Raw genomic sequence first — 70661 nt, forward strand, 5'->3', positions numbered from 1 at the left:
GAATAAGAAGTGTCTGTCTGCATGCTCAGCCCAAATCAACTAAACAGAGTAGGACAGGAATCCAGATGTAATTCACCCACACATGAAAACGTTTAAACGTTTACATTTTGTGGTATGTTTTTAAATATAATGCAATATGACACACTAATTTGAATAATTAAAAAAGATTGCAGCGTCACTGGTTTATGTATGACCCAGTTCAGATAATGTTGTGACAGCAGAAGAGGAAGTGTCCCATTCCCACCCTTCAGTCCTGTTCTCAGTGTGAACAGCGCTGCCACAATGTATCCAACCTGTCAGACATGGAGTCACACAGATGTTTTCCTGTTTTCATTTTCTCTGTCTCCACCTTTTCCTGTTGAGCACATGCTCGACGGCTGTGTGTTTGTCTAAAACGTCTTGATGTGAGATGTTACATTAGCGGGAGTTGGAGGTGTCACCTGGAGATAGAAACCGGTGTGATTGTTATTGATTTTCTTCGCTGGTGCACGTGCATATAAGATTTAGGGAGTGAGTAAAAAAAGTAGAATGGCCAGATGTGTTCATTGCAGCTCATTGGAGCAGAAGCATTTGTCCTGAAGTTCATCAGTTTCTCTGAGGCTGCCGCTCTGACCCCCAACCACAAGCTACCATGCGGAAGCCATCCTCTCCAAATCTCTCCCACTCATAAAGACTTTTATTGTTATTTTAATTTCAGACCAGTTTTTATAAGTAGTGTTCTCAAATGGTTCTTTCTTTTTCAACCCACTTTCTTGATTACAATGGAATTCAGATGACATTTGTTTGCAACTATTCAGACACTGAATATAGGGGGCCAAAATATGTTAGATAACACCCTCCCTAGGATTTAAAACTTGATTGTTAGAAACTTGGACAGCCGCTTCATCAAGATGCTTCACCACTGTTGGCAGCTTGTGTTTGTGTGGGTCTGTGGATTTGTTGCTGTGAGATGCAAAACTTGTGAATGTCCTCCATTCTTGTTGATAATATGCGAACTCCTGGTTAAAATCGTTTTGATGAAATGCTTCCTCTTTAAAGACTACAGGCATCAAGGTCGTTTAGCAACCTCTCTACCAGGATACAGAGAGCTCGTTAGCAGCCACCGTAGTAGCAACAGCAACTTGAAGGTGTGTGTCTGTGTGTGTACAGTATGTATGAATAGATTTAGCATTGCTGGCAGCGCGATGATGAATTACCGTAATTTTCAAAGCCTGCAGAGGAAGAGATTCCACGGACTATTAAAGACAGCAGCCCTGCATTGATTACCATTGCAGGTAATTGCTTGGTGAAGATAAAAATCAGCGCCAATTCGAGGATGTTGTCAGGTTTTGAAACACAAAAAACCTTTGATCTGCCCAGCGGTATGTAAAAGCCTGGCCACGCCAAAACAGATAAGCTGAAGTGGACCAAATCAATTCCTGCATTGGGTTAATTGCTTTTCTATGCATGTCTAGCACATTTTAAGAGTGAGGGGGATTGTTTCACATTGATTCACAGCACAGGGAAGATTTTAATTTCCCCAAACCGTTCTGGCAGTGCCAACAGTCTGAGGTTAGAAAATCCAATTATCCGGGCTCGCCCTAAAACTCAAATAAAACGGCAGGAGCACCATGATATTGAAATGACTGACATGATTCAATGGGCCTTTTGAAATGTTGAATGACTCGAGATAAGGATCGAGAGATCAAGGTCGCACTCACTGAGATAATAAACAGGTTCAGGAAGGCTTGTGTCCTCTGTACACTGTTATCCCAAATTAGTTGACTTTACTGGAAATGTACGTGGAAAACCGTTGCCTTCAACAGTCTACGTTTTTAGACAAGGTGAAACTTAACAAGTTGAGTTGTATTAACACAGAGCGGTAAGTTGATATAATAGAAAACTACAGTTTACGTTAGTAATTACCTAAAATCATTAGTAAATTTATATATCATGAAAACATTTTATTCTGGAGTCATATTGTCTAATATAAGCATGTTGAGTTAAGAATTTAGTGCCTAACTTAAACTTATGTATTAATGAATACCCTTTACATTCAAGCCAGAACAACAGGCTCACTTCACTGGTTCCACTGCAACAGACTGGCTAACAATACGTGTAGAACATTGTAGTTTACCAGTGTCTGGTACTGCAGGCAGAGTAGAATCCATTTTAAGCACAGTCCAAATGTCACCTTGCCACTGCCCAGACCTTATCAGTTATCACCCGAGGCTCGGTCATGGTGCAACAATAAAGGTAGATAAACAATAAATCATCCATAGAAAACTAAATCCCAGATACCATAAATGCACACCCAAAACATCAAGAGAACATTATCAAAACACACCTTTCTAGGACAGAAACTGTTCATATTTTTCTTTCCTACGAGCCGTTGCAATGCTTCAACACAGTTCAAATGACCCCGGCCCTCCCATGCAGAAACTTACCATTCCTAAATAATCTCTGCTTAATATATATCTGTGCACTTAAGCTGCATACTTAAGTGCACATACTTAAGATGATTATTACAAACACCTTATGTGATTTAGTAACACATGTGTTTTTAACAAAACATGAAAAAGAAAGAGTGACCACCAAAAAGTTTAATTATAACTAAATCTGGGTTTACAGTGTAGAAGACTTTGTCCTGGGAAATATAAGGTGACGTGCAGCGACTCACTGCACAGGCTTGGACCAGAGACGTCCTGTGTTGCAGCGGTGTTTATTGCGTGTACAGAACCAGACTGTAATTTAAGCAGAGATTTTAGTTGACACTGGAAAGACAAAAAAAGAAAGAAATGACAAAAAATGTGAACATGCACAAACAAATTTTGGACACTATTTTACGACAATGTCGTATCAAATAGAAACTGTAGAGAGGAGCTGCTCAAAGTGAAATGACATCGGACAGGGGGGTGATGGCTCAGGCAAAAGCTCAATATCTAGTCCTTGATGCATCTGCATTAGAAGTACTGACTGTGCAAGTATTTTTCCTACTCAGCAACAAATAAATCAGGTCTTTTAAAAACACTTCTTTTGAAAACGTGCCAGCAACCCAGTTTGTCTGGGGCATGCCTGTCAACAGTAGTACAGCAAAAAATGACTTTAGATAATGGATGGATTACCGAGCTTCATGGGCCCTCTAAAAACCCCAAAATGGAAAGAACAAAATTTTTGGGGCCCCCTAAAGTCTGGGACCTGGGGCAGTGCCCGCTTTGCACACAATGTCTACAGAAAAACGCACAAAAAAAAGCCTTTATTTCTTTTTTTTCACAAAAAGAACTAGGTTGTTTAATTGTTACCATAACCTGGTATGAACGCTCAAATGTAGATTGTTGTCTTACTCATTATCTTGAGTATACTCAAGATTTTTGTGTTGAAGCGTGTACCCGAATGCGGGGTAAAAGGTTGAAAGCTAAATATCAACATCTTATCCATTTAAATATTTATAACAATGAAAAAGCTCTAAATACAATCCTGGGAAAATGTGAGGAGCAAAAGGCAAGAATTAGCATTTTGCTCTTTCAGGCCTCCATTAATCCATTAAATCTGCCTTCCATTAATTGGTTACATTCTGCTGAATTGTTCCAGTGCAACAGACTGATTAAATCTCAATAACTCCAACGTGTTCTGTTAGGAGTGTATTTTTAATTGAATTTAGTCTGCACATTGTAACAGCCGTGGCTGCAGGCTCTCTCTGCTCACCTTGATGTGCTGGAGACAGCGACACAGCTACAGGCCATAATAGAGACTTTACAAAACACTAAGAGAAGAATACAGCAGTGTGATGATCACTTCAAAGCCGTCACAGGGCCTATACATAATGGATGACACAAGAGCAGTCCGCTCTGAAGTGCCTTGTTCTTCCCTTCCAATTAATTTAGAGGTAATTATTCCTTAGGCACCTTAATAAGATGAGAGGCCACCTTAGAGAGGCTGCTGGAATTAAAAAAGACATTCACAAGCAAAACTGAGGCGCTCTAAAATCCTGTCAATCTTATTTGTTTTGCCCACACTGGTAACTATGCACATTCATAACAACTCTCAGAGGAAAAATTACAATTACTAAAAGAGGTGTTCCAGCGACCTACCATAGCACTAAAAATACTGTCTCAAAAGAGACCTTTAGAAAGAATGGTAGGAATTGAAGTAGCAGAGGTCAAGATATCTTAACTTTTTAGTCCCTATGGTTTGAGCTCCTTAAACACTGAATCCTATATGACACACTGAGCTCTTCTTTCTCTCCATCTATATGCATTCTTATCCCATTATTGCATTTTACTAACTTAGCCTCTTCTCTGGTGTCCTTTCTCGCCTTGCAGATTTCCCTGGATTGTGGTTGCACCTGGATCGTCCCAACACTCACTTTTAATTTTACTGTTAGTAGTCATAGTTCTATTATATTTACTGTTATTAGAATTGCCACTGTCTCACTCATCATTTCATTCCATTATGCTTGTGGAGGCAGATGGCCGCCCACTTAGAGCCAGGTTCTGTTCGAGGTTTCCTCCCCACTGTCACACCAAATGCATGCTCTGGGGGGAATTGTTGGGTCTATTTAAATTATAGAGTGGGATCTAGACCTAATCTATATGTTAAGTGTTCCGAGATAACTTCTGTTATGATTAGAAACTAAAAATAAAATGTAATTGAAAATTGAATAAATTATCCCACACTGCAACACAATAGCATCTTCTATTTGATTGTCCGTACCTGATAAATGCCACAGCAAAAAGTTACATCTACAGTCTATTTACACATTCAGCAGACACATAGACACATTAGCATTGATTTAGAGACATGTTTCTGGACTTCGGATGAAGGTTAGTCCAATATTTAGCTCCTCTTCTCAGTTGCTAATGCTAAACGGTATGTATATATATGTATATATACATATAACAAAACAATAAGTAAAGTCTATTTTGTGAATGGCAGTTTTAGGTTTTCCAGGACAAGTTTTTAGGCATGAGATTGTGGTGTAGTGTAATACTGTATGTGACTGGCAGTTTGCCAATTCTGCTCAGTTGCTGCATACAGCCCATTTGGATGCAGAGAGAAAAGAAGCCAACAACGATCCAGTATTATTTGGGAACAGCGGGTTCTGTTGTTGTTGCGGTGTTTGTTTGTTACTCAGGAGTTTGTGGGATCTCGAGAGAGAGTCTTGCAGACAAGACACACAAACAAACGCATACACACACACACACACACACAGTACGCAGGGACTGATGATGATGTACAGCCCTGGTGCGTTAAGGAGCCTCCTCAGCAGTACACCATGCCAGGAGAGTGCGGTGACTGCTGCGGCTGACACAGTGGGAGAGTAGTGCCGAGGAAACTACTGTCTGCTCCCAGTGCACCACAACTCCTCCTGAGCCAGAAACAATGCCGCTTTGCAGCTTTTGTAGCACAGTATCCAAAGACTCCCTAACCCCATTGGTAATGCTGTTTGTTATTTATTATTGTCTGTCTGCTGCCTGAGTCCCTGAATGTTGAACACTTGCAATTCTGAGTTTTTATTTGATCTCATCCACATGCCCCTCAGAGGCTGAAATCCACGCTGTGCTAAATAAGTAAAAAAGCACATTTGGACTTGCAGAACCTCCTGGTAGAAAATAATATAGAAAGTATAGTTTTAATAATGTCGTTAGACACTGGGGATTTTCAGACAATGTGGTCAGGATTCTCTGAGACTACTGCATTATTGTTTTCTATCTCTCCCTGTTTCAGTCGTTTGTCTCCAAAATATTTGGGCTGAGCTGTCCAAGGCCACATGAAGAATGCATGAATTCTGCTTTTGGGCTCAATGTTCACTTTTAAACAATAACAATGGGTAACAGTGTTTCCATATTTTAATGCTTCTCTCTTTTGTTTTTGTTTTTTTTAGCGAGAAATGTCTCATAGCATGGGAATGAGTACTTAATGATGAAATTAATTAATTATGAATTCATGTGGGATCCTACAGTATACCTCCAAATGATAGCAAAGTGTTTGATGTTTGTTACACATGGCGAAGATCAGAAGGTCATATGAAGCTGCAAATGAAAACCCAAAATGAGAATTTGGTTTTCAACAAACTCATTGAAATGTATTTTTTCAAAGTCTTCCTTCAGTTAGCGGTATGTATTTTTTTTATGTATCGCTTTCGTGCAAGTGAAACTGCATAAGAATAATCTACTAATTGTGCACTTATGAAACCAGATTATTTGCATTGTTGCCGAGGTCCAGATAAGACTGCAGCTAATGAGAGACCTGCAGGGATGGTCTTAATGCCATTGAAGGTGAAATAGGATTAAGGGCTAATTGGTGTTTGAAAGGCAGCTTTCTCTCTGGATGTCAACAGTCTTTTCTACTGTTAGTGCTGTGCTATCTCCTCACCTCTGAGCTATTAAGGGGTTTTAGGCACAATTAACAACTTTAAAGTGTTCAAGCCCAAGGGTCAGATCACAGTCGGAGTGCTCTAACGGTCCCCAAGGGTCAGATCACATTCTAAATGCTCTAACGGTCCCCATTATTATTATTTTTTACACATTGACCCAGTAAGGGAATTCTATGCATCTTATTTTTAAGGACATTTTCTACAAATGCCTTTGCATTTCCATCATTACCATCAGCAGAATTTCTGTTGCTCACAACAACTTCAGTGCTTTGGTCTCCCACTGTCAGATATGCTGTATATTTTTTAACACTCTCAAAAACACCATGGAGAGCTGAAGTAGCAGGATGCTTTTCCTCATTTGTGCTCACTCAATGCTGTGAAATCTCCACATCTCACCACGAATCCACTGAATTACCATCTCTTGGTTCATTAAACACAGAGAGACAGGACCAGTCAGAGGACAGCACAAACCAGACAGCTCTGATGCCTGAAGATTAAATTCACGTCAAGCTGCATTCTCTTTGTTGAGGACTCTGCTCCATATCGACAGCAGATGGCCTGCAGGGTGACGTGTCAGCAGGGCACCCATTGGTACGAATAAAACTGCAACTATCTGCAAAAGGCAGAGATTAATATAAAGTGATGTGGAGCAAGAAAACGTGGAACTGTCGAAATGACGTGGCTGAATTTGAATCAATTCAAATGATCAGCTGTGAGGAGTATTACATTTTAACTGCGTGGCTATACCATTGATATCTAAATATACTATTCTGCAGGAGGCTTAGCCTGTTTGATATTTGTGTCTATATTTGGTGTGTACTAATTCCCACGTAGAGAAAGGGAGGCTGTTCCAATCATGCAGCAGTCGATGCAAAACAGCAACGAGGCAATGTGCATTCAGATAGGCCATGTCATATTTTCCACAGAGAAATGTGGCAGGCCAGGCACTTGGCTCAAAGATTGGACTATCAGGCCATCTGCCGCACCATCTACACTCTTTTATGTGATGCTTGGTAATCAAGTCGTCTAATGTTTCCATCTACTTCACGCTACTGCTCATCTCCACATGCCTGCTTCCCTGCCATTATGCAGGACTACCCATGATGATGCTGTATATCCTCTTAAACAAGGATCACGGAAATGGCAGAAATGAGCATAGAAACCTCTAATATATGAAAAGGATTTCAAAGCAAGTGTGTGTGTGAGTGTGTGTGTGTGTGTGTGTGTGTTTTGTGTGTGTGTGTGTGTGTGTGTGTGTGTGTGTGTGTGTGTGTGTGTGTGGTGAAGGGGCTCTGAAAGCTTTCACTCTGAATCTATGGAAACACAAGATTTTAAGTCAGTGTAAAAGAGACAGACGGACAGACAGAAAAAGATAGTGTTTGAGAGGGAGCGGGAGAGAGAGAGACAGAGAGAGAAAATCGAATAGGTGTGTATGTAGAGAGAATAGGGTGCAGAATTAGGAGATTAAAGTAGCTGCAGGATTAGGCCCCGGGTTTTAATGATGAAAATGGAAAAGCTGTGAACAGAGTTGGACACATTCTCTCTGGCCCTCCTCTCCTCCCCACTCCCTCTCTCTCCAGAGCATGTGTTTCCTGCTGATTGCATGGACAGCCTCCAGGGAGAGCCAGCATGCTCTCCATTAAATAGCATACATTTGTTTAAAGAACGTTCATGCGCAAACCTGTTTCAGCCGCTCTGGTTAACAGCTAATATGTAAAATGAATTGCACATTTTGTATGCACAAGTTACATTGTCACAGCTTTTGCCCATGCACTTGCACATGCACACACCTGAGGCCATACACACACACTCAGACATTTCACATCTGTATTCATAGGCATAACTCAAACACTGTAAAACAGGATTAAGATAATAGTTTGGCTGAAACATTTACATAAATAACAGTATTCAGGCATCCAACATGACCTGAGTTTACAAGATCAATTTAACATCTGGAAGGATGTGTAGTCACTAACTGAGAAACATCTAATTACAGCCACACAATGAAAATGGAATTGTTGATGATTTGCTTTTATTCTTAAGAATTTAAATTGCATCTTAACGTGATTTATGTGGCTTGCTAGCTGTAAAGTCAAAGCTGTTTTGCTCTCAGCCAAACAATTTCTAATGTGGGAATTTAAACCTCCAGTGCACATGTTGTGCAAATGGACTTTCATCAAGGTGGGAAACATAGGACATCCAGTAGTTAAACGTTTGCTATGAACAGTATGTACATATTCAGATATTCTGGATTTTTTAAATTCAGGTAACAAGTAGATACAGTTTTAAGAACTTTGAAAAAGGTACTTGATCTTCTTTTGTGGATAATCCATGTTACATGAAAATTATCATTCCAAGCAGAATGTTTTTTATGTCTTAATTAATTATTAAAGGAACAATATACTTCACGGCATCACCTTTGAGGAGCATCAACAAAATCAAATTTTAAAAAAACTGTGCATACTGACATATGATTCAGGCGTGTCAGCATAGTTTTCTAACCTGTATAAAGTGTAATAGTAATAATAATGGTTGCATTAACTGAAGCATTGCAGTAAAAGAAAGAAAAATTGATATAAATGTAGTTTTTGATCATTTGTGATCTTTGCTCCCAATATGTTCTACCCAAAACAGTTCAGTAGTGAGTCACCACTAAGAATAAGTCCGTTACACCAAACCACTTATAATAAGAAAACTGGAGGCTACAACATTTTTACACTTGCGAGCGTGTTAGACAGCTTGACTGCCCGCTCTGCACACCCATTCCAGGAATAATAATTATGCCTTAGTTCTCTTATCTCTCCTACAGCCACGTTCCATTAGCACATACATACTGCTTGCATTCAAAGTTTATCTTTAAGTGTGAAACTCTTCCTGACTGCTGAAACGCTAAAATATCCCAATCCCCTCATTGCAGAGCTATATTTCACAAGGATCACTTTCAGCTGAGCTTTAATTGTCAGGAGGGCCGTCAGTACTGAAGATAACTCATGCCCTGAAGAAATGAGATGCTAATGTATGGCTGCCCATTCAAAATAAATCGGCAAGGTGCTCTTTCATGCAAATGCAAGGAGACCTGTGTGTCAGCAAAAAGGCAAAAAATTGACACATTTGAGGAAAGAAGATGGAAGGCTGCCCAGGATGTTTGTGGCAGGTTTCCTTTGACATCCTATTCATGCTGAAGGCTACCGTGGTCAATAGAGCATTACCTGGAAACAAAGGACAAGTTGCACTTAGTCGTTGGTGAAAGAAGTACTAAGATCTTTCACTTAAGTAGATATAACCCATTGTTGTGATAATCTGACACAAGTAAAATTCCTGTATTTAACACTTACAACATTATTAGTATCAAAAAGTCTAAATTAGGCTACTTACCATGCAGAATGTCCCATTTCAGAACAATATTGTGATCATATTGTTAATGGATCCATGTGTTAATCATTTTGATGTTACAGCTGATAAAGGAGGAGCTGATTTTAACAACTGTAAAACTGCCGGGTTAGTACATCATTCATTTGTCATATTTTGTATTACTAACCTGAATCCGCAAAGTAACTTGTAACTAATGTTGTCAAACAAATGTAGTGGAATAAAAAGTACAACATTTCCCTCTAAGATGTAGCAGAACAGAAGTATAAAGTCAGCCTGGTCCTACCAGACTCTGGTACATTAGCTTGGTCCTACCAGACTCTGGTACATTAGCTTGGTCCTACCAGACTCTGGTACATTAGCTTGGTCCTACCAGACTCTGGTACATTAGCCTGGTCCTACCAGACTCTGGAACATTAGCCTGGTCCTACCAGACTTTGGTACATTAGCCTCCTTCAGCATCATTCAGCATCCTACCAGACTCTTGTACATTAGTCTGGTCCTACCAGACTCTGGTACATTTCATTTGGACAGAGTTTGGCCACTCTCCATTGACAAGTGTTAACTTCCTTGAAGGCGGGTACTCTGTTGAAGTTTAAAACCATTGGATCTGTCAAGAGCAACTCTGGATCTGCCATAACCAATCGCTAACGTTTGGTCGTGAAGTCGGCTTAGCGTCGCTAGCGTTAGCCTTAGCTAACTCCTTCCTCACTAACGGAGCGAGCTGGAAAATCAAACTTTTCCCAAAACCCGGGGGGAGGAGGACCACAACATCCTGGCCACCAAGAAAATTCTTTAACTTTAACTTCTGGACATACGGCTGCGTTGCCAAAACAAACCGAATGGCTTTGCTCCTATTTTTCCATCACAGAACTACAACTCAAGCTAGCGCACAATCTCAATATCATGGCTCTCAGCCACTTCCTCTGTTTGCTGATTGGATCGGCAAAGATTAGAAAACCCGCCAATATATCGCAAACCCGGACGTAGTGCCGAAGGTAAATGAAAATTAAGTAGAAGTACATAGGAGGGCAGGGCCAGGCTTAAATAAAGTAGCTTCTTACGTACAGTACTTGAGTAAATGTAAATAGTATATGTTACTTTCCACCACTGCTGTCAGTTCTCCCTTTTTTTCTCCACAGAATTATGTATGTAATCTGATGCCACCGAATACAACTCAGTCAAAGTCTTTGCCATGAACCCAGCACTGTCGTTTATAGGGGAAGGGCTTGATTTAGATGTCATAATCTGTGTCCTGGGTGTCGCTCCAGTGAAAATGACAGGAAGTGACTTTAAAGAAAGACCGTGGGGTTACCTCCACCTCGTTCCAGTGATCATCACCACTGCTACAATTCGAAGGATTGATCTCTCTTGCTTTAAAAGAAGGTTTCCTGCCAGTCTTGTTCCCACTAGACTGCTTTACCGCTTCGTTTCAAAGTAGAAGTATTCCCTTTGTTGAACGGCTGAGCCTATCAACTTCAGAGATCAAACCCTCACAGTGCATCCATAATAAGTCAAAGGGCCAGCTTCAGAGTGTCATACTGTACTGAAAAAATATAAAAGGTAAAAGAGAATTGAGAAGTGAATGGATTCCTATGGAGCAGCCCAAATGCCTATCAAGGACTGGTTTTGGACAGGGATATCTATTTTGTCTAACAGGACTCCAACACAGCAGACTGTGCAGCTTCTGCCACAGTCAACAGGAATTTTAACTTGGGAAGACTTGTTGTTTTATCCCCTGCATGCATCCTGACTCAGGCGCACTCTGACGACACTTATCTGGGCCTAGGAACCCGGCCAGCATGCTGTCACTGTCCAAGCCAACAGTGAACGATGACAAATACAAGAAAAGGAGCTGATGAGGCAATACTCTCTAATGAGCTGCAAAGTAGAATCTTTTCTATGGATTTCTCAGCAATCATCAGCCAGTTGGAGACAGCAGTGTTGATGACGGTGTGTAATGTTTCAGCAAATACTGACTGGATAGTATAAATTGTCACCATCGGGTAGTTTGTGAGAGGAATAGCCTGCTGTTTAGAGACTCTAAGGACAGTGACAAACCCTGATCTGTTGTTAATCTTCTTCTCAGAGCAAGAGGGTTTGTCTATTGCTCCTCAGCAGTTACTAGTGTGTCTGATAAATCCTTTCTATTTTAACAAGATAAAACTTCCCTCTCATAACATTTAGGGATTAATGTCTTAACCTCAATATTAACTGGGGGTGACGCAGAGCTGAACTGCATCAGGCTGGAGGCATGGTGCTGATAGAAAGCTCTGAGACACCCACAGGGGTCATCATGACCAAAGGCAGAGCAGTGGGTTGGACTTTGGTTCTGCTCAGGTCAAATGAGACAGAATGAAAAAAGTAAAATGACCACACAGACAACATCATACAACAAAACATCTTCAAGGCTGCATTCAATATTTCAGCACTATTTTTATAAACTGATGGGGTTGAGGGTCTGCTTCATATTCTTAGCCTCGAAACTTAAAGCTCTAGTGTGTAACTTTTTGATATTATCAAACGAGTTCTGAAAACAAGATATTTTCCTATACTCATCTAAGTAGTTTTGGTGCCTAGACCTAACTAAACTGTGACCGTTTCACTTTCACAATATCAACAACGTTTTAAAAACTGCCAACATTACAATCTTGTCATCACATTGTCTTATGGTTTGGAAGACTATGCTATGCTAAGCTAACTTCACGCAGCTTTTTACCTAACCCACAGACATGTGTGCGATGGCGAGTTTTGCTTCTAAGTCTTGCTAAGAAAAAGCTTCTTTATTTTCAATGTTAAACTTGTGCCTTAGGTGCGTTAACATGTTGAGAATTAGTTCACAAGGTGACTGAAAAGATAAAGTAATGCTTCTTTTGTGACTCATCCCATGTATCCCATAATGAGAACCGGAGATACAGACATACAACCACACTTTTTAATTCATTAGTGAAGCTGGATGCACATTTTATGCAGCGCAGATAGAGAAACAAATGGTACTATGCTGGTTAATGTAGTCATTATTGTCATTATTATTCCACATGCTGGCCGTCTGTAATTACCCACTCCGCTTCCCGGTACACCACATTCTCTCTCTCTGAATTCTTTCCGTTGCTGGCCTGAAGATAATGCAATCACAAAATTAACCAAACTGCAGGGCTTTTCAATCTCAGACAGAGAGAAGAAGAAAGGCTTTGAAGTCGTATAGTTTAATATTGATGAGGTGAGATTTTGTAGATGATTGGCACCAGAGATTTCACGTCTTTCTTTTATTTTGCATCAGCAAGGTTAAATGCCTAACCTTCACACATAGCTTACATTTCCAGTGGCTTTTTCAGTGAACACAGTACAGAGAGTATGGCAGAACTCTCTAATTAAGGACGTTACATGTATTATCCTTTGACTGAGAAATGTCCCCAAATTGCTGTGTGGAACAACTATGTGTCACTAACAATCTCTTTAGTGATGTTGTTTTCTGTTGTGGAAAAAGACAAATCTCAATGTTTTAATCATGTATGTGTGATTGCTAGACAAACTCAGCCTAAACACTACACTTTATCAAATAATTTAGTTCCATTGACATGCAAAAGCTACTACATAAGAGGTTTAAGTAAACCAGCTGACTCAAAGCAACGAAATATGAACCAGGAGTCCATTGTTTAGTACATTCTCATGAAATCCTTGTGAAGTTTTTTCACCATGGCGCTGCATCAAAAAGCTCTATGCATTGTACTTCTTAAGCAAATCACTTTGCCAGTGCCTCTTGCGATCTGGGAACTCTCTGGGCAAGCGGATCTTTTTAAAGTCGTCAATGCATTTCTTCAGATCCTCCTCCAGCATCTTCTTTTCCTCCTCTTCCTCGTCCAACCCCAGCGGGGGTCTACCGTTCTCCCTAATGGTGGGCCGTGGCAGCGTCTTCAGGTTGAGATCGGTCGGACGCTGGGGGCTGTTAGCATGAGGCGGTGTTGAGGGGGGAGGAGAAGGACTGGAGGTAGAAAAAGGCTTGGATGATGGCAGAGGTGGCGGCAGGACTGGAGGTGACAGATTTGGGAGGTTGGGGCTTTTTGTAGTAAGGTTAGGTGGAGGAGGAAGTGGAGGTGTAAGAGGAGAAAGACAGTCCAGGGGCAACGGTTTTTGTGTGCCCAGTGTTTTGATGCTGCTAGCTTCTGGGCCAGTGCTGCTGGACTCTGGGTAAGAGGTCACTACTTCACTGAGTGCTGGGGACTCAGAGGTCGTTGCCTTGGAAATCACTGATGAACCACCTGCAGCAAGGAGAAAGAATTACAGATTAAAGTTGTTGTTTTTTATTTGCAGTATATGCAAAGTTACAATTACTTAAAGGAATAGTTTGTAATTTTGAGAAACCTATTCTTTTTCTTGATTGGATTTGAATGAGAAGATCAATATCACTTTGCACAGCAAATATGAAGCTAGAGCCAGAATGTGATTATCTTAGCTTGGTATTAAGACTGAAAGGAGGGAGAAACAACAAGCATTAGCTCTGTCCAAAGTTCAGAGTGTCACAGTAACTTCCTGCAGAGTTGACATCACTGTGAGTTTGCCATGCAACCGGCTGCCTTCATATTTACTGTAAAGACATTAGATGGATATCAATCTTCTCATCTAACCCTTGGCATGATGGCCAGTAAGGATTTCCAAAACTGTTAAATAACATGTTAAAGATAATTGAGACAATGAATAGAATATTCATACTTAGGTATTTTGTGTGTTTGATGTAAGGTCTTAAAGCTATAGTGCATAGTTTCTGCCGCCCCCTCACAAGGGGAGCTTTGCACAGAAATTTGATTACATTTCACTTTTTTTGTTTGCCTTATCAAAGTGTGTCAGTAGTTTGTGGCTGGCACATAAACAAGCACCTCAGCTTTGAGCTTTATAGTTTTTGTCTCCAAGAGTACAAAAGTAAACACATGCTGGCGTGTAGGAGCATTATGGAAATAGAAATTAGCAGCAAAAAGAGCTCAGCGGGACAGGGAAGGAATTGAGAGATAAGGAGAGTGGAAGACAGTTTCATTTAATTTCAGAATTCCCTTTTACCTTTGCTTGTTAGTACATTATTCTAGAAGGAATACTGTAACTGGACGGATGGCGTGACACCTCCTAACTGAGGCGTGACAAGCCATTTTTCACGGTGTGTTGATTTTTCATCTCATCTCTGTGTGAGGACACGGGAGGTTGCTGTGGTGCGACTTCTCAGAATAGTTGAAGAGGTACATGCACATTCTGCACCTCTTAGTATTTGAAAACCCATCATCCATTTTCAGTTGTCTACATGATGGTAGAAAGCCTCAGATTGGCTGAGAAGTCACGGCAAATCTAGCCCTGGTCCACACTAAAGCGAATACTTTTTAAAATGCATCTTTTGTCTATTTTTGGCCGTCAGATTCGCACTAATTCTGGGTTTTTGATCACAGAGCACACCACAATTCGAAATTGCTTCTATTGTGTTGCAGGGTGGATTGGGAAAACAAAGTCAATCCAAAATTGTACTTATGGTACATTTGAGTATTCTCACGCTCTCTTGTCATGTGATTTGTTGTATTGAAGAATTTTCACTTCCTCTGGTCTTCACTCCTGCTCTGTATAGAACACACAGCACTTCAAAAAGCCTCTGGAGGAAACAGTGGAAAGCGTTATGGCTGGAAAGGTCGAACAGATGAGATCTGAGCCGTTTTTTGTTGTTGTGGTATTACAATGTGGCCACTAAACATTCAGAAAACAATTGGAAAATGCTCTGTTGAAGGAAAATACTTCAACACATAAACATTTTTGAATCTATCCACATGAGGTTGGACATGGTCTTACACCAAGTTACTGTAATGACAGTCCCACGTGCATACTGCTCATGCAGTGTCACATGTGCTCACTCTCATTGTGAAGCAGCCACATGCAGCACATGCTGCTATGAAGATAATCAGATAATCTCTCCCACAGCCTCTTACATGTATGCTTATGCAGAGATATACAGGTACAATATATCACACACGACAAATACACACACACACACACACACACACACACACACGTGTACAGACATATGAAGACACACAAGGCCCTGCACCCTTTCCTTACACAGGGCTCATCGTCACAGTAACCCACCTTATATAACAGGAAAAGCTGCTTGTGTCAAACGGAGGAGGCAGAGAAAATTCTCCAACTGCCTTGGCTTTCTGAATACCTGAATACAAGCGTGTGTGTGTGTGTGTGTGTGTGTGTGTGTGTGTGTGTGTGTTCACCTACTTTTTACAGAAAGTGCACAAGCCTGTGTTTAAGAGGACATTAGTGTTGTCTTGTGTGTTTGTGCAAGCATGCGTAAGCATGTGTGTGAGTACTGTGTGTGTAGGTGTGGGTTGTTTTGCATACATGTGTCTATGCGGGCAGATGTGTGTGTGCTGTTACATTCTAGGCATGTGCTGGCATTTGAAAGAAGGACGGATAAAGACGGAGAGAAAGAAAGAAAGAAAGAAAGAGAGAAAGAAAGAAGATGCAAGGGAAGGAGGAGCTGGCAGATACATGTTCACCACTGTTTGTGTTTGTGTGTTGGGTGCATTCAGTGTCTCTCATAATGAATACGTGTGTTTGAAGGCTGCCTGGACGTGGGAGTATGGGGGCTTAGCAGTGTTGAAGGAATAATCCAATGGGGGATGGGCTCCATGCTTTCCTCCACCACTAAGCCTTATGGAGGAGAACAGCAAAAGAGAGCACTCAACCCTTTCCCCTGAGCCACTTCTCCAGGGATATATGCAAAAGCCAAACCACTTTCTCACACATCCTCTCATCTATCTCACTGTCTCTCTCTCTCTCTCTCTCTCTCTCTCTCTCTCTCTCTCTCTCTCTCTCTCTCTCTCTCTCTCTCTCTCTCTCATTCTATCCCATCTGTTCAGTGTGACACATCCCTTCGCTGCCATCATTACCTCTATTAGCAACTCTACTGTGTCACTGTTGCCAAGGTTTGGCACCTCTCTGTCGCACATTATTTATTCTTACAACCTGACTAAATGAAAGCATGAGAAGCTGCTGAATTAAACATTATACAAGACAAAACAAGAATTATATCTCACTCACTGTGCTATCCCCACAACTAGACCCATGAAAGAGAGACAGCTGACGCCGAGCTAAGGTCCAACATAACACTGAGCGTTCAGGAGATGTCAGTGACTTGGCAGATGAAATAATGTGAAAAAAGTATTGTCTAGATTAGAGGATAACAGTACTAATGTTAAGCAATAGCTGTCACTTTCCAAAAGGAAGCTAGTTAGGATGGCGTGTTAACTACAATATAAATTTTAAGGAATAGTTTGACTCGATTAGGAAATATGATTGATACCATGCTCAAGTCTGTACAGGGAATATAAAGCTAGCACCAGCAGCCAGTTAATTAAGCTTAGTATAAAATCTGAAAATAGACAGAAACACCTAGCCTGGCTCTTTTCAAAGGTTACATCTAAAACTCCCAAATCATATATTGTTTTTTAATCTGTTGCCACAAAAAAACAAAGTAAAAAAAGGTCAACCCTCAAGGGAGATGTGTACAAAATTATTTCTTCAAGACCAATAAGTCTCTGCTGGGGGTCTGGCACAAGTGTCCATAAGACCAGAACCAACTTGCTAACTGTTTCCCCATTTCCAGTCGTTGGGCTAATCTAAGTTAGTCAGCTGTTGGCTTCAGCTTCGTATTTACCATACAGAGATGAGTGAGGTATCAATCTACTCATCTAACTCTCAGAAAGAAGGCAAATATGTTTATCTGCCAAAATATTTAAGCATTTCTTTTACAGCACAATAAGTCATCTCAAATGGACCTGAGCAACAGATGTCTTAAATTGCTAAAGGTAATAACCAAAACTGTATGGGATTGCGGTGCTTAAACGCTGTTATGTGTTATTTTAGTTTGCCTCTAATACCTAGCAATGTATTAATGTAGCACAAAGCTGTTTAAAAATAAAGTTATCTTGCTGCTTCTGTTACCTTGAATATGATCAGGCCATTTAGACTGTGAGTACTTTTTTTAAAATTCAATGTGGCCACTAACAGGTGGCAAACAAGAGAACAGCATCATCTCCATGGTAACGCCACAATGAAATGATGGAGCCAGAGCTATACAAATGCATAGTAATGTCTCTCAGACTGAGAGAAGCCATTTATCCAGAGTGTGAAGTTGTACATATGGCTCTCTCCTGCTGTTCTAAAGGGAGCTCACGCTACATAGTTTTGGCAATTACAGCATGTTTTAAATCTAATGACCTAGTCTTCAGCTCAGTTATCCAACATCTGTGTTGTGAAGTGATCATCAGTATGGCGCCGAATGACAGAGTGGGCTTCACCACCTACTGTTTTCTCATTCATTGTCTTTTCTCTCTGATTGCCATCAGAGCAAATACATAAAGAGGCGTAATCAGACATGGTACCAATATATTCTGCATACTAACTTAACTTTTATGTGTTAGCATAAGCTCAGTCGTCCTTTTCAAAATCACTGGAGTGTACTCACAAGTCTCTAAGCAATTACAAATCTGTCAATCCACATGATGTAAAGGAAATGCGTGACATATGCAGCTGGAGATTGGGGAGCTACTGCTAAGTAAGAAAAGCAAACAAATGGAGCGGAGGGCAGAGGACAGAAAGTGGGAAAGAGAAAGAAGAAACCAAGTCATCAATAACTAACTAGCTGATAAGGTTTTTCAATTCTTTTGGGGGTGGAAAAGTCTATTATATGATTTTTATTTTTGCAGACGTGCAAAAAGTGTCCTGCTGGTTTGCCTGCTCCACGTGCCTCCTCTTTATATTTTCCCTACTTTAAACCCTCTGAGCTGCTGTCGGGCTACCACAGCCTATTACCACCCTGCCTAAGCACCCTGAAGCCCACCCTGGCACCCCTCAGCCCCTGCAAGCCCCCCTCCCACCTGCTTCAGTCTCAGCCAGGGTCCATCCCTGTCTAGGACTGCAGCAGCAAGGACAAACCTGCCTGTCAAGATTACTGATAATTAGAGGGGCAGATTAGAGCCCAAATCTCCAGATGGCCGAGGTGAATCCCGTCCTAACAACAACAGCGCTGACAGACACATTTACAACTCACTGCTTAAAGCAAAATCCATTCGATCAGCAGATACATAGTAACTGCTCACACTGTTTTCACCACATTGATGTACTGTGTACTTGTTGAAACATTATTACACGTTCAAATAAATCCATGAAGTGGAATGCTTTGTTGTGTTGTTGACACAAAACAAAATCACAGGAAATATTTAAGACCATAAAAGCAACATGAAACTATGTTCCCTAATATAAACTGTTTAAAAATCCTGACTCATAAGTAATGGTTTTGGTAAAGAAATTGTATGTTAGCTTGCTGTATTATTTATGAATAAAGGAACAGAACATACAAAAAATACATATTCCATCAGACTTTTGCCTCCCAACTCACTTCGCCCCAAGGCATTTCTCGTTTTTTCTTTAGCTCTTTTCCTTTCAATCTGCTCCTCCCCCACTCCTCGTGCTCTTCTTCACAGATTTACAATCTTTGTGTACTGTCTATGACAAACTTTGCCACTTGAGGTCGACTTTTTGTTGCTTTTCTTTTAAATCCTCCAACTTGCTTCTGACACTCTGACTCACTCTCTTTAACTCATGCTCCCTCATTCCCATCCTTCTGTACCTTTGTAATTCCATCCCTCATGCTTTCCTCTGTCATGTCTGTCTGTTATTATGTATGTGTCTTTGAGCTTTAAAGAGAAAAGACAAGTTTGTGAAGTCAAAGAGAATAATAAAGAGGCAACATATAAAGAAAAATGGACTGACATTTATAGAGATGCAGTACTGTACGTCACTAGTGACCTAATCTGCTCCTTTTCAGCTGCTAGATTGAGTCCCTTGTTAACTCCCCTCTCTCTCCCCCCTTTGGCTTTGGCTACCCCCTGACTTTGCACAATGGAGTTTGTGGGCCAATATGTTTTGTGATAGCTTCTCTCTGCAGGAGACGTGTGAAGACAATTAGAAGGAGGGGCAGCAACGGAGCATGTGTACCCATGCTGGAGGATGGAGGAGTGCAGTGACAGTACACATCTGACTCCATGCCTGGTTTACTATAAATAACCCAACACAAAATGAGATAAATAATGCCCCGAGCCAGCGCCACTGTGGGCTTACACGGCAGCGTGGTCAAACCACGTTGTCGTTCAAGACAAACCCAGCAGGTCTCGGGCTCGCAGAGCTTAAATGTCCATGAGCAAATTAATAAAAAGCATGCAAAGCGCTTAGCTAACGTTTATACACACACACGAGTCACATTTTGATGGAGAAAGCTGCGGTAGGCCTCAGGCCGCTGCATGCTCTCTCCAGTTCCCTATCACATGCTCCTATTGGCCGACGACCTGGGACGACAATCCCAGGTAATTAGCAGCAACGAGGCTTTTCTATACCAGCTTGGACTTCTTCTGTTTATTGTTGTCAAGAGAGAACGAGGAAGGCAAATGGCTTGTTTATCTGCTAATGCCTTCTTAACTGATCACAAAGAAGAGGGAAAAGAAGGAAGCCAGTTAGATCTAAAACCGTAGAGCTTCGAGTCATTAGCCTCACACGGGAGGGTTGATGCACATCTCACCTAGCAACTTCCGTCCCTCTGTGCCAGCTTGTCTCTGTGTTTAGAGAGTCCAACTGCCTGCTCAGCTTTTTGTGAGACAGGGAGTGCACCTAGTTCATTGCCTCGGGCATGGCCCCCATACCAACCCAGCGCCAACCCACCCACACAGATTCCCAAACACTCATCCAGCCGGTCCGCCAAACATCCACGTAAGCACAAACAACAGGACAAAAAGAGAACAGAGCCAAAACACACTGGCATACACTGTAGATCTGAAAGTAGACAAGGCATCGAGGTCGAGCCACAGATAGTTGCAGCTGAACACTCTGAATAAACGGAAACAGCAGCATGCAGATAACATCTGAATGGGAGGGTCACAGTCAGATAAAAGACACAGCTCATGATTCACATAAATATAAGGAAGAAAAATTTTTGTTTTTCTGTTTGAAAATATCAGTTTTCACCCTGTCTTTTGATTAAATCACCCTTTGAATCCATATTAATCCCAACCTACTGTAATCCTGTGGATCTATATCTGTCAGTGTAACTGAATCTCTCTGTGAGTGTAGACAGAGCAGACAGGACACAGGGGGACACGTTACAGCACGGCCCACTAAGGGCTTTGTTTGTCAGGATGGTCCAGCACCTCTCCGAGTAACAGGACATTTCATGCCGCTCAGGAAGAGAGATAAGATGGGAACACCAAATCCAAGTTAAATTACTCTCCCAATCTGCTACCAGGTCATCTGTCTCCCTGTCTCTGCTTTATTGCCCCATTTTCCGATCCCTTCCTGTTCCTCTCTGCTCTCTTCCTTTCTTTTTGCAAATAGGGGAAGCGATGACCCAGCTGGCCACAATAAAAAGGGGATCATTCTTAGGAAAGCAGACCGAGCCAAGGCATGTTGCCACGTAGAGCCGCCTACAGCAACAATAGCACCATGGGAACACGACATGGGTCAAATCCCTGCCTCAAGGTAGAGAGAGCAGTCTTTTACTCTCGGGAGCATTGTTTTGTGCCTTGTACATTTATGACAAGAGTTTAATAATGAATTGCACATGCTTACTGGGAAATTGTATTGACTGTGTAAACAAGGATGTAAATAAAACCCAATAAATGATTTCATCAGCAGATTGTGTGCTGTGTGGTTAGCAAATGATGCAACCTGCTATTTGAATTTTTTTTCTCCAAAAGGCAGAGAAGCCGATTTTCGTGGTAAAATATCTTTATTGTAACACTCTGGATAGAACAAGCATACCACCATGGTGACACAAATAAAACCTGCTTCTTGTTTGGCACATTAGACAGGCGTGCTACACTTTTCAGCCACAAGTTATACAACAGAGTTTTAAGAAAAAGAAGGAAAAGAAAAACCTCAAGCAGCATTTCATCACCGCCTGTGGACCTCACGGTTGTTGCTGTTCAATGTCGGAGTGTCAACACATCTACTGTTGAATGTTGAGTCTCAAGGCGACTCATGGAGGTGAAGAGCGAAGAGAGGTTTAGGAACTTTCACACGTAAGGCGGGGCTCTCCATGCTTGTGCTAATGACTGACCTTGGCACCCTCGAGTTGCATGGGAGAGCTGGAATGCGTGTGTGACTGTGTTTGTTTTGGGCTAAAGACACACTGCCGGCCCGATATTCGTTGTGCATTCCAGACCGCAACAACAACAGAAATCATTTGTTCTACAGGATGCCAGTCACATACATTTTTTTAACAGTTTTTGTGAAGCTCATCAGGCATGCTTTTAACTGGGCCAGTATGAGATGGTCTCATACTACGGTAATTAGCATGTGATCATCTCTTGGTAAAAAAAAAAAAAAAAACAGTCATAAAACTGCCTCACCTACATAAACATAACACTGGCTGTTGTTCAAGTGTAAATTTTGACCACTTTTCTATCTGTGGGTTTGCTCAATAAAAATGCTGTTTTTTTTTACAGCAGACAAACACCATTGTTAATCTTGTGCAGGCCTATACAGCTACAGTATTTCACAGTCTGGGATTTTAGGCCTGATCCGCTTCTAAGTTTTTTCTTAGGTATTAATTAGGGCAATTATTGTCACCAAAATAAGGGTTTTGTAAGTTGCTTTAAAAAAGGCTGTTATGCATGTCCTCATTTTTATCCTGGCTTCGTTTTCTGGTCAACTCAAAGACGGGACCGGGAAAAAAAGAGAAAACAAATGTGGAGAAAAAGTGGAAAAGCAGATGGGAGGATGGGGGAGATAGTGCCTGAGGCTAGGAGTTCTGAACGTTTAATTTAAGCAGAGTTTATGTCCAAGGACATTGCCCTTTAATGGGAAATGGTGAGATGAACATTGGAATTGGTATACTTGTGATTGAGTGGTATTGTCACTGAAAATGTAACTGCAGTATGCTAATATAAGATATAATATAATATAAAGTACCACTTTCCTCATGGTTTGTTCTGAATGTCATTCAATACTGAGAAAACTTTTAGTCACGAATGGAAAATACAACCCGAATAGAAAGAAAACATCTTTTATTTGACAAATAAATTTCGCTTTTTGCTGAACACTATAATTTCAGTGTTGTCTACACTTGCAGCAACACACTGCAGCAGGTCTAATATAATGACTCAGATGTCAACAGCACTTCATCACACTGAAACACAACATTGCGGTTTCTAGACATCTCAGAATACATTTATTGTCACTGTCAGACATTCTGCCAAAACTAAAATCTGACACCATCTAGCTCAGGAGGAATCCTACACTACACTGCCTCGATGGCTATTTCTCGACTAAAACTTTATATTCAACGTCTTAATCATGACCTTGTTACAGCTTCTACATTTGGGACATTTTCCTAATGTTGCCTGCATTTTCATAACATCTGCTTAATGTTAAGTGCCTTCAGTTTGTGTTTTAGTCTGAGGTATATGATGTGCAGGTATATGACGTGTCCTGAGGCTGTATCTGGGAATGACTCTCTTTCTTAACTCACATCTTTATAACTGAAGTTATACCCGTTGGCTGTGAACACGCCTTTGCAATGACCTTCCCACAGTAGGGAGAAAACCTTGGGCTGTGGCTGACTTTACATGTAATCCTACCCTTTCTTGTGGGTATTCACTTTCAGTAAGGGAGAACTATCATCAAATATGCAACAGCTTAAACTAATACCTAACTGAGTATTAAGAATAACATAACTGCGTACAGGACACTCAAAACGTGATCCGCTAAGGTGACTGCCGTTCTTCTTTTGGGAAACAACAAGTAATCATGTAAGCTCGTCCCAAGAAGCGCTTCACTTTAATAATGCTCTAAAATATGTAACTGAGCAAAGAAATGTCAAAGAAGCACAAAAATAGAGCAGTGAGTAACACCTCCATCTTCTCTGCCCTCCCAGCGTGGGTGATTAAAACACTTAAAGCTCCATTGCACAGTTAATACACACACCTCATCTGGCAACCATTTTTTTCCTTTCTGTCTATGAGATCTCATGATATTTGGGATTTCATCGTTGTTTATCAAAACCTGCTGCTTGTTCATTTGCCAACCAATAAGCACAATTTTGAAAAGGATACTCTACACACCTACAATCTACTGCTCCCTTTCAAAATAAAAAGCTCAATGCCCCCCCCCCCCTCCACTGTTCATGTCCTGTCCAACTCCCATTCATTCATAACAACTAAACAGATAAACTGCTGTATGGCACGCTCCCAACCACAAGGTACTCAACATATTTAAGAAAAAAATGAAGGAAATTTGATTTTTGGGTTGCATTTCTTTCTTGTGCTTGGGCTGCTCACGTCCCGCAAGGCTGATAAGATGTCCAATTATTTGGTAATTTAGTTCAGAGGAGCAGGAGAGAGTCCAATCTGTTCGGGTAAGCAGGCCAAGTCTAGCACTGTACATCACGGCCACTCTTCGAAGCCCTTTCCCCTGTGCCCTTGTGCCTGCTTTAATAGTCATATAGACACACGGGGGCGCTTATTAAACAAAATGAGCTCTTGGATACAGTTTTGTGCTTTACCAAGGTAGATGTAATACATCGAGTACAAAAGGGAAATAGCATATAGAAGGTATCAGTCTCTGCAGGACAGGCTGTGGGGCTGCTGTGGTTGAGGACCGGGGACTACAACTAGATGGAGCAAAGGCAAAAGCTGGACCTGAGGATGAGGGGGATGGATCTGGGGTTAAGAGAAGGTATGAAGAGTCGGAGCAGCAGCTGGGTAACTGTTCATAGGATAAAAGGTGGAGGCTGCAAAGAGAGGCGGAGGGGTACAACATCTACGGTACATCTACTGGTGCAGGAGCCATCAGAGAGAGGGGACAGGATGGCTGGAAGCTGGAGGGGAGGGGGGGGGGCACTTGTAGACAGGATCGGGGACCAGGGGAACAAAGTCTATAGTCTCACTCACGGTAGAACACATATTCAGTGTAGCTGGTCCATATCTTGTCGTCCGTCTGCTCATGGGCAAAGGCGCAGGTTCCTGTGGAATTACAGGCCACCATGTGGAAGCCTGCATCAGCCAGCTTGTCAAAAGCCTGCTCCAGAAAGGTGAACTTCAGATAGTAGCGGGATGTGTAGCGCTCAGGGGGGCGGTCGGGGTCACGGCTCTCGTTCAGCGTCTCTCCAAACACCTCTTTGGCCAGAGAGGTCTTCCCACACACCATGATCCGTGCCACCCGCCGGAATTTGGCATCGGTGTGGCTGTCACGGCCCAGGGTGTATGAGCCTCGGTAGCCAATGGTGATGAACCCAGAGCGTTTGCCATCCGTGGTACCGGGCACCAGGCTGGCACAGGCAGCAGCGGCAGCACCCAGGGAGCTGAGGTTAGGGGCAATGTCAATCCCAGGTGAGGAGTCCTCCGGGTCGCTCTGACATCCCTCGTCGCCAAGCGAGTTCTGCTTGCTGATCTTGGGCACCAGCAGTTTGACTAGCTCTGGCAGGTTGAAGAACTCAGCCTCTCTCTGCAGACGCCCGCGCTCAGGGAAGTGGTCTGGTAGAACCAGCTGCTGGTCTCGCATGTAGTCCAGGATGTAACGGAACAGGAAACCATCACGGTCCACAAAGAAGCGACCCTTGGTGTCCCTGGCCAGTCCTTTGGCTGACTTTCGACTGAACATCTCCCATAGCAAGGAGTCCGGCACACTTGTGAGGGTAGAATATCGGGTTATGTACACCTGGCCGCCCACATTGAGTTCTACAATCTCTGGGAAGGGTGCCTCCTCCCCAGACATGCCACTATCTGGCAAAGCCATGGCTTACTCCTACCTCACAGGTGCAATAGGGTGCAGTTTCAAAAATAGTCTCGGTTGTAGTGGAAGTTCAAATGTGAGGAGTTGAAAACGGATGTTGAGTGAAACCTTTCGCAGTGGTTGGTGAGGACTGTTGTCAGTCAAAGATTGCAAGTCCGCGCGCACAATCAGACTAAAGCCAGCAGAAACATGCCAGTCTCGCACACCCTCTACTCTAACTACTGCGTTCTCCCATAATAACTACAACATAGCGCGGAGTATTTCAGGCAGCGTTGACAGAAGCCGTTATGTCCATGTCCTTTACGCGCAGAAAGATGCGATGTCCTGGGATTGGAATTCTGCTTTTGACACCATTTCTCTGAGCGGGGAATGCACTATTTGCACATCTATCCATAACGACTTCTCTTGCTCTAATTCTGGTCGGTTGTCATGGCGCAAACAGGATCAGGTGGCCCAATTTTAATTAATTGATCCATAGTTGGTGAGCTCTGTGGGTGTCCCGCAGACGACAAGCCACGAGTAGAAGAGGATGGTGCCGAAGTAGTGAGAGGCGAGGAGGGTGCATAAAATCACCTCCGGGATTTCCATCACTTGTGGTTCAAACGTCCGCGAGGTGCTCAGCTGTTCGGTCCCTTTGCTCCTCTCTCGTGTCAGACGGTAACTCTGCTGCGACGTAACGGAAGATCCAGCTTTATTCAGGCGGTTAGCCACGCCCACCCGCGGTGACGCGCCTCTGCTGTGATCCAGGTCAAAATCCCTTGTCCTCCGAGGGCAGTGTAAATGGGCAGGTCCGTTACTGGATCTGCTTAATATGTGCATGGGTAATAAAGACTGACAATTATCCTGAAAGTTTAGGCTAATTGAAATAGTTGCACATTATGAATACATGAGGCCACGTTATCCATTTAAAGGAGCATGATTTTGGGATTTTCCCCTATAATGCATTTATTCTTACATTCCATATATAAGCGTATGCAATGAATTGGAAGATACAGTATAGGTAACCCAACATTCATTCATGCATGTTTTGTCAATGCTCTCATATGTTTCCTGGATTTTATAAACAGTGAACTGTAATAACAAAATAATTATACTGCCCAATTTTTATTTTGCTGGAGTCTCATTGAAACCCAGCCACTGACTTGGAAATGGGTAGGCATTTATTTTTGGCAACACTCTCAGTAATCATTGCAGTCAGTGTCTGTCAGAAGGATGGGATAACAGTGACATCTAGTGAATGCAGTTTGGCTAGAAGGCTGTTTTCAAACTGGGGGATGGGGGGGGGGGGGGGGGGGGGGGGGGGGGGGGGGGGGGGGGGGGGGGGGGGGGGGGTTAAGACGTGTGTTAAGCATGATTTGTGACATCACAATGGGTCTGGAAGCCAACCTTGGTCCAATATTCAACTCAGACAAGTGTAATGTGAAAACGTAAAACCATCAATGCACTTATACTGAGAATGGATCTTTAGTGAAGTAGAACTGTTCTGCACTTTTGTAATTTTTGAAATAAACTCACTTTTTAGATTTCTCAAGGAGTTAAAAGGAGCTAAGGTGTTATACTAATATTTTTTTCCACCTGTTTATTCCTAATTTTTTTGGTACCATTGAGAACATCTTCCATAAGTACAGCATTTACCTTTAATTGGCGGAGCTGCAGATATAAGTTTTGACAAAATAATTCCAACTCAAGGTCTACTTACTAGGTTTCTCTTTGGACTTCATCCGTATCACAGTCTTCATGAGTGGATCATTTTGACTCAGTTGTTATGGAGATGGAGTTGTTGACATGCAAATTCAGTAGCTGGTATGATGTCATTCAAGGCACTTTTCAGATTTAAGTGTTGACCAAGTTCATTCTTGACCATTGAATCAGCAGGTTGACAAAACAATCCAAACTCAAGGTTTACTTATTGACTTTTGGAAATCATTTTTCAGATTGAGGACTACATCAGATGACACATCCAGACATCCTATAGTCAAAGTGTAAATGCACCAATTGGGAGCAAAGCGCTCTAGTTATGTGTAGTCCACCACACTGTCCCTTCTCTGACTGATCAGGAAGCCAGTTTTGCCCGTCTCCAAGCATTCTGGCACTGATTTCCCTGAAGGCCCCGTCGCCTCCAGCTGGCTGGCAGCACTTACAGCCTTGTCGTTGACAATCTGGCTTGGAACACTCTGGTTACGTGAGCTACCGAAGGATCTGGAGGTAATAGACTATGGCAGTACAGTCTGCCAATGAGATGAGTTAATGACACAGTCCACAGCTCCATTTGCTCGTCCCTTCACTGAAATATACCAGAGCAATATGTTGTGTAACACCAGAGTCCTTTGCAGTCCAAAACAAAAATATCCCAAGTAATGCGCTCAGATGCAAAACCATATTGAAATATTCTGTATTGTTTTTAACTATTAACCCATGCCACTGATGGAAAATGATTAAGTTAGTGAAATATGTGTGTAATAAATCTTTTCACTTGCTGACTCCCTGCACATCAGCATCTGGCCATGGATGTTTTTACTGGCAGTTTCATCATTTGAATCCCATCCAGACAATAGCTCATCGATGAATTACTCTGACCTTCTGCAATGGCTGGATTATCTCTGCATGTCCGTCAATTCTCATCACAGTGATGGCCTTCAGGGGCTGTTAGGTGTGCGTGGTGGATGCTCTGCTGATTCAAAATAGGCAAAGAAAATCCTTGGGAGAGAGACAGCGTTTCAACACTCTCGGAAAATAAATAGGAAATTGTATTTACTGCCACTGCACTTGCTTAATCACGTGTATTCAGATAGAAACAACGGAACATACTCATACCAAATTCTTGGATAATGTAGTGAGAAAGAGTTACCTAGGGAGGAATGTCTGCATATTGATATCCGAGTTCTCAGCGGTTTCTGCTGACAGCTGCACCAGTAAGTGATTTATGAGATATTTTGTAGGATCAACAAAAAAATGAACAGGCTGTTGCATCTATCAGGGGTTCGCGGTGCCCATTTAAATCCATCTGCAAAGGCTCATTTCCCTCAGTATGAGGCATCATACATCTTTCAAGACAGGTGACATGGAGGCAAAACAAGACACGACTGCAACACATCTGAGCAACACATGCAGTTTCAGTGCGTTAAAAGAGTCAAATCCCTCATGAGTATCAGTGTAGAGGAAAAAGAGGCAGCTGTTTATTTATTGATGTTTATTTGATTTAATGAGACTGAGTGGACGTGAGCAACAAATCCAAACTTTGTAATCAAATCATTTCCCTCCACTTTCTTTCTGACTTAGTCAGTGCTCTAATTCTATGGTTCCACCCAAAATCATTGAATCAATCATTGTTTTCTTCTTCTCCAAGGTCACTCCCAAACCAATCATTTCATCCCTATAAAAATATACACAACTTTGAGAATTGTGGTTCCTTATTCATCACCATCTCTCTTACTGATCTTTCCCTTCTTGGAATACCAATTCTGGAGTTAGTTAATTGAATTTGAAGAAGCCTTAATACATTACTGAAACTGATCAGATCACAAAACCACACACTCATTTAAATGGACAATGTCAGGGGGTCGAAATGTTAATAAGTGTGTGGTTTGGAATCAGTATGCAGGGGTTAATCTTTTCATCAATGATGTTTTTCAAAAATACCTCCGCATGCGATGTGTGTATATCTAGGCTTTTTTCACAACACACATTTTGCATGTCACAGTAGAAAGAGCAAAGGTGTGAATAACCAATAATGACCACTGAGTTTTATTAAGCCGCTCCAGTTTTAGGGTCCTTTAGTGAGTGCGGTCTTACTCTGGTGAGTTACAGGGACACTTGAATAGATAGGGGCCATTGTTAATGTAACGTGTGCTTTTCGTACTTTTCCCTCCATCTCGCATCTAGGCACAATTAAACTGTCCTTCAACCAATCACATTTTTTCTAATTTAATGAACAAAAAACCTTGTATCCTAGACATCAACAATAACAAGTTACGACTGATGATTTCATTTGCAGAGCTGGTACGCAGACTTCCTAAATGCTGGAACTCACTTATGTGCCTTTTACTTGGCTGGAGAAACTCTAATTCACATCTAGTGGAGTCTTGAGAAAGGTGCAACTTACTCAGCTGGCTGTCCGGAAAAAAAGGGCTCAAATCAAAGTGTAAAACTTTGCAAGGCTTTAGTTTCAGGTCCGGAGCTTTAAGACTTTTGTATCAGTTTCCCTCTTTGCCTACTGATGTGGAAGATTATGCTGTCTACTGGATAGTATCAAGATTGGGCAGTACGACTCTCCCCTCATTCACTAAATACTACATCTATGCACAGATGTGTCCAAGGATGATGAGCTGGCGATCAAGTGAAACTTTTGATTCCCTTTTTCTAACCAAATGGCTTGTTGGCTGCTGGAACTGCAGTTATTGAGGCTCACTGGCGTATTTAATCACTCCTCAATGGTTGACTTAACTTGTATAAACCCAACACGTCTGGACTGTACTTAAAACGGATGAACTGACAGCTAAAACTAAAACTGCAGACAGCAAAGACAGATTTACAAAATGAATCAGACGTGCGGAGGCAGGTTCAAATCCCCAAACAGGATGATTGAAAGTCATAGTTTGTTATACCCTAGCCTAGACAACTTCACTGATCTACAGAAGCAGCATGAAGCAAACAGCGATAAAACTGCTGACATGGTCTTTAAGATGTCATGTAAAGATGATTCCTGTTCGCAGGACAGAAAGGACAATAAGAGTAAAAAGATAATCGTTTATTTTGGTTCTTCCCCACCAGTAGTTTATCCACAATCAGACTGAAAGAAAATATCGACTAGGGTACACGAAATGCGGGGATTTTTAATATATACCACAATTAATTTCATGGAGACAGCATATGTGCATACTTTAAAGACTAATGCCAATATGATGACCACTGACTTCACGGGAATAATCTCATGTTTGGGATTGGGTTACCGGGATTATTTAGGGCTCTGGGACGAGGGTTCGGGAAACTTGTTAGTGAGCACAAACAAAACACAAAACCAAATCACTTATCCATAGAACAAAACAATAAATGGTTTCACCCACCACATTCAATGACAATTCCGTTTTGATGCAGTAATGAATCGTGCTCATTTGCTAGAGATAACACTCAAAATAATTTTTACCTTTACCAACTCACAAAGCTCTGCAATTGTTTATTATCTAGAGTTTGTTTTATATATATTATATATACATATATAGATATATGAATATATCTATATACATATACGTAATTAAAATACAAAAGTTATTAAGGTGCTTTCTACTGACTCAAACACAATCTCTGAGAGAATGATATTGATGCAGCATGTTTGAGAGTTAAAAATCACTTCTTTTCTGATTAGCTGTGTTCATCAGTGCTTAAAAAGTTCAACAGATGTAAGGCATGATTGCAATCATATGGTTAGCTGAGGGAGCACATCTGTGTCACAAGTAACATCACACATACGCAACTTGCCGTGGCAAGTGGCAGTCAGATCTAACCGATTTAGGGGTTGAAGGTGAAGCCAACCATCTGTCAACTTCATATACTAATACACCTGTGAAACATTGTAACCATCATAGCAAATATAAAAGCAGATTTATGTGTCAGAATTGGGTTGTGTACACCAATGGAATACTCTACTCATATACCAACTGCACCATTTCACCTCCTTGTGAGACACCGCTGATCAGAACACAACATTTCTGATTCAACTTTTAAGACATATTTAACAGAATATAGCCTATATTATACATGATTGATTTAATGGAACTCCAAGTGTTCAGGCTTGGGAGGGAAATCCAAAATGATGGAAGTTCAAATGTTAGATTTAATGAAATATCTTTTAAGGTGTGTAGAGTGTGACATCATCACTCAAAACCATTTATGTCCTCATGAATGGCCCTGCCCCTTAAAGACAACATGGCATCGGAAACAAATGTCAGTGTAAAAGTTGGTTATTAAGGAAAAGAGATACTAGTTGGTACTATGGAGGCAAACCTCTCCAGTACTCATTCCAAATCATCTGAAGAACTGGCATGACGTTCACAAAGCACCACTTTCTGATTTACAGGACACAGTCATCTTGCAGCATTTTAGCTGAGTGGGTATAAAAATATAGACATTTGAGACCCTGAATATATGTTCATATGTGATTTTCTGCAACAAAACAAAACGCAATTTACAGCTGTCCCACTCAGTGTACACAATGTCTTTTTTTAGACTTCACCCCCCATCTAAAATGTGTTCTTGCATTGCCCCTGGGGGAAGGTTTACACCCATTACAACACAGAACGGCAATTATAATGTTGTCGTCTTCATCAACAGCATACATCCGCCATTTCTTTGTTAATACACTAAAATGATCTCTGAGCGTGTGACTCGGTGTGTGACTCGGGAAAGAGGAGTGTGTTTGTGTGTGCGCAATGACATTACATCAACATGTCTTTGTGATGCCTGGCTATGTGCTGGCTTTTCTCCGAAGGCCTCCTAAAGCCCTTGGTGCAGTAGTCGCAGCGGTGAGGGTAGTCCTTGGTGTGAATTGAGATCACATGTCGTTTGAAGCCAGAAGCGTCCGTACTGTTATACTCACAATACTGGCACTGATAAACCTTTCTACCACTGTGTGTCTTCATGTGCTTCTTCAGCTCAGCGGGCTGCCGATAGCCTCGCCGGCAGCGCTTGCACTTAAAGGGGAGGTCCTTCGTATGCAAGGACAGGATATGGCGACTCAAAGTGAAGGTGTCGGGAGCGTTGAAGTTACAATGTCGGCACTGGTGCACCTTGTTGCCCTTGTGTGTCTCCGCATGTTTTTTCAACTCTGAGGGCCTGTGAAAGCCTTTCTCACACACGTCACACTGATGGGGGAAGTCCTTGGTGTGAACAGAGATAATGTGCCGTTTCAGGTCACTGGAGTTGGTGCTCTTATGCTCACAGTGCGGACACTGGTGGGTCTTGTGGCCCTGCACCATCTCTATATGGCGCTGGAGTTCCCGTGCATCAGCGTAGGCTTGGGGACAGTGGCTGCACTTGAAAGGCAGATCTGCGCCATGCTTGCTCTTGATGTGAGTCTTTAGGTTGGACTGATCTGCACAGCGGAACTCGCAGTGCGGGCAGTGGTAAGGCTTCTCACCTGTGTGGGTCCGCATATGTTTCTTCAGCTCTGACGGGTGGCGGAAGCCTTTGGCGCACTCGACACACACATGTGCAAAGTTCTTACTGTGCACAGCCAGCAGGTGACGGTTGAGCAGGCCCTGTTCAGCTGTCTCATAATCACAGTACTTGCAGTGATGCAGTTTGGGCTCCCGGTCCTTGACGATGAGCTTGTCGGAGCCCAAGGGGCTGGACTCATGATAGCGCCGCGCATACTCGCTGTATTCTGGAGAGCGCTCATTGTTGTGACTCAGCAGCTTGTGACTCTCCAAGTGGTTGTGGAAACTCACCTTCTTGTTCGTGGTAAAGTCACAGTCTGTGCACTGGTACTTCTTTTTAAGCAGGTGGTCTGGGTGATTCTTCATGTGACATTTGAGGAAGCCTCTTGAGCGAAACTTCTTTCCGCATATGTGGCAGGGGTAGACAGTCAAAGGCATGCCATCTGGTCCAATGATAACAGCTAGAAGAAATGGGGGAAGAGATGGTTGAAAATAAAGTGCAACCTGAAACACTGTTAACAACAATGTAAAAGTGTTAGATGCATATTATCAAATCATACAAATCTCATGATCCCAGAATTGTATGCTGTGCATACCAGTCTGACACTGTCGTATCTCTCCTTTCTTCTTTTTCTTAGCTTTGGGTTTGAGGACACGGTTTGCACCCAGCCCCTCTCGGATTTGCAGAAATGGTGTAGCTGCACCATTCTTCACTTGATCAATGGTATTACCTGCACAGACAGTTTATATATGATTATTAACAGGATAGAAAACACTTTTAATAAAAATGTGCTTTGTTGTTGAGCAAGTCATCTAAAAAGAATGCTGATGTACAGCAGCCTCCTCTTACTGAACTCCTGTCAACAGTGAAAGACTGAAGGTGGACACATTCTACTTACTTACAGCCACAGAACCTGTCTGACAAAATGGACTAAAAGCTGTTTCACAAGGGAACATACTGATGTCATCATTGTCATCCTCATCACTGTCATCCTCTTCTTCTTTCAGATGGTTCTTGACTGCCATGTAGACCATCTTGTCACGGCCAACTCCCAGTCTGCCAGATGATGCAGCTTCCAGGTCAGGATGGCCATTTTGGTAATCATCCTCTGTTATTACCTCTGTTCCGCCTAGAAAGAGGAACAAATTTACAAATTAAAGCTATAGTGGGCACCTATTTTAAATTAATGAAAATCTGTTACATTGAAGCCATTGTCAAATGAGTTGATACAAAGCTAAAGCCTATCAGCTCAACAAAACATTCTCTGTATTTCTCAGTATGGCGGTTTACAAAACGGTGTAGTCCGGCGACTTTTGCACGCAGCAGCTTGAGTGATGTGTTTTATATCACCGCTGAGAAAGGACAACAGCAGCGTTCAGCTTTGGGGATGAAGAGAACTGCTGCAACAGGTGAAGGCATGGCTGAAAACCCAAAGAAGCGCCCACGAAATGTTTCATTCAGTGATTGAACAGCTAAGAAAAGACCTACACATTCAGCAGCAGGATTAAAATCCCAAAAATAATTTGTAGAGCGCAGAAAAAAGAAAAAGGAACTAAGGTCAGACACGGATGTTGCCTTAGGTTGGCTATACACTGGATGCCTTGCGCGATAACGTCACTGACGCCTATTTTTCACGCTACAAGTGAGAGTTGAAAGCATTTCCACGCAAAATTGAATAGGAAAAGATGTTTATGTATCACTTGAACACAAATACATATTAATAAGTGACATGTTAAAGTTTGAAAGTCTCTAAGGTTTGACATAAATGCAGATATAAATTTATTTTGTTCTGTCATACAGAATACAAAATATTCTGTAACCTATATACTGCCAACATTGCTTTAATCAAATCAGTCGGCCTATATATTTTTTCGGAGTTTGAATCTGTCGGCGCTATGTCCCGAAATAGCACTCCCTGTATGTCACCTAGCAACAGTAGCGCTGTGTCAGAACTATTCGGGTGTGCTACGCAACAGAAATGCCATGCTTGTGCAACACAGCCAGTGGGAAGAAGGCCTTACTGCTCTTACACAGGTTAGTAATGGGTTTTGTAATGTATTAGGCATATGAATTAATGCTATATAATTTACTCGACCTAAATGATGTGCTACAAGCAACTGCGTGGAGGAGGGGTTGGGTGCAGTGCCAAAGGCTTGAGACATGTGGAAGTGCAGAAAGTGTTGTTGTCATTACTTAGAATTCCTTATGGGGGCGACAAAAACTACGCACTTCAGCTCTAACCAAAGACATGATCTACATTCAGTTTAACACATAAAAATCTTCTTGTATTGTTGATTGATAACGTTTAAAGTCACTTGCCTAAATCATCATCTGCTTCAGCTTTGAAAATGTAGACTTTGATGACCTCGGTGCCGTCCTCCTCTTTAGATTCCTTGTCTTCCATTACCTCAGTGCTGATCTCCAGTGGAGTGTCACCTATGTCCAGCTTCTCTCCGACCTCATCTACTACAGTAAGACAAATAGCCTTAGTTATCAAAACATAAAATAAAAATAATAAAAACATGGCACTGCACAATAACACAATGTTTATATGGCATAGTGATAAGGCAAGCTGTCTTACAGGAGATCATAAGGTAATCCTCAGAGCTGCTTCTTGCATCATCATCCTCATCTGTCTGCAGGGGAACATCCTCAGCTGGCATCTGTGCATGGATTATGGTCTCGGAGTTGGCCTCTGTCACCATCAAGCCTTCTGACACAAGCTGGTGATCCAGAGTGTTGTCCTGGTGCTCAGACAGAAGCTCTGCCACAAACACCTGGTCTGACATGTCATCATGGTGGTGGTTTGAGTCCTGAATGAGGTCTGAGGTTAGGACATGATGATGATGATGATGGTGATGATGGTGATGATGGTGATGGGGGTCCAGATCTTCCTCTATAGCAACCTCTGTGCCCAGAATATTCTCAGGCATGATCACACTGTGTTCTGAGGACACCATGTCTTCAGTGGTAATTTCATGGGCTTCTACCCCTTGAGATTGCAGACTTTCAACATCAACCTCCAGCCCTTCAACAACCTCAGCTTCTAAACCCTCCACTTCCACCTCTTCCTCAAGGCCTTCAACAACGTGAGCTTCTAGGCCTTCAACATCTACTTCAGTTTCCAGGCCCTCTACCACGTGCGCCTCCAGACCCTCTACTTCCACCTCACCCTCTAGGTCCTCGACAACCTGAGCCTCCAGCTCTACCACATGCGTCTGTAGCCCTTCAACCACTTCGGCCTCCAGGCCCTCAACATCTGCATCTAAGCTCTCCACCACTTCTGTCTCCAATTCTTCAACCACCTCCGTCTCCAGGCTTTGAACCACCTGAGTTTCTAGGCCTTCGACCTCAAGTTCATGCTCCAGGAGGATGCCCTCGTCCGTCATCACATCAGAAAGAAGCATACCCTCGGGCACAGACACCACAATGTGCTCCCCATCAATGTGAGCCAGACCCCCCATGCCTGCAACTGTAAACACAAGACACAGAGAGGGGTGCATAGCAAAGAGTTTTAAACAACAAAATGACAATTAAAGCTACAACCCACAGTTTATTACACATTCAGGCTACAGTGAATATATCAAAGCAGCTTATCACATGCCTTCTCATATTGCCTTCTTGTTGTTGGTATGCTGTGAAAATGTAAGACTGACCATGAAATGTAACTGTGACTTTATTATTTAGGTAGGTGATGAAGCTGAATAGCATTTGCACTTTAAACTAAAATGTGTGACCCAATAAAACTGATTAGTAAGTGTATGGATAATACCTTTAATTTTTTCTACTTGTGGGGAAATGTGTCTTGGAATACATGTTTCATGTTGACATTATTAGTTGTCACCTTATCCTACTTGGCCACCTACCAAAGTCTTGCATGATCATAGCGTGGGGCATCTTCAGCTCCTGAGTGTGGAGCTCCAATACCCCTCCTCCTTGATCCATGTCTTTACTCAGAAAAAAAGACTGAAAATTACAGTGTACACTGTGTTAGCTGTTTTCTTGCACTTTGTTAGTCTGCATTACTAAAATTGAAAGTGAAAGCCCCTAACAATGCCACACTAGTATTTAATACATACCTTCACATTTGATGAAAAAACCCTTAGAATACAACCAATGGGGTATTTGATGGACTACCTTCCATCAAAGTAATTACTCCCTGACAAAGACAAAAAGAAAATTGGTACTCCCAAGCATTGTGCTCATAATAGAAGAAAACAGAAAATTGGTAATGCGTTAGTTAAGTGTAGTCTAAGTGTTATAAAGGAATTCGTTACAACATATTTCTACATGGACTCAGGTTTATAATGAGAGTACTGGTGCTGCCGCATATAATGGCCTCTGTATAAATAACTTCAAAACACAAGGCAGAAAAACTGCTGTCTGTCGCCTGCCACTGAGGAGGAGGGCAGTTGTGTTTTGACCATAGACCGTTAATATACGGTCTATGGTTTTGACCACTGGCTCCATCCATTGCTTATCAAGAGTACTACAGGCAGCTTCAACCTGAGGACATGTAGCTACACCTGGAGCTGGTAGAGCATGATGGTTGGAGCCCAGCTGAGACAAAAGGCTGTCCGCTCAGTGTGAAGGAGGACGAGCTAACAGGCAGCGGCTCTAATTGCTCTTGAAAGATGAGTCCTGCTTGTTTTGCGAGAGGAAAATGCATTGTCGTCACATGACGGTTTAAATAAGTCAAATGTAGAAAGGCTGCAATGATTTGTAGTAAATTTGGGGGTCCCTGATTTTCATAGATAACGTATCATTTTGAATAAAACTAGCACGCTGCTACAACAGTTGTCGTTTAAAAAATATTGCACAAAAATGCACACGCTTCCGACTTTATGGCCACCAACGAAAGTACCGCAGACGTTATGCAATACTTATTAGGGCGGCTACCGCCCTCCACCCACCAGAGCTAACTAGCACGCAAGCTAGGGCTGGTACTCAGAGCGCCATTTTATATTAGCATAATGGCTAAGTCAAGGAATGCAACAACCTATTTTATTTGACCATTTAAGTCTCAACATAACACAACGTTATACTATGCATAGAGTCATTAGCATAAGCAACAAACCAATATGCCCTATACGATTCCTTTTGTTGTGTGTCGCTCTAACTGCGCGACGACGGCCGTTAGATCGGCTAGCTAGCTTGCTAAGCTAGGTGAAGCAGCTTGTGCCGCACTATCTTCCATGTTGTTTTCGAAAAGGCTGAAAGGGGCCCGCTACGTCCGACAGGGCCCTTGTGTCGTATTCCACATACCCTTCTAACAGATTCAAAATAATTTTACCTGACAGCGTCGTCTTCTGACTCTATCGGTGTTTCTCCCCCTTCTCAGTTTTGTCTGTTATTGTTTTGGTTTATTTTTGACGGTAAGCTAAGTGCGGCCTGCAGTTTTGGATCCCCAGGCACCCTTTGCTAGGCCTCGGCCAATCAGCTTGCTTCCTGACAAGCAGAGGGAGGGCGGGGGGCAGACAATGCGTGGCCTCGTTTACCGCTGATCCCTTACTATTTGCGTCATGCATAAGAGAGCAGAGTTACATTAACACAGATATCCTTGTAATAGTAACATATCTACAGCCGGTTATGAGACACACAATTTAAGCTTTACCCCATCAAGAAATAATTTTAATGTGGTTGCAGAATGCGATCACACTTTGTATGCGCAAACGAGGCCTGTGGGCCATTTTGTCACAAGGGGTGTGTAGCGTCGAGCACTCATTTGTGAGGCCGTTGGTCCTGCACACAGGAAATATCCGGGAGATGCATGCTTACGGTACTGCTGCTGCTATTGCCCGTGCTGCGGAAGGATTGTACTTGGAATAACTACCCTGTGATGCAACAAGACCTCACCGTGTCATGCATGACTTATAATAAAAACAAATAAACAGAAAGGCTACAGTTATAGTTTCAGGGTCGACTTATTTTTATTTTCATTACAGCTCCTAATTGTCAGAGGCACTCTGCATGAGGGTGCATAGCTGTCTAGGCACAAGGCCTTCGTGCATAAACATGTTCTTCATTACAGTGGTATCCAAACGCACGCTCCCCATACATAACCCTAATCACCTATAGAAATGCAGTAAAAATGCAGCAACATGACAGTACCTTTAATGACTCAAGATTCTTCTAGAATTAAGAATGTTGCAGTTGAAATGCACCTTGGCTCAACCATAGATTTCCATTTTAATAATATGTATAAGGGCAGTGTGGTTTACAGGAGTTGCATTGCTGTGTAAGCAAATAGCAAAACACAAATACAACACAAATCTAAAGATAATTTCACCATGAACCAATCAAACATTCATAAATTCACACAGATCATTGTGCAACACATGGAAGATTTGTCATATTGCAGTTACACAATAAGGAAAAAAAACAAAACCAAGCATGCAACACTCAGCACCTTCATCTAGTAGGAGTTCACACAGAAAATGGACAAACCACCAATATCTTCATTTAAATTGTCTTCATATTAATTATATCAACAGAACAGAGTGTTATACAACTCTTAATATTCCAGCAGTTTCTCACAATTACCATAGAAAATGTTGTAAAATTGACACAAACAAATCTTCTGGAATCTCAGAGCTGGTCCATATCACAAGCGGATTGTGCACGTGTGCCTTATTGTCTGCCAACACAGTCTCTGTGTAGGTTGACAATGTTTCATGCAAGAAAACAAAAAATGACTCTCTTGACTACAAATCCAGTGAAGCCCAGCTCTCTAGTCTGAAATGGGGGACCAAAAGGTTGTACGACACATTTGTGGACACAGTGGCTGTGGCAGGAAGATTTCAGGTGAGGGTTGCAGCAGTGAACATCCTTCAACACCGGCCAGACTCAGTAACAGCCATCTTTCCAGGATTCATCTGACATTTTAGTCATGCCCAAAGACCTGTCAATAAAACAGAAGGATAGCCTTCATTCACACAAAAGCCCAAGTATAACATTGTGAGGTTCTAAATGGCATTAAAACTAATTTGCTACTTTTAAAAAGGATATTTTCCCCAATCCTGAATAGAAGTTCATTTAAGCAATCACCTCCTGGGGGGCTGTGAAAGTGTACTCCTGGTAGATGCCTGTCCTCGGCCCACAACAGCCTTCCCGGCCCCAGCTGAGGCTCTCCCGGGTATGTAAGATCCATTATTGGCAGAGCCTGGGGACGGGACCCTGCGGCCCCCTCCGGCAGGAGGTGCTTGAACAATGGGCAGACCTCTGGAAGACTGACGACCAGCTTCCATGGAGCCCACAGGAGTGACAGCTTTAACAGGAGTCCGCAGGGAGAGAGGTGACTGACCACTGCTACGCAGCCGACTGCTAGCCATACCTTGAGTAGGAAGAAAGACACAGTGGTATAACAGAATCTCAACCAATGCTGTTTGCATTTGTGTCATGTAAGAGTTGTGGGAAAGCCTGGGAGGAGCAGTACTGAATTATCAGTGTTAAGTTTGGAGCAAAGTAGTAGACTAATCATGTAGCAGGTGAGTGAATGGAGAGTTACATGAAGTATGTTGAGGAATATAAGTGATCAGGGAAGGAATAGTTCTCCTATAAGTGGCTTTGGCCCATATGTAGAACGAGTTTGTTATGATGTATCAGACCAATACATGTGTGTCGGTGTCCTTCACAGACAAGTTGTATTTTTTTTACCATTAGTTAATGTTTATGCATTTATTTACATATGGAAAACGGGTTGCGCAAGTTTCTGATTTTGTGTACTGTATATACAGTGTATCTATAACACTGTTGCTTTAATAAATTTCTTTTGCCTGTAACTGGATAAAATTTGTTTGTGGGAAAGTGGTCAGTCACATACAGTCTGTTTTGTGTTGATAGTAGCCTTCAGAGCACTTATTATTATTACTACTACTGCCCCTAATTTCCACAGGATGAGGAACGGCTACGGATCCGCTCCGGAATGGCGTCGGCACAATTTGGTTTCCATTAAAGTAAATGTGTGTATTTCCACAGACTGCGGAACGAGCACATATGCAAAGCTTCTATTTTTGCCGGACGCCAGAGAGCTCTGCAGCAATTCAGCACACGGCCGATAGTGTGGGACAGGAGGTAGCGCAAGGAAACAAAATAAAACATCCGGTTAATTTTCTAAATAAAACAGGCCGTGCTCACGGCGGATCACATTTCCCTGCACTACACCTGGGTCCTCGATACTTCAGCTGTTAGTGTGGCCGAAGACGTTCCACAATGAATCCGGACCTGATGTGTATTGACTGACGGAGGAGACAACACACAGCGGAGCTAATCTGCAACCGTTACGCGTCCTGTGGAAATTGGGGCTAAGGGTTCAAACCGCAAAGCAGTAGAACCCTTCTATGTCTGTCTGTTTTAGTTATTATTATTATTATTATTATTCATATTAATATTATTTGCTGTTTGCAGAGCCGGCTTCCAGTGAGCTGGAATGAGCTAGAAACATGAAACTTGGGAGAATAACTGTAAATGGTGTGCATGTGCTTGTGTAAAAATATTAACCCAATCGGCAACATGGTGACGCTGTAAACAAAGCTTCAAAATGCTAACTTTTTTTTTTTTTTTTCAGTGAATCATCAATGGATCATGCTTATTACAACTTGTATAAAACATGTCTATATCTCAATTACTTTTCAAGTTATTGACCAATGATCTTGGAAAGGGGCGTGGCTCGGAACATAAATGAACACAAATCAGCAACCCCAGGGCCAATCATCACAAAACTCAGTGTATTTTCAGATAAGTGCCCCAGATACACCCAGACAGTTTTACATACATACGCTACTAGGGGGCGCTACAAGCGCCAGATAGGTGAGTGGCATTACACACATTTTACTATAAATCACATATTCATTGTCCAATCATCACAAATCTCACTCATTCAAATTGATCACTAGGGGACACTTTAAATGCAAAATTACTTGACGTGGAATGACACAAATCAGGGTTTGAGCTTGGAATCGCAGTTTGCGGCTTTATGAGAAATTGTTTGTGTCGGTCATCTGCTTTTCTCAAATTGCCGTGAGCTGGATTGAGCCACATTTCACACTGAATTGAAAATAAATGTTTTTGACAAATCAGTTGTAGGCATTTTAAACAAATTGTTTTTCCAATCGTTACAAAGCTTGCAGATTATGTTTCATGAAGACGTTGGACCACTTCTGTAAAATTACTTTGAAGTCGCTATTGATAAAAGAAAAAAAAGGTTTGAACTCGCGAATCGCCGCTTGTGGCTATATTTTTTTTCCCTCTCCACATTTATTGTATTTTTGAGTTTTATTGTAGACAGACAAGATTTTGTTACTCACCAAAACTGGTTGTGTGTTAAAATTAAATTTCCTTACTCATAAAAACACTTGCAAAGCCAATTTCTTTGAAAGTTTTCAAACTGGCATTGCATCCGTTTTTTTGCTAGCGGACATCTTCTTCACATTCTCTTCTTGGCACATAACTGCCATCTGAAGATCAGTGACATAACGTGAAACCACTGCCGTGTCACCCATGTGCGCGTAAGATATCAACAAAATGGGGACCTACTACTCCATAGGGATAGTAGTAGTCAAACATTACACAGGGTACAGAGAGAACAACCTCCGGAATATCGATAAAAACCTCACCAGTGGTCATGCAGAGGTTGGAGGGGGTAAGGTGGTAGGACAGAGGTGACACTTTAAAGGGCTGTATGCAAGCCAAACGTAGATAACATTATATTAAAGGAGGAGTGGAGCGGACAAGGTGAAGAGGGTAGGGTTACCTGAGGAGGGGGTGTGAGTCAGGTGGGACATGCGGTTGCCTGAGCTCTGGAGGTTAGCCTCCATGCTGCGGCTGTTTCTGACTGCTTCCAGGGAACGTAGGCTGGTGCGGGGGGCCAGATTAGGCATGCTGTGCCTCAACTCTTCTGGAACCACACATACATAACCCATTTAGCAACAGTAGGTGTATCGTCACAGCTTTGGCACAACAGCAATCTCTGTGATGGTCACTCTCTCTGATTCACCTTTGCTGAATTATTACTAGTTATAGCCTACCCTCGCTCTTGGCAAATTTCAGTAGCTCTGCACTGGGGCCCTGGAGGGATCGTCTGGGTGCTCTTGTGCGTGGGGCCCCGAGCCGACCGTTGGTTTGGTGGTATTCTTGACCGTGGTTGGAGGTGGAGGGAGACAGGCACCGGGGTGAGCCTAGGGGCGAGGGCGTGAAGCGGTGTCGTCGCTGGGGTATGGAGCAGGACTCATCCTCTTCGTCCTCCAGGCTGTAACTGTCAAACTCCTGATCGCTGTAGGTGCCGCCCCGGCGCAGGGACTGCAGAGAGGCTGTGGAGCTGCGGCGTGACGCAGATGCTGAGCTGGAAGCATAATCCTGCCTCAGACCTGACAACAAAAACGGAAAAGTTAAGAAAGAAACTGCATTAACAGGGAGCCATGCAAATACACTTACACGCACACGTATTCATATAAAAGCTTCACACAAGAGTCAAACTATCTGATCTCTATTTGATCTACAGAGGTGTAAGAAAAGGTTAGCCCCTTTCTTGATCCGCTGTAACAAACGGCGGTCTAGGATTTAGAATGTGGAAACACAATGACGTGATGTCCAGCACATCATGTGCACAACTCGTCTACTCACTCTCTTCCTGTAGGCGAGCCATGATCTGTACATCAGTGAGATCCTGCAGCTTATACCCCATAGAGATGGAGTCATCTGATGTGCTGAGCTCACTGTCTATGGAGGACTGCGAGCTCAGGGCTGAGTGCATGGTTGGGACACCTGTAAGAACAGAACACAGTGTGATACCAGTTACAACACACTGCATAATACACATACAAGGTCACAATATTAAATCACATTTACTTCTACTTCTGTTGGGGAGAATAACCTTAAATTCTCAAATAAAAGCCAGTGAAGAAATAAAGGCCAGGGGAACCAGAGAGAAAGAGAAATGATCAGGAACTGCATTATAATGGTTACAGGGCTCTCTAGATAGGAGGGAACAATGGCACTACACCTTCATAATCATTCAAAACACCTCAGACAGTAGTACATATTTAAATTTGCCATTTTCAAAAATAAACTTTCTGTACGGATATTCCCGAAGAATAAACTGACCCGTTTTGCCTCCATTAACAATGGTGCCAGGTTAAAACGCCCAGCACTGCCACAGAAAAATCCCATCACCGCTGGATGATAATTAGCTTTCAAACCAAGATTTCCTAAGAGAAAAAGGATGTCGATATGATGCTTAAGTAAGGTGCTTAGCTGAATGGGCCCCCATCCACATCAAACTATGAAATGTTAGACCATCACCTATGTGGTAACTGATTTGATCACAAAAGATTGGATCTCAACGGGATCTGTCAGACTCTGCTCAGTAGATGACAGGGATTGATTGATCAGGTTCACACAATTGTTTTACTATAAACAATCAAGCAGAGAAGCACATCAAAATGTTGATTAAACAAGTTGCTAATTTTCTTTTTTAGTAAGTAAATATTGGACAAAAGCAGCTCAATCAGCCACAATCAGCTGGAGGAGTGTGAGGTATAACTCGCCCCACCTCAGCTGACACACACGCAGTGCTGCCTGTCTCAGGACAACTTTAGATTTAATTTTCCACAAACTGACCTGTACACTATTTAAGAATTTAAGGTCTGGACAAACCTTTGTTCAACAATCACATTTGGTTTGTTTTAAATGAACACGTTGCTCCACCCTGACTTTACTCGTCCAGCAGCATTAGACTAGAAAGGACCATCTGCCAATGAAGCTGTTTGCAATGTTCCCCTGCCAGGCGTGTCTGTTTGACACAGGACTAACTCTTAGACTGAGACAAATGGGAAAGGACATCATCATCCAGGGTCATTTGGTTATGTAAAAAGTTTGGGATTAGATAGGGCCGCCACCCACAAGCCAAGCATTTTCAAGTTCATGCAAAGATTTGTTATTTACAGGGTGTTCATAACAACATCGGCATTGTTGGTCTCTGCACAGTGGAGTGCCAGACACAGTGAGACAATGTCAGGAAAAACAAATGTGCAAAGTAACTGTCACAATCTTGTAATAACTTCTGTTTTTACCCCCGGAAGTACAAGCCATACATAATCACTGACCGTCTTCCAAAATACACCAGTGTCACAGATGTGTTTTTCTATCTGCCAGGTGCACACTGTTTTCCATTCATTTCAATACAACTCAAGAGAAGCTATCATGCTTGATATAGACAATTAATCGCAGAGAATAGCATGGCTGTGGTTGTTTAGTGATGTAATTCAAAGCTTGGCTGACTAACAGCAACCTTTGTCATGCCACCAAAGAAGCCACCGAATACACATTTGTGCTGACGTCTGTATTCATTTTTTTTCTTTTTTACTTTACAAGGCAGTCCTGAATTCAATGCAGACATCAATTTAGTCTGTGATATCAAGCCTTTCCACACAGATAAAAACCTTTCATAATGTTCACTGCGATGGACTGCCTTTCTCAAACAAGTTTAAATTCTTTGTTAAACGTAGTACAATTATAAAATGAATGGCAGACAATGGCTGCCTTGTAGAAGAAGAAATACCATCCAGATAACGAGTCGTACGTTTAAAAAAATTGTTAATATTGTGCAGTATTTGCGACACACAGCATGCAGAAATGCTACAATAGTCTATAAATATTTCCATTCGGATCCCAGAGGGGACACATTGTTGATGCATTAGTGCACACCAAATAACTGACCTACATCCTTACAAGAACTGACGTCAATCCCACTGTGTTGTGTTGAGCAGAAAATGAGGAGCACAGTGTGTTAATGTCATGCCATACCTGAGCTGCCACAGGTTAGTAGGGATTTGTTAGTTGATTTGTGGTACCCAGGAGATATCAGGCCTGAGCCTGCTGAGCCTGCCTCTGCTGATGGGCTGCTGTACATGTTCCTCCATCGAGATGCTGCAGGGAACAGGAGAGATCAAAGTAGATATTCTCAGAGAAGAATATACCCACTTTAAAGCAATGATATGGAGACAGAGACACGAAGAGTGTTATATAACCGTATGGTTGGTGAAGGGGTTTATATGATTCCACCGATCCAACACAATTTAAGTATAATAGTACTGTACATTATGTTGCAAATGATTACACCATATCAAAATGTGACAGCACCAAACCTGTTTTTTTTATTTATTTTTTTCATAAACGGACAGAAGACCAAGTTATAACGAACCAGTCGGTGTGTGGTTATTTGTGGCAGCCTTGCTTCATTTGCATGTGATTTCATGAAGGTAAACACTGTGAAGGCAAGGCTGTGTGTAATGCTAGTTGTGTTTACAGTCTATGGTGTAATGGCACTGCGCTCTCTGGTGACACACATCTCCAATCAGACGCTGCAAATATATTAATATTTATGTCCGGCTGCCTTCAGGTGATGGCGGGGATTTACTAAACTTAAGGAGAAGCTTTTCATACAGTATAAAGCTGCAGTAAAAACATGTATTCATTTATAGATAAATGCAGACTGATTTTTCAACCTTTCTGCTTTAACCACAGTAATACACAATATGTAGACAGTTTGATGTTTAGTGTAATAGCAGGATTAGGAGTATATAGTTTCATGCAAGAGCTTTGAGAAAGAAATGTTGCAACATTTGCATACGTACTGTAGGGTTCAGTTCAGACAACAACAAAAAAATAAGCATTTAATCACCTTTACTTCTAAGACAATAGTCTCTATGCCAACAGGCACTTTCATGGCCCGGTGCTGCCATTTAAAAAAAGGAGAGCTGACCCCGGGGGGGGGGGGAGGTAATCCAACCCAGACTTCATGTAGTCATTCAGCCCTGTTGTGAATAGCTCTGTTGTTCAGGTTCTGTAGTGTGCAGGAAGTGGGAGCCACGAGCAGGGTAAATAATATCTGAGGCCCGTTGGTTCAGACACTAACTTATACATGCACAATGGAGGTGAGCAGTAAATAAGAAAGCAGCCCATTCACAGAGGGAGGTACACCTGTCTCACAATGCTAAATCGCATGCCTTAATCTTGATTTAGGCCGACCAACACAAAAGGCAGCAACATGTGACCCAAAGATGTGATGCCCTAAAAGACTGTTAATCTTAAGGCTTACGTAATAAATTACTAAAAATGCAAATCAATAAATACTTTTGTTCAGGCATCTCAGAGAGTTTAAAGCATAAAATGTATCTACGTGTTTTACATACTCTGATCCAAACGGTTGATCAGGGTCCGACAAGCGATTTCTGTCTCTGGGCTGCGGTGGTCGAGAGCCTGCCGACACCACTTCAGTGGGGAGTCTGGCCCTTGGTCTCCTACTTGCTTTTTTGGAGACACATACAACCTGTAGAGGCAGAAAACTAAGTATTACCAAGGGAAATGGTAGCAATGACAAGAAGTAAATGGTAGCAATGACAAGAAGTAAAGGGGATTGGCAAAGTAAATACTGAGATGGAGAAACTGAGGAAGGGAAAAGGCAGCTGAGGGCCATAAAGTCCTCCTAATTCTTACTTTTTTTATTAAACATGTTTGTCAAAAGGTGCCGGTCACGTTGATTAATGGATTTAAATAAAAACAAGTTGGAGATTAGTGTAGACTACTGGCCTCTAAGGTAAGCACGTAATAGTTAATTGAGTATGCAATGCACAGTGAGAATGTTTTTCACAATGTAAAACACAGGCGTGACGGACCACGCCCAACGCCCAGCCACTGAATAGGACACCGGGAAGCAGCTAAATCCCACACCTCAAACAAACAACCATTGAAAGGGAGTGATGTAATTAGGGTTGCACGATGTGAGAAAATGATCTAATTGCGATTATTTTTGATTGATACTGTGATACTTTTTGTATAATTATTCTCATTTTCAATGGAAAATATTAAAATTTTAAAAAAGAAATTCATTTCTAGCGTAATTTTTGCAAGGATCTGTACAAAACAAAGACGTTTTCTGCAGTACATATTGCGAGTACATCTTGGGGGTGGGGGGGGTGGCTGCCGGGGCTACTTCTACACAATCCTTGCGTTTGATGTGGAATAATGATGCAAATTCTGATAGCGTTTCATCCAGAGTTTTGGTAACCGGTTAACACCTGGTTGTTGCCATTCATGCAAACCCTAGATCTGCAAATACAGTTGCATTAGCATTACTGCTAAACCAAAAATATACCGGAGCAGAATTGGTGCAACCTACCTTTGCAATAACATTAACATATAGCTGAGATAAGGAGAGCCCCGTTTGTGGATGCAGCAACATCAATATCTGTATCTATACTTTTACAGTAATCATATAATTTCAAATGACTGCTGTACTGTAGTAATCTTATAGTTGATATAAAAAGCAGGTCTTCTTTTCATGAAAAACCAAGCGGAGTCATATCTATGTTCAACCACTGCCAGGAGCATTACAGAGGCGGGTTGGATAACTTTTGTAAAAACAATAAAATCAACTGCAAATTCAGTTTAATTCTGCGAGACTGTTAGTGTGAGGAGCGTAAATTAGGAGGATTAACATTTAGGCTTTTGTGAAGAACCTAAAAGCCAGAGAAACAATTTTGCTAAACTTAGAAGTTTACAAAGTCATTTACCATAAGCAACCAAATGTCCAAGGGAAACATCATTATGATTTAAGAACAAAATTGACATGCACGTGGCAATTTTGACCTGGTGAGGTTGAAACATTGCTTGTCTTGTCTAATAAAGTACTGGGAACTATTCTTTAGAGAGTGGATACTTTTGTTCATATGTTAGACTATGAATTAAAAACCCACAACAAAGAGATCCTTGCAGTTTCTCTTAGCTAGTCTGTGTTGCAGTCTGGTCACACAGAGGGCCCCTCAGATCACATGCTGTGCAATCCCGCCTAAAGCAGTTTAGCCTTGCGGCAGCATCCAGCCCAGGGCAGATCAGATTATGTCGCTGTTGGGATTACTGGATGTTTTGGCTATGATAACCTCACAAAGCACATATGGTATGGCTAATGATGTGAAAATGAAAATAAGCCGTGAATGGTCTGGCTGTTAAGCTGATGACCAGCAGGAACACAATATGGTACCAATTTTAGGCAACGCAATGAGCCCAGCATAAGTAAACATGTAAACAAGACAGATTCTGGCACAAAATTAACATGGATTATTAGTAATTAACGTTTGATTACTGGCCCTTTTGGGGTATGTATATTTGCTCGAAAATGAGCAAAGTTCATCTTTTTATAAACTTCCATCTGAGCTGCATCAAGGAATGAACTAATGCAGATATAGCTTGGTTGATTTTAAGTACATTGTGTAACACGGTTTGGTGAATGTAGATCTGTGCCAGTTTAACAATTATAATTAAAACGACATTAAACTGCTTTTTTTGTCTCCTTTTTTTAAAATAGCTTGAGATAGCACTTCTAGTGCCTATGGCATTTCCATTCATCCTTGTTTAAAAAAGAAAAGAGCTTTGTGTTCATCAGAACCTGTCAAACAGGACGCAGATAGGTGATGCCTGTTGTTTACCTACGTCAGAGACACCTTTATCATTTCCTCCTAATTACTGTAAATATTCTGAGTTAGTTTAGTTAGTCGACATGTTTGCCACACTTAAGCAAAGATTTGAAGGTACAACAAAGGGCACTCCTTGTTTCTGTGGATGAAGGGGAAAATGCATTATTTCTAATTTTGTATCCAAATTATCTAATGCTACATACAGTACATTGCTTAGTCACTTTCTGTGGGGGAGAAACACACTTTAAAACCAGAGGTTAAAATGAAAAAGCCCAAGTGACTCATCTGGCTGAAGGGGCTACTCTACCTATGCACAGGCGGACGTAACATGCAAACTCTAAATGTGGCATCGCTGTGGCGTGTGCTGCCAGAAATCATCTTCCCCTGAAGATAACTCATACCCACTGCTACATATTATGGGTATTCACTTGTTATCTCTCATATCTGCAAATGAAGCACACTGATCTGCCCAGCGATGACAGAAATATATCTTAGATAACCCAAACAAGTGGGATAAAGGGAGGCTATCAAAGCGTGATCAGAGACTAGATGATAAGACATACCAACTGTCCTCGTCCTCTACTTCTGCACACTCATCGTCCAAATCAAGGACATCCACTTCATCCAGCGCAGTTTGGTCCACCCCTGAGTCGCTCTCTGCAACTGTCTCTGAATCATAACTTTCCTGAGAGGGGCTCTCTGGCGTCTGGCACTGTTCCGCTCCATTGCTGCAGGTCGAGGTGAGAAAGCTCCCACATGGACCCTGGTCCTCCTCCTCTTCATCCTCTCCCTCAAGCCTGTTGGCCACGGTCAAAGGGGACATTTCTTCACCACTACTGCTGTCCTGAGCGGGTGACAGCTCCAAGTCTGTGCAGCCCAGCTTTCCACTGTGCTCCAATCGGAGGTGGGAGTTGGTCACCTCTTCACAAGGCAGCCTCTCATTTATGTTGCCAGCAGCTGTGAGGTTGCTGTTGCTGCTGGTTCCTCTGTGAATGGTAGTCTTGCTCCCTCTGTTTCGCAGGGTCTCATTCTGGACCTCCAACCTACGAACAAGCTCCTGCAGCTTTCGGACCTCCTCCAGCTCCACCCCTGCCAGGTCCTGACCCCCCTCTTCTTCCTCTTTGCACCCGGACTTGGAGCTCTCCATGAGGCCAGTGGGACTGCCATTTTCGGCCTGGGGGACCACGTCGGCACTGTCCGGGACCACCATGCTCCTACTCTATTGGGAGGAAGAGCAACAACATTATTTACATGACCAGACCATGTCTACATATTAACGCGTTAGCCCAAGCTTATAGTACTACATGGAAGTTCACATAATGTTGCTTACTACACCAAACAACGCCAGTGAATGGGCAATATCCTGCCAGCAGCAGCCTAACGTTACAACAGCAACTCAACACATGGTAACTAACGTTATAGCTAAATAAATAGGTTAGCAGTAACGATATTTAACTACGTCAATCACATGCAAAGCTTTCGATATAGTCACATGAAGTAGCTCTGGTATCAATGCTAACAATTACCAGTATTTACACGACGCCGATCACGTTTCTCTTCGTAACGTTGCTAAGTGGGTAACTGGAATTACCGTTACAATAATTAAGATACCAAAGGCTGATGTAAGCCCAATACATCTAACTTAAAGCTGCGAACATGTAGCAGTCATATTGCAGCAGAGCACTCTTGTTAATGGTACTCTTGTTAATGGTAGCTCGGCTAGCATGCTAACACCAAAACATTCGTAACGTTACCGGTGAGTGAGCCGTGTTGTCCCAGCGAACTGATGACTGAGCTTGCCCGCCACTCAAAGCTCAAACTCCTCGACACACCAGCGGCCGCATGAATGAAGCAGCTAATCACAACCCCCTGAAATGGCCCTCAGCTGGATAGTGATTGTCAAGACACTGGCATAAATCTCAGTTACCTAGTCCATGTTTTCTCGTTGCTACTAGAACATCACCAATAGCGTTCATCATAACGCTCACTGCTAACTAGCTTGTTGATAGACTTTAGTTAGCCCCAATGAACAGACCAGCAGCAGCGCTCGCTCCTCCCTCTATTGGGGAATAGAACACATCCACGGCTTTCTCTGTTATTTAGCGCCCCTTATGGGGGAGATGTGATACTGCACTAGTATCTTCTTGTAATCTGTATTGTAGCCTTTGGGTGTCGCTGTTTACATAATGGTGCCACACCATTGTGCTGTAGTGGACCCATAGACTGTTAATATTAACTTTTTCATAGACTGTTAATATTAACTGATTATGAGTAACCCCTTAGATGTAAAAAAAAAAAGTTTAACATTTTATCTGCAATGATTAATGACCGTGGAGAATGACAGTCATTATTTAATAGAAAATAAACTAAGTTGAATAAATGAATAACTACAGAAAAACTGTTAATAATGTAAAAAAAATGATATGAAGTTATTGAACACTAGTTTATGTATTGGTTGTTTTGCAATAGTAGTTCAGTTAAACATGTCTTCATTGTCTTCATGCTGTACAGTAGGTGGACAGAGAGTGACAGGGTTTTTTTCTTTATATTTTGGTTGGACAAGGGGAATTTAGCAATTAGTGATGACTAAAGTACATGTACAACTTGCTCTACAGGTACAATAATCAAAAGACAATATTCATGTGCACTTGAGACATTGTTGACAAAAGGATAACTCATGGATTGGACAAAGCAGGCAATAAAAACAGGTGGGACAGTTAATGCAATACAATGCAATGCTAAATCATAAATAACTTAAAAGTTATTTAACTAAAAGTTTGAGTTGTTCAGAATATAGCTTAAGAATGATTTTAAGACACTTAATATGGTCATAATTCTGTGTCTACCTCTTATCATTTAGTTGTTTCCTTGTATGTTCTTTGTCTTCCTGTGCTGCAACGTCTAGTCTGTTGTCATCATAGTGCCCAGACATGCCTGATGCTGAAAGATCATTGAAAAGAAAACAATATTCATACATACACCACTTTTCGCAGATTCATAAAAGCTATCTTTCTCTTAATTGAATTTTTTTGTTTGTTTAGCTAGAGCCCTGACAGGCTTTCTTACACCAGAAAAAAACTAAATACCAACAAAAGACAATTAGATGGTATAAGGTATTTCTCAAGTACCTGCATGCTGTTGAATGAGCATGTTTCAACAGGCTTCTTGTGGAAAAACACAGCCAACTGCTTTTATCACTTGCATACTATGTGTGGATTGTTTAAGATTGCACTATCTTAAGCAATCCACACATCATATGAAAGTACAAAAGAAAAGAAAAAAACAGCCCGATTCATGTGATGCCTTTCTCCTTCCTCAAAACGGGCTTCCAAAAACATGTTCATACTGCAAAGATACAAGATTCATGTGAACATTTTTGTTATCTGTTTTTCTCTTTTAAAAAAAGTATACACGGGACTCCTCTTTATGTGGAAACTAAGTTAGAACTCACTTTTCTTACATAAACCTAAACACTTGTTGGCAGTGTGGAATGTGTAACAGCTGCAGCTGATCCACTCCCTTTTCATCAGCAGGCTTAGACCTGCTGCAACTCTGGAGGAAGCTTTAACTGGGCAAAAAGATGCATACAACCGTTTGAAAATTAAGGCAAATATCTCATGTGTAGCTAAGGCAAACTGAATATCAGTGTCGGAGAGTAGTGAACTCCGTGTAATTTGTTACCGTCTGGCTTAAGGCCAGCAACAAAAGGAAGCTCACGCACATGGAATTTAGTCTAAACTAGTAGTAACTACATTTTGCAGTAACTCACTGGTAGTTCAACTGCATTTATTTGCTTAGTGATTCAAGTAGTAAGAACCTTTTTTGTGTGTGTGGTAACTAGTGAAATCCCAAACAATTTTGGGCAAAAGAAAAAGGAAAATGCATTTATTTTATTCCACCAATGCTTCTTGACTGTAATTAAGCCCCCTTTGACCGGCCCTGCACCCTTTTCTCATCCCGACTGCTGTCAAGGCGTGCCCAGGCAACGCATTCCTCAGGCAGACACTGTAGTTCACGACAGGTTTGGGTCTGAGTCCACTCGTGAAAAGTAAATAAAAATAATTGTTACTATGTTTTGAATCTGTATTTGCTAAACTAAACTTGAATGTCAATTAGTCATAAGTATTGAGTATTGCTATCATAGAAATAAAATGATTGGATATTCATCAACACATGTTTAGAGAAGTAGCAGTTATTTTTATATCTATTTGGAAGTTACCTGGCTTACTGAGTAATTCTGCTTGGTGCGATACGCCCATCACTTCTGGAAGGCAGAAATTAGAGTCTGATTGACAGTATGCAAGGCCAAAGCTGATATTCATTGCACTTTCCCATGCAGATGTTATTTTTGGTTTGTATATGACTTGTGGACAAGTGGGCACCTTTTTTAGAATTACCTTAATTGAGTGAATTTAATCTTTTGTTATAATTTTGTATCACAGGTAAATTGTCAATTTAATCTTTTGTGTTATATGTGAAGTAGTTTGAACTACTTTTTTGAAGTCGCTCTACATTTCTCCCTAGGGAAGCTTTGCTGTAACTGAACGTTTTGCTAAGTTATTGGTAGCTTGCAAGGCTAAAGCTTCCACAATACTGCTGAGCATGCTCACAAAAGAAGGATCACAGTTTTATTTAAAAAAAAGAAAAGAAATTAATCTTGGATAGAAACAGGCTTTGATTTAGGACTCTTCTCAAATAATACCAAACCTATAGCATCCATTACTAGAAAAAATGTTGTACTATTAGACAATAGGCTGACTTAGCTTGTGACAGTGAAACCAGTCTACATCTGATACTGCACTGGTCTCTCATACCTATATGTTCCCTTATTGGTCACATGTTTGTTCCTGTGTGCTGAGAATTGTTTGTGACAAGAATTACAATAAGTTAACCTTTAGCTTCTAGTATTTAAAATCCATACAGTAAATTACACTTTACAAAACATTTAAATGATAGCTTTTCCCATGTTACAGTTTTACATTAGACTAGTCTGTCTTGATAAAATCTATTAGCTTTAAAAAAATAAAATAAAAATTGTTAAGCCACACAAAATATAAACAACTCAACGTTTGAGATCCATTTTTATTATAAAAGAAAAAATATTGTGTCATTAGAACATTTCCTGCATGGCAACAATTCTTTGAAAGGTTTACTGAATGGAAAGAGGCACATTTATTGTACTGTTAGCAATGTAATACATGGATTTCCATCAATACAAGATTTCATGATTTTTCTCCTTTTATAAGAACAAAAACAATCTGGGACCCCGTCATTTTGTTTTATTACTCCATTCAGTCCTTTCTAAACAGCATGAAAAGCACAATAAAGTACACCCATTTCTTTAATTTAAATGGGATTACAGACAGAATTTTCCCCCATAGCATCAGCCAAAACACCATTTAATAACACAGAACACAGGCATATATGCTGATAGGATTCCTAAATGGAGGAAGAGCAGGTAACAAGGCAGGTCTTAACAAGAAGAATCATGAAAGGAGTTCCCCCTTTTACTTCTTCCCTTCTTGCATGGCTTTCTTCTCTGCTTCAATTTCTGAGAGAGTGAGAGAGAGACGAGTTGAACAATTTATGGTTATCAAAGATTGGTCCTCAATTATTTTGTAGTATTCAATTAAAAACATACAAAACAATTACAATCAAAAGCAGCGGTGTCAAATATTCTAGACGGTGGGTAAGACCAGATAAATTATAGGTGTGTACTGACTGGAGTGCCAATCATTAAATAGGTACATTAGCAAATTTAGCACTGCACTTCCAAAGCTGGTAAAATCGATATAAATTAAAAAAAAAAGGAAAAAAAACAAAAACTGACTGAATAATGAAAGCTACAGAGGCACTTGTCTAGTATGGGGCAAGCTCCAAAAACCCTGGATCCTACATTTCCTATAAAACAGCTCAATATCATCTTCCCAAGTCTTTTAAACCACACACTCCCAGTTTATAACAGGCTTTCTGTGATAAGTGTAGACTTCAAGTCTTAGCACTAACCCTGATGACATCAGATAAGATTTCAGGAAGTTGGGTGCCTGCAGTTAATCAGTAATGAAATGATTGCAGAGGTCTTTCATTTATATAAAAAAAAAAAAGACACACACGCACACACACAGACACCATTTTGGGAAGTGGTAGAGAAAACACTAAAAATAATTTTCTTAAAAAAAAAACAAAAAAAAAAAACACATCTCTGGTATTAATTTACTAAGAAAGATTTAAAATCAGCTGACAGACATCTTTATATATCTATGTAATATTGTGTGCGACAGCCGGGAAGGATAGATTTACCAACACTAAATTCATGGCTATCAAAAGAAATACATTTGTCAAAAAAAATAAAAAGGTTTATAGATAGATAGATAGATATATCTATATCTACAATCAAAGATCACATACACAAATTGAATAGGATTTACTGTAAAGATAGACTCTAAAATAACATTAGTTCAATCTAGCCTAAAATTAGCTAAAAAGTACTACAATCCCATCTCCTACCCCCTCGTTTTTGTTTTGGTTAAATTCCGCAATTCCTGTTCTTGTCATTTATTAATAAAATTTTAAATGTATGAAAAAAAATGCATGTATAAAAAACATGTAATGGACTCTTGAGTAAGCAGTTGTCTAGACCTGGTAAAAGTAACATTGCATTAAAAGTAAATCCAATAAATAAAAACCTGGATCAAGGATGAAAGTTGTACTGAGAGCACTCTAACACGTACCTGCAGCAGTAGGACGATGGTTACTTTCTTTCGTGATAGACTTCCTTAGCTTGCTCGTCTTAAACTGCACCAACTCCTCATTGAGTGGCTCTTTGGCAGCTTTCTAATGGAGAAACGAGAGAGAGAGCAGGAATTATGATTAAAATCAAAAACAGGTTTTGAATGTAGGAGAAAAAATGACCACAAGACCAATTATCAATTCATCACTCAAGATGTTGTCTGCAGTACAATCCCATACTGGTCTACAAATCCGGCCCCACCTCAATTTAAAAAGAGTCTGGAGTTCTGTTGTTACCTGGTCACAATGAACAGCTCGAATGTGGTTTCATGTTACATTGCGCTGTTATTTACAAGTATTCAGTTCCACATTAGTGCGTACAAGGAAGAACACATGCTGTACTTGAACTTTGATCTGCATTTATGCGAGGTCATTAAAGAGATTAGAAAAATTTAAAAATGCACATCAGGGCCCAGGAAGTAAGAGCATAGCTGGAAAATGAAAGGTTTCAGTTTTGTGGGGAAAGCACATCTGCATCAGAGGGGGAGGAAGAGAAAAAAAGGGGGGTGGGGGGGAATTGGATGAGGATGTAACATTTTTACAGAAGACTCTAGAACAAAGCCAGGCAACCAGTGCAAAGTTTCTTCTTGAGGCATAATTTTAAGACAAATTTAGAGAAAACAGGGCAGGTACCTACCTCTTCCAAAGCTATCTTCTCTTCTTCAATTACTGTGTGATCATAAGAGAGACAGAGGTGATCAATGGATAACTGAGTTGTAGATTAATCAACATTCAGAGATTTCGTTAAGTTGCAGTTCATATCCATGTCTATCCAGACTCATATATGTAGTTAAGAATAAGCAATAAAATTTAAAAAAACAGCGTAATTTGGACATGTACGCACACGTTTGGCAGAACATTATGTGAAGTCAGCCTCGATCAATAAATTACTTTGAGTATTAAATTTCATAATTTTATCCTTTTGGACATTTTTGTGAAATGTCATAAGTTGCATAAAGATTCACGATATATGACCAAAAACACATTTTGTGAGGTAACTTTGACCACCAAAATCTAAATCTGTTAGTCCTTAAATTCAAGTGGACATTTATGCTGAATTTGAGATAATTTCCTTCCAGGGAGTCTTGAGCTATCGCATTTACAAAAATGGGATGTACAGTACAGACGCATAAAGACAGCGCAGTGAGAATACAGACATTTTGTTCACGACACGTATATAACTTGGACCTGCCGAAGCCCAGTCAAGCCGCATTGGACCCCATTCATACGAGTCCGCCATCACGGTTAGTACAGAATCCAGCCTGCAGTGAAGTTCATACACTTCATGGTTAAACAAGAGGATTGTAAAGCAACATTGGGCTTTATGGTCAAAGAACGGGTTTGTATCTTTGACAAACTGCAAGTCCATAATCCCGAGCTCCCTCTGATGCACTAAACAAAAAGGTCTAGAAGTGCAGTATATGTATGTATGTCTCTGGTGTAAATATGCCATTTGAATACACATTTGACCTTTTGTGTAGTTTCTATTTTTACTTCTATTCTTAGTCTAGGTGCATACAACTCATTGTTTTTACTTCTGTATTTATGTGTACCTAGTTCTGTCTTTGTGCTGCTGCAACTCCTGAATTTCCCTTCAGCCTTATCTTATCTTTCTTAATAGGCACGGCCGAGTAGAACTATGTAGAAACAAGGAACTGACAACAAGCTGAAACCAAGATTCAAGTTGACTTTTTGTTAAGAACAATTCTTTTCGCTTAAACACTTACCATCAGTAGTTGGAAGTGGGTTTTTTTCTAGCACTTCCGTCTTTTTGAGCACTTGTGGGTCAAACGTCTCCAACTCCTTGTTGAGTGGCTCTTTGGCAGCTTTCTATTGGAGAAAAGTGAGAAAGAGCAGAAATTATGATTGAGTCAAAGCACAAATTTGGACCATTAACATTGCATGAGAAAAATGTTAAAAAGAAGGCAAACACAAAAGTGAAAGCACGACCACATGATCCCAGAATTATTTTTATCACTCAAGATGTTTGCAGTACAATCCCATATGTGAATGCAAATCCGGCAATCTGCAGGGGAGTGAGAGCATAGATAGAACAAGAAATGCTTCGGTTTTGTGGGGAATGTGTGTCTGTGTGGGAAAGTTAGCTGAAGACATTTTAAGAATAAAGCAAGACACCCCGTTTTCTAAAAGGTTTCTACTTGTGGCACAGTCTTGGAGAAATTCAAGAAAACAGAGGCACCGAAATAAGGAGGCAGAGATGGAGATGATAGACATGACTTCTAATTGGAAGGAAAGAAGGTAAAAGGGCAGGACTGAAAGAAAAATAATGGCAGGTATTTTGCAGGTACTTTCCTCTTCCATGGCTATCTTCTCTTCTTCAATTACTGTGTGATTACAAGAGAGACAGAGATGAGATGATCATTCTAAACCTGGAGATCAAAGGTTAGTCCTAAATTGTTGTGAGGACTAAAAAGAACACTGATATAGCACTGTGATTAAACAACACTATGTAGTAATGAATTATAATAATAATTAAAAATAAATTAAAAAAAACTGTGCCTGACTGTGATGTACACGCCACAGAACGGCGGTGTCAAATGTTATAGATGGTGGGTAAGACTTGACTATGCAGCAGCTAGTTCCACTCATGAGTTTGCATTTGTTAGTGAAGAGATTCCAGAACTACGGTCGGGTGTTCCTCTCCAAACTATCAGGTGTTTACTAACTAGTCTGGGCAGAATGAAGAGGTACTCTAGCCTTTTTGCACTGCTCTTCTCAAAGTTTGAAAACTTTGTGACAGAAGATTTCCACTAAAATCCATATGTCAAAATCAAAAGCTAAACAGCTATCTAAAATGCTCGTGTATATGGGTTCTTATGGGGCAAGATTTAAAAACGCTGGATCCTCACTCCATTTCCAATAATGCAACTCAAAAACACCTTGCCCAATAAAATACAGCACAGCTGTCCCGGGAAAGATCTCAGTTAAAACTCAGAAAAAGCTGACAATTAAAGTAGTGCCACCTGCTTCAATGTAAACACTGAGGGAGCCTGTAGTCAGTCGGCAGGGAGCCTCTCAACCAAGGAAAGATGAGCATATTGCGACACTTTTACTTAAACTCTACTCTTCCAACAGCATTTATTAAAAAAAAAAAAATACAAAAAATAAAAACTTAATCTGAAGGGAGGCTTTTTACTGTACAGTACAGCATGTGGGCCTTGGATTCATTGCTCTATAAATTTGCTTTTTTCAGCCCACACTGCTGACAGCATCATGTAGACTCTTAATATACATTTAAAAAAAATATATATATATCTTATAATAGGAGGTGGGGTTGTTTTCTTCTCCTCTGAACAAGATGGCATTAAGCAGAACAAGGACGTTCTCAGGGTTGGGTGTGTACTGGCAGTTAATCAGTATACAATGTTTGCAGTTGCTGTTCATGGTGATAGGAGGGGAGGAGTAGAACTATGCTGAACAAGGAGCTGAAGGAACCTGGATCAGGAGGGGATGATACTGATTTAACACCTACCTTGTGCCGTTGGGAGAGGGTTTTTTTCAATCATTTCAGCACTATTTAGCCTTTCCTTTTTAAACTGCTGCACCTCCTTAGTGACTGGACATTTGTTGCTCATTTTGGAAGTTTTCTAATGGAGAAAAGTGAGAGCAAAAAAACAAACAAAAAATAAATCAAACCAAAGATTTGAACTTTTAGAAAGATATGAACAAGCTTCTTTTTTTTTTTTAAACCCTGCAGTATTTTAGAGTAATGAACCATGTAGTTAAACAAATGACTACCTTTTGCAGAACTACATCCACTTCCTGTGTCCTAAGTGGGAGTAGCCTCATTTGAAAATGTAGTGAATGTTGTACATGGATGGAAGAAGTTATTTGTATAATCTTTTTAACATTTTCTTTTGCTAACAGAGATTTAACAACTAAAAAGACAAAAATTAGTTTGGGCATTCACAAACATAAGCTCATCTGTGTTGCCAGATGTCATGAAAATAGAACAGAAACAGGTCTTGAACAAAGTTAGTTTTCTCCAGATTTTCTCTTTTTTTTTTTTTTCAGTGTCAGAAGGTTTGGGAGCTGTGGCTTGTGAAAAATGTATGCTTTTATTTATGATATTATGGTGCAAAGGAATTGGGCATAATTTTGTGTTCACTTCTGTCATTGGAAATAAATACACTCAGAATCTGCCGCTAGTCTCCCAAATAGGCGTGGCAGTGGAGAGACCCATGTGACAGATACAGGAAGTGACTGAGTTGGGACATCTCCGTTCTAAACTTCTTTAACTGTCTATGGTTCTAAACCGTCTGATACTACAAATAATGTTGGCCCGTAAAAGTAAAAGAATGATTATTAAAAAAATAAAAAATAAATTGTTTTACCATTGCTTCCCTACTGTAATTGAAACTCATTTAACCAGCCCCCCCCCCCCCTTTTCATCCTGACCCTGTGAAGGTATGCCCAGACAATGCATTCTTCGGGCAGCCACTTCAGTTTAGGACAGGTTTAAGGTTTTAGGTCTCGGGGGCATTCCGGAAGCTGGAATGTCAGCTCACCTGTGATTAAATGGCTATGGTTTTTAATGTTTTGAATCTGAATTTGTAGAACTCACATATTATGTCTGCGAAGGTTCTCTGTCATCCAGGTGATAGTTATCCAGGGAAGGGTTAAACTCAAATGGCAACTGGACTTTGGAGCACCTTTAACCAAGTCCACATTCCCTTGAGTTTAACCCCTCCTGGATATACCTGCACTTATTAGGTATCAGTCACAAATCTTCAATATTGCTACATATTATAAACAATATGATGTTTACATGTTCAGAGAAGTTGCTGCATGGGCGCAATATGCCACTGCATGCAAAACCAAAGCAAAGCTGAAATTCTTTGCATTTTGCTGGTATTTGACCTTTGTTTTATATTTGCTATCAAACGTCTGATTTAAAAAAAAAAAAAAAACTTTTACAAAAGCAGTTTTAACTATTTTTTTTTCCTTCCCCTCCTTATTTTAAATATTTTATTGGATTAAAAAAACAAAAACAAAAAAATACATTTTGCCAGATTTTTTTCCCTCTGGCCACCCACCCTCCACCAGCGGGTGTAGCAACGCCCAAAACAAGCAAACAAAAAAAAGTTAGTTATTATAGTTAGTTACCCAAAGTATATTTCGCCTATTTTAAACAGTTTATGGACTTGTCCATAGAGTTAGTTTGGATGTAGTTCAACTTCTTCCGGTGTAAAGTAATTGGTAGCTTGCACAACTACGGTTTAAAAGTAGCTTCCCCAACAATGTAAAAAAACAACAAAAAAAAGACAGTACTGGGCGGAACTCTGGACTTATGTAATCTAGTCCCAAGAAACATGTCCTGCACACAATGAACAAACACATTTTACACACACACGGACAGACTACTTTAAAACAGCTTCGGTGCAGAACCATGCAGCACTACACACAGACATCTCAGACACAGAACGAACAGAACCTCAACAGTGACGTTAGCTAGCTAACTGAAGTGTAAAGCGCATGGCAAAAAAAAAAATGTTTAAAGCACGAATTTCTCATTATTTCTTAAAACTGATGGCTGCAGTGGTTATGTGTCTAATTGAATGTACGAGCTAACATACTGAGATATTCCAGACTATTGTTACCTGGAGCAGAGGTGCACAGCGTCCGTTGAAAGAAAATGCGTCTACGTAGTCTTTGCAAAGCCAACGGTTTAAGTAGAGACAACACGCCCTGAACAACAACATGGACACGGATCCTCTGGTTGTCATTGGCTCCCAAAGTTTAGAGGAAGAATTTTGATTGGACACGCTTGATGCATGACTTTGTTCCTCCCCATATCTGCGTGGAACAATTTTGGATATGCTTTAAAATGGGAAGTCCATCACGTTTTGATTTATTTTTTAACACAGTACCATCTAGTGGACTGGTTATGACATCACATGGTTTGACAAAATGAATTAGAACAGCACGAAAACACATTATAAACACCACTTAAATGTATGACTGATAGGATATATTTTTAATGCACGTTAGGCTAATTGTTGGCTAAGGTAACCTCCACACAGGCAGGGTTGGCAGAAAGATTCTGGATCAGAACATTTTGGTGGTAAGCCAAAAGTACTTGTAGTATTAGTATAGTGTATATATCTCAAGGATAACATTAAATAATGTCTTGACAATACACCATAATCATGCATCAATTTCCTTTCATGCACTTAAAAGGAAATACCAATGTTTTAGTATTGCACTTCAAAAGAGTCAGATCAAAAGGCTAATATCCTAACATCTACGCTCTTATGTGAGTCCAGCCCAAACATTTTTAGTTTCTATTTTTCCCCATACAGTAACCCCTTTCTTAGACCCTGTCTGGCTGTTAAATAACTGCCTTATACAAAATCCACGCCCCGATTTGCACTGCAAGGTTTCTGTTATAATTGTAGTCTCCCGTAATTTCTTCAACATGTTCAAAGCAAAAATGTCCAAATATATTTGAAAAAAGCAAAGTTCCTCCTGAGTCACAGATTACATTATACAACTGTTTTCATAGGCTGTGTCGTACTTCCCATGATTAGAAAAGTGACTATGTAAAATTTGTGAAAATCCCCTTTGAGAGAGTAAAAATACAAGGCACCCAGGTTCCTAGTATTGTTCATGTTGGCTCACTGTAACCTGGCTTGGCTTACTGGGACACATGAATAGGTCACAGCCCAGAGTGGAATGCCTGTGCTTTCCCCACAATGACAAAGTCAAAATGTCAGCTGTGAAAAAGGCCTTGTGGTTACAGCATCTCATGAAGGGGGGATGATGGGATGTATTTTCTGATAAATGCAATTTGAAAAATACAGTGATAAGGAATACAACATAAAACATAAAATATGTATTTTCAGATAAAAAACCACAGTAAAAACAACATTTTTCAACGAGGTCTGTTCAGCCTGAGCGTTTCTGCTGCCTGTCATAGATAGCGGTGGTGATTCCCCATGTAATGCATGACCTCAAAATAACCAGAGAACCTCCTCTGTACAGCAGAGCCACGCTCCGCTGCCGAGATCTCCACAGCCTCCTCCAACAAGCCCTGACCCCTTTCACCTCCCCTCCCACCTCTGCCTGCATGTTTGCCACAAGCACAGACAGTGGGTAGAGAGTCAAGCTGGTTGCCATGGAGGTCAGCGTCCCTGAGATGAAGGAGGAAACAATTGGATTGAGCCCCTGTGCCTCCATGGCAGCACACACCGGCCCCTTCAGGCCAAAATAAAGGCAGCTACCAAGAGCGTTTCGGGCTGTGATGGGAAGAAAGGCTCTGTAGTAGCCCGAGGCCAGCCTCTGCGTCTTCAGCCTTATAAGAATACTCTTCAGGGTGGGTAGATGGCGGTCATTTTGGCCATTTTGCAACACATTCTGGACACGCTCAAAAGGGGTAAAAACCACAGCTTCTACCATACCGGCACCAAACCCAGCCAGAGCAGGAAGGGCAGAGGTGGAGATGACATTTTGTGATGAAAGGGAGAGCTGGCGGAGGAGTGTGTCCTGGAGGCCAAAGAGCAGCGTGCCGTTCAAGGTCTTCATCAGTAATGGTGGGGCCACGCCCCTGTAGAGCTTTGCAGGTCCCTCTTTGCAGAGCTGTAGCACGGCCTGGTAAATTTGGCTGTTGTGGATTTGTTGACGGAAAACAATTTTGTAGAAAGGGAAGACGATGAGGGTGGGGAGGGTGGATAGCAAGCTGGAGGTCCCACCGTGCAAGAAGCTGTGGAATCGAACCACTGGGTCCTTGAGGCCTTGTTCATCTTGTTTATAGTCCTCACTTCCGGCCATCCTTGAGCTGAGTAAAAATAGAATCACAGATCATTCTTTCAGTGTTGCCTTAATACAGCAACAGTCATTCTGCCCATAACGAAAGTGAAAACCACATGGTGGAAAACCACATCAAAATAAATTACACTTAAATCATATATTAATACACATTACAAAATTATTAATTACAGTCTTTGATCAGAAACATTAAAGACAACTTTAGAGATGCCACTTACCCTGGCGATGTCAGTAGACCACAAAAAAAGCGTAGTGTCTATTTTCATTTTCCTCCATTCATTGGTGAAATATAAAGGCAGCACAGGCGTATACTTGTTTTCCTACGCTGCACGTGGAGAGGGATGATTTCTGGTTATTCGTCCAATTAGGATAGAAACCAGATCAATAAACAATCAAACCTCGCCAATAACTGTGTCAAGATGGCAGGTCGCACTGAGGTTCTGCCGGTGTCTGTGATTGGACCCGCCTCTTCTAGAATAACTATTGGCCAAGACGCTCTAACGTGGTCGGCGATTGGTTATTTTGCCTGTCAAAGTGTTCACTTTCTCAGAGAACTAGGGTGTTGCAAGCAAGTAAAAAAAATTAAAATAGAAACTTGTAAGTAGGTCTATATCGCCTACTACTGCGATTATTTTCTTCTTACTTGAACTTTTTAGAACAACTGATGCCAAATATTTGGATTTTTCCCATTTTAAAATACAAATGTGCAATAATATTGCCTTAAATCTGTTTCAAAGCCTTCTATACACTACCAGGATTTATCATTTTTGTTGGCGAAATACTGAACACATTATTTACTGGCAACAATATTTAGTGTAAAAATACTGGAAGGCTATAAATATAGACCAAGGCTTTTTATTGTAGAATGTAAACTAAAAATATAATTAAGGACATCATGTCACTGATGGAACATCAATGTCCTCCGCCCAGGGTCAACCAAGGAAAAGGAGCCTTCACCCACTGCAATAAATGCAAAGTGCATTGAAGAAACAACATAATTGCTCTCTATGATCCAGGTTGTGTGTCACTTATCAATATTCAGCTTATAGGCAGTTATAAATAGTTAAATGCTTGCAAGTACAGTGGATATAAAAAGTCTACACACCCCTGTTAAAATGCCAGGTTTTTGTGAAGTAAAAAGCATCTGAAGCACTTGAAGTACCTTTTGATTTTATTACAGCTCTTTTGGGTAAGGAGTTTATCAGCATGGCACATCTTGACGTGGCAGTATTTGCGCACTCTTCTTTGCAAAAGTGCTCCAAATCTGTCACACATCTAGTGTGCACCATTCCAAAACTTTCATCTTCTTTTGGTGAAGCCTTGCTTTTGTGGATTTGGATGTGTGCTTTGGGTTGTTGTCATGCTGAAAGGACAACTTCCTCTTCATCTTTCTAACAGATGCCTGAAGGTTTTTGTGCCAAAATTGCCTGGTATTTGGAACTGTTCATAAATCCCTCCACCCTGACTAAGGCTTCGGTTCCAGATGAAGAAAAACAGCCCCAAAACATGCTGCTGCCTCCACCAAGCTCTACTGTGGGTATGGTGTTCTTTGGGTGATGTGCAGTGTTGTTTTTGTGCCAAACATATCTTTTTGGCTTGTGGCCAAACGGTTCAACCTTGGTTTCAACTAGACCATGATACATTTTCCCACATGCTTTTGGGAGACTTGAAGTTTGTTTTTGCAAACTTCAGCCGGGCTTGGATGTTTTTCTTTGTCAGACCAGGCTTCCGTCTTGCCACATTAACCCAAAGTATGATGCATTAATACCAGAAAAAAAGAGAATAGATTTTAAGGATAATTAATTTTATTAAGAACACATCCTCAGATAACTGGCGCATTCACCCTGCTGAAAAAGTAAACACAAAGGTTTGGAATATGCAAATTATAAACAAATCATTCCTCCAGACATACAATAAATGAAAACAAAATTAGCAGGTAAAGGAAGCTCCAGCCTGCAGAGACAAACTAAAAACCTGACAGCTTCTCTATAGAAAGACCTTCAGCGCAGAACCTAAAAAGGGTAAACCCTGGACACTGGGTAGACCCCACTCAATGGAGGGAACCTCAAGAGTTGAAAGAAACAGCCTAGAACACTTTACAGCCTGATAAGCAATGTAAAAGTTCTGCATCCAGTGAGCAAATAAAAACAGCTAAATAGGAGGGGGACGAGATGACTGGAGGAAAAAAAAACATTCCATTTCAGACTGTTGAGGCACTCTTGGGTTGAGTGGAGCTTCAGTGGCACTGTAAACTAGTTCAATACACATTCACTTCATTAATTATCTTTCAAACAGCAGATAACACAAGAGCAACATGAAAAACTACGCTCGTTCATTGTAACAAAAAGCACTGTAACAGCTTTACATGGCAGATGCTTCTCCTGACCACTGCGACCTGCCAGGGATATTTAAACAAGCTCTCTGACAACAGATTGAAATGACTCCTGGGGAGGTAAAATGGTCAGGAGAAACTCTGTACCCAATGCCATGCTTCCACGGTATGATTCAGCTCGGCTCACGTTCTGGTACCAGGACTTCTCAGGGTAGGTGGGATTCTCAGCTGATCGCCATGGTGCCGCCCTATGACACTGCCATGATGGAAAAACACACGACTTACTGAATCCTTTTATAAGAAACCAAACGGAGGAACGTTTGCACTAAGGCAATTGTACGGCACAGTTGTGTGGGCAGCAATCTTCTGCGACAATCTAGGTCGAGTGAATAAAAACGATTGCGGTCGCCTATTTAAATTTCTCAGTGGTCTGCAGTATTTTAACTCCACCTTCAGGTATCGCCTCAGCTTGCTTGCAACCATGGACCAAGGTAGTACCGAAAAAAGTACCCGGTGCTCTCCGCACCTTTGGCCAATGGAAAACCAAAAAAGAGCGAATAAAGCTGAGCTGTACCATGTGGTGGAAAAATGGCATACATGTTATGAAAGGGGGTACAAAGTTCACAGTGGATAAACACTTATTTATCCTAGTACAATAAATATGCTGGCCTAAATTGGTAGCTTGCAATTGCTTTGGTGCCCAGACATGAAGGGACACTGCTCAAGAGGGAAAGGACTCAAGTGAGGGGGTTAGCATTAGTAACAAACATGACTGTTCTTTCTTCTATTTTTTTTCCACGGTTAGATAGCAAATCTTTGCTAATGGTTGCGTTTGGGTTGGGGGAAACTCCCCTCTTCTCTCATTTGGTGTAACAGCACACAGTAGATGGGGGACACCATTTGTTACAAGGGGACATGGCTGAACAGGTATGACACAGACTCGCCGTTGTGAGTTCTACGGATGGCCTCTGCAAGGATCATGGAGATGTCAATAACCTGGAGAGAGAGGATGAGATGTTGTGAAAATAACTAGATTGAAGGATTTGTTTATTGAAGGAAGACTTTGAAAGTAATTTATCAAGGAAAAATACCAATTAAAACTGAGGATTTGCACCTTTGTTTCATAGAACATTAAATGCAGTTATTTCTATAAGACTGTATGTTTCACTACTCACTTTGGGCTCTGGAAAATTGCTTTTTATATTTTACATTGAAAATAAGTAAAATTCTGTATCCGGACCTGTATTTTGGGACAATGCTTCATCTTCTCCTCCTGCGGGATTGTATTGGTGACCACCACAGCTTCAAAGCAGGCATTGTTGATGCGCGAGATAGCTGGGCCAGAGAAGATGCCATGGGTTAGAATGGCATACACCTTGGTGGCACCAGCAGAAATTAGTCTAAGGGAGAGAAACACTATTATGCATTACAAATTTCAATATGACTTGCATGTGGTGGTCAAGTCAAGTTATGCTGTGAAGTCCCAAATTTATTTACCAATTCCTTTACCACAGAAATAAATAAAGGGACTTACTTGTCAGCAGCATGACAGACTGTGCCACATGTGTCGGCCATGTCGTCCACTAGAATTGCGACCCGATCTGTCACATCTCCGACAAGAACCATGCGGTCCACCTCGTTTGCTTTTTTCCTCTCCTTGTGAATAAGTGCAAAGTCCACATTCAACCTGTCGGCTATTGAGGTGACTCTGCAAAGGGAAAGTAAAATGTTCACGAGTTAGAGCTACTGTGTGAAAGTGTATCAAGTTGTATACGCACACGTCTAATTAGAGCCCTGTTAAAGATTAGTAAAGCCAACACAAGTTTAATCTAAAGTAAATTCCAGAGGACATGCTCAAGGATAGAAGACCTACGGTATGGCAAGTGCCACCGGCATACCTCTTGGCTCCTCCTGCATCGGGTGAGACGATGGTGCAGTTTTTCCATTCAGGGATGTTCTCTTTGATCCACTTCAGCACCGCTGGCTCTGCATACAAGTTATCAACAGGGATATCAAAGAATCCCTGGAAAAAGATAATAGATGAATATGGACCGGGGTCACAGGAGCTGAGCATGTACTACCTGCTGGAAGGACCAATAAAAGGCCCATGTCTCCCTTTGTTGACATCTATATAAACGTAAGGCTATGAAAGTCAGGCTTATAATGGAGGTACAAATATAACCAAAAAAGGACGGATTAATGGCAGGATACTGAATAAGATGGACTTCTTTTTAGGACTGCTTTTGTGCTTCTCACCTGTATCTGTGAGGCGTGCAAGTCCATAGTGATGATATGGTCAGCACCTGACACTGACAACATGTTGGCCACCAACTTGGCAGAGATAGGAGCACGGCTCTGCAATGAAAATAGATCTCATCAGTCACATGGAATGAGTGAACTGGCAAGCATGGATTGTTTCTAAAAATAAAACTGAACTAAGAGCATAGCCAATCAGTAAAATATTAAGTCAGTTTTTTTTACAAACTTTTAGACTCTACACCTTAAAATAGGTAATATAAAAATATTTACAGTATGACACTGCCTCTTTCAATATACTACAATACAGTAGGTGATACAATCACCTGTATGTACATAGAATGACTAAACAGGGACGCATGGTTTTAATTTTGCTCAACTAGAACTGTCAAATAGGTTTAAATTATAGATGTTTGGCATGACCGCAATATGGATTTGATATGGAAATAGTAGGGCAGTTATTGCTATGTAAACACACTCAAAACAAAATCCTGCATCACAAAACTAATAAATGTTTAGATTTGGTAGTTTATTGCATAAACATTACATTCATGCAATATCATTCAAATGTAGGAATGAGTATGGGAGTAAATAATATATCATATAATAGCTTAAGGTAAGAACAGAGATGGGAACTGCAGTTGATTCAGCAAAAGCATACAGAATAAGGGATAAGGAAAACAAAACAAAAATAAAGAAAATATGCCTAGTCAATTGAATACTGATGGGAATGACTGCAGGCTTCTTGTCATGATGCAGGATGGCAAATGGCATGACAGAAGTAATTAGATAGATATCCCTCACCCCCACCTTGTCCTTCTTGTCTTGCCGGGCATATGGAAAGCATGGGATGACAGCCGTGACCCTGGAGGCAGAGGCAATCTTGCAGGCGTTGATCATGATCAGCAGCTCCATCAAATTGTCATTAATCTCCCCACAGCCACTCTGCACAATGTAGACATCTTCCCCACGCACGCTCTCTCCTATCTCCACGCTGCCAGAGGGGAGAGGTGACAAAACAAACAGCACTTAAAGCAAGAGATAGATGAGGCAGAGTAAACAATGGCGTGCGATCTGAACCCGGGTATTAAAAAGCACTACAATGAGTCAGAAGGTCTCGAGTATCATATGATATTATAGTTTTAGTTTATTGAGGCAACTAAAGTGGCTTTGTTGCTCAGAATTCCCAGTTTGTTAGTTAGCATGGGTCGTTAGCCATGCGTGAACTACAAGTTCCTAAAAACACTGCGCGGCATTTCACCATGACACCACGTTTCTATTCGAATAACGTTATGGTTACATGTCGCTAGTCTCCAACATTTGCGTACCACGTACAGCCTTCCTCTAATTGTAAGCTTATTTAAAATAAGTTAGCCAGATCAGAAAAAACATACCATGTTTCTTGGTTGCTAAATTTCTTCGTAACAACCTTCCCCAGCTCGAGACCCAGGCGGTCTGCTATTTTTTGAGACAGGTCCGGATGTGAGCTACCGCTGAATATTTTGATATTCGGCATTTTGTTGCGGACGAGGGCGTCGTTCAGTCCGAGCAGGCAGCGAGCAGCTGTCGAGTCAGAGGAATAGAAGGTTCCAAGAAAACAAATAGAAACTGGTCAACAGTTGATATGCAACTCTTATCGAGCTTTAGTGTGTTCCCTACCTATCCACCATTATGTCCCACACATCACGCGTGCGGCGGCTCTTCCTCCCAGGCGGCGCGCACGCTTTGACATACGTTCTACCGCGATGACGTCATTTTGGGCAGAGGAGCCAAAAAAAAAAAACAGGGGCACGTGAGCGAGCAATTTACATTGTAGTATCTTCTTTCTATCGTTTACATAGGCTACACATATAATTCAAATTAAAAGCGCAAAATGCGGAAACGCAAATACATACTTATACATATAAACCGAGTTTGAACTGCCCCTAGTCTTTGAGTTGTACATGATATGGCCTAAAATAAATAGTCTGTATTTTCTAAATTGTTACATTTAAAACACGGATATCGGCGTTAAGGTAACGTTACCGTGGTCATGTTTTCTCTATTGATAATGGGTCCTTTGGAAATGCGGGGACTACTGGAACATTCACCACCTTTCCTGGTATGTGGAGACCACTGTAGTACATGTAGGCCAAGGCAAACCATAATTACCTGTATGAGATCTTTGTTGTTGGATATGATGTAATACAAAGTAGGATATAACGTTATTTTGGCAGAGACCCCTGGCAAGTACCTGGCACTACCTTCAGGACCTCAGAAACAACATGGCGAACTTTGGGACTTACGAATGTGCTGCACCCAAACGCAGAAGTGGTAAGTAGGCTATACA

At 41.3% G+C, this 70661-nt stretch overlaps 5 protein-coding genes across 12 annotated transcripts; all 5 read right to left on the minus strand.

The window, feature by feature from the left end:
* Positions 1–12914: 12914 nt before the first annotated feature.
* On the minus strand, positions 12915–25708 carry kctd12b (potassium channel tetramerisation domain containing 12b). Its single transcript, XM_034883579.1, has 2 exons — positions 24706–25708; positions 12915–13983 (listed from the first exon to the last, which is right to left on the minus strand). The coding sequence occupies exons 1-2, from the start codon at positions 25547–25549 to the stop codon at positions 13442–13444; spliced, it is 1386 nt and encodes a 461-aa protein (XP_034739470.1). The 5' UTR covers positions 25550–25708; the 3' UTR covers positions 12915–13441.
* Positions 25709–30278: 4570 nt separating this feature from the next.
* On the minus strand, positions 30279–38308 carry znf711 (zinc finger protein 711). Of its 6 annotated transcripts, XM_034883030.1 has the most exons (9): positions 37992–38301; positions 36778–36857; positions 36565–36664; positions 35829–36170; positions 35280–35777; positions 35018–35164; positions 33597–33827; positions 33258–33428; positions 30279–33158 (listed from the first exon to the last, which is right to left on the minus strand). In XM_034883030.1, exons 3-9 carry the CDS (start codon positions 36641–36643, stop codon positions 31978–31980), a joined length of 2649 nt encoding a protein of 882 aa, XP_034738921.1. In that variant the 5' UTR covers positions 36644–36664; positions 36778–36857; positions 37992–38301; the 3' UTR covers positions 30279–31977. The 6 variants fall into 6 exon arrangements, with proteins under 6 accessions (XP_034738921.1, XP_034738919.1, XP_034738918.1 ...); XM_034883028.1 differs by having other exon boundaries at positions 35018–35161; positions 35280–36170; positions 37992–38308; XM_034883027.1 differs by having other exon boundaries at positions 35280–36170; positions 37992–38302.
* A 295-nt stretch (positions 38309–38603) lies between these two features.
* On the minus strand, positions 38604–51247 carry zgc:66447 (SLAIN motif-containing protein-like). Of its 2 annotated transcripts, XM_034883033.1 has the most exons (9): positions 50922–51244; positions 49731–50386; positions 46888–47024; positions 45500–45622; positions 43319–43459; positions 42724–43062; positions 42450–42593; positions 39746–40031; positions 38604–39599 (listed from the first exon to the last, which is right to left on the minus strand). In XM_034883033.1, the coding sequence occupies exons 2-9, from the start codon at positions 50375–50377 to the stop codon at positions 39545–39547; spliced, it is 1872 nt and encodes a 623-aa protein (XP_034738924.1). In that variant the 5' UTR covers positions 50378–50386; positions 50922–51244; the 3' UTR covers positions 38604–39544. The 2 variants fall into 2 exon arrangements, with proteins under 2 accessions (XP_034738924.1, XP_034738925.1); XM_034883034.1 differs by lacking the exon at positions 42450–42593 and having other exon boundaries at positions 50922–51247.
* An 11549-nt stretch (positions 51248–62796) lies between these two features.
* Positions 62797–64117, minus strand: LOC117951303 (solute carrier family 25 member 53-like). The gene is made up of 2 exons (XM_034882950.1): positions 63963–64117; positions 62797–63754 (listed from the first exon to the last, which is right to left on the minus strand). Exon 2 carries the CDS (start codon positions 63745–63747, stop codon positions 62866–62868), a length of 882 nt encoding a protein of 293 aa, XP_034738841.1. The 5' UTR covers positions 63748–63754; positions 63963–64117; the 3' UTR covers positions 62797–62865.
* A 2750-nt stretch (positions 64118–66867) lies between these two features.
* On the minus strand, positions 66868–70050 carry prps1b (phosphoribosyl pyrophosphate synthetase 1B). Of its 2 annotated transcripts, none has more exons than XM_034882948.1 (7): positions 69727–70050; positions 69137–69326; positions 68333–68431; positions 67975–68099; positions 67611–67784; positions 67317–67476; positions 66868–67072 (listed from the first exon to the last, which is right to left on the minus strand). In XM_034882948.1, the coding sequence occupies exons 1-7, from the start codon at positions 69846–69848 to the stop codon at positions 66980–66982; spliced, it is 963 nt and encodes a 320-aa protein (XP_034738839.1). In that variant the 5' UTR covers positions 69849–70050; the 3' UTR covers positions 66868–66979. The 2 variants fall into 2 exon arrangements, with proteins under 2 accessions (XP_034738839.1, XP_034738840.1); XM_034882949.1 differs by having other exon boundaries at positions 69143–69326; positions 69727–70049.
* Between the last annotated feature and the right edge of the window lie 611 nt (positions 70051–70661).

This window comes from Etheostoma cragini, chromosome 10, assembly GCF_013103735.1.
Source record: "Etheostoma cragini isolate CJK2018 chromosome 10, CSU_Ecrag_1.0, whole genome shotgun sequence".
Taxonomy (NCBI): Eukaryota; Metazoa; Chordata; class Actinopteri; order Perciformes; family Percidae; genus Etheostoma; species Etheostoma cragini.

Excerpts from the sequence above, each read along its gene's own strand:
- prps1b (XM_034882948.1), bottom strand. The coding sequence starts at position 69,848 with ATGCCGAATATCAAAATATTCAGCGGTAGCTCACATCCGGACCTGTCT. Across the intron at positions 69,327-69,726 it reads TTTAGCAACCAAGAAACATG|CGTGGAGATAGGAGAGAGCG; the intron begins GTATGTTTTTTC and ends CCCCTCTGGCAG. Across the intron at positions 68,100-68,332 it reads TGCACGCCTCACAGATACAG|GGATTCTTTGATATCCCTGT; the intron begins GTGAGAAGCACA and ends ATCTTTTTCCAG.
- znf711 (XM_034883027.1), bottom strand. The coding sequence starts at position 36,643 with ATGGATCAAGGAGGAGGGGTATTGGAGCTCCACACTCAGGAGCTGAAG. Across the intron at positions 36,171-36,564 it reads TATGATCATGCAAGACTTTG|TTGCAGGCATGGGGGGTCTG; the intron begins GTAGGTGGCCAA and ends TTGTGTTTACAG. Across the intron at positions 35,165-35,279 it reads GGATTACCTTATGATCTCCT|TAGATGAGGTCGGAGAGAAG; the intron begins GTAAGACAGCTT and ends GTCTTACTGTAG.
- LOC117951303 (XM_034882950.1), bottom strand. The coding sequence starts at position 63,747 with ATGGCCGGAAGTGAGGACTATAAACAAGATGAACAAGGCCTCAAGGAC.
- zgc:66447 (XM_034883033.1), bottom strand. The coding sequence starts at position 50,377 with ATGGTGGTCCCGGACAGTGCCGACGTGGTCCCCCAGGCCGAAAATGGC. Across the intron at positions 45,623-46,887 it reads GATCAACCGTTTGGATCAGA|CATCTCGATGGAGGAACATG; the intron begins GTATGTAAAACA and ends TGTTCCCTGCAG. Across the intron at positions 40,032-42,449 it reads GACTCACACCCCCTCCTCAG|GTATGGCTAGCAGTCGGCTG; the intron begins GTAACCCTACCC and ends TTCCTACTCAAG.
- kctd12b (XM_034883579.1), bottom strand. The coding sequence starts at position 25,549 with ATGGCTTTGCCAGATAGTGGCATGTCTGGGGAGGAGGCACCCTTCCCA. Across the intron at positions 13,984-24,705 it reads CACTGAATATGTGTTCTACC|GTGGTTCATCAGTGATTTCC; the intron begins GTGAGTGAGACT and ends TCCTTGCTGCAG.